We start from the raw sequence: 69472 nt of genomic DNA, 5'->3' as shown, positions 1-69472 counted from the left end.
TCTGTAGCTAGACATCAAGGCTAAATCTACACCACTACGTTTTGGTTTAAAAAATGAATATATTTTGCTACATTTACACCTCACGTCCACAATACTGGTCATTGATTTAATTATCAAATACAAATAAATGTACATTGTGGATGTCAGCCCATATGGCTTCCTGTTTCATAAAGGATCCTAACTAAGTATTCACTAAATGCTGAGTGCTAATTACTGCGGTGATTGAGAAGCCGTGTATTAAAATAGCCTGTAAGGCTTTTAAGGAGTCTTCTCTGTAACAGGGAACTCCGTAAATGAAGGCTTTTTGTTGGTTGCCCTGGTGTTGTCATGACTAAATTAAGCCTCTAACTGAAGAAAGCATCTGATCCTTCAGCCCAACACAAGTGGCTATTGGCTATTAATAAGCCGTTCTAATGTGTGAGGAGGGTTATTGAAGGAAAACACTGCACCCTACCAGTGGGCAGGCCAGGACTTGAGGTCAGGTTGGACCTTCATGAAGCCGGGTGAAGAAGCCGGTGATATGAAAGCTGAGCCGGACTCTGAGCAGGAAAGACGCAGTGTGTCGAGATGATACCGTACCAGATTGCATTATACAGAAATAGATGAATTAGATTCAGGATATGCATAAGCTGGAAGACTTCAAGGTTAAAGAACAAACTTTGGAACTGTGGCATCTGCTCAACTACATCAGCTTGCTGATGCGTGTAAGGACAGTTATTAAAGGAAAGCGCTGGACTTGAAGTATGCACACATCTTGGTTGAGGTGGAACAAGACAGTAACACAGGGAGGAAGACAGCATACGTAGCTTACAGTTCTCCCACTAAGACGGTACCCCATTTGAGGACCTCTCAGGGACTTGAGGTCAGGAACGGGAGTCCCCAGGCCCTTGCCGTTATTGACTGCAAGTCCCTGTACCATCCTCGAGTGCTGCCCCCTCTCCGTTTTCTCTGCTTGTTACGGCTCCTCTGGTGGCCTGATGGAGACTACATTCAGAACATAGTGGAATACAGAATGACTTGTGCGAACTTCGTCCTTAAGAAATGTGCTGAGGACAACATAAAAATGTTTAGCACTCAAGCTGTAACCGCAATTGTGTTTTATATGTTTTACACACGGCAGACATCAGACGAACACCGCAGCTGTTCGTTCACTACAGAGAACGCTCACAGGGTGCGGCTCTTTCGAAGCAGCGGCTGTCTCACTGACTGTGTGAAGCTATCACCCAGGTCTATAGCGCGGACGGAGTGGAACCCCCCTCAGGACATTCGGGCGCACTCCAGAAGAGCGCTGTCGGCGTCCACGGCCCTCCTCAGAGGCATGACGGTGGCCGACGTTTGCGCAGCGGCTTCCTGTGCCCGTTCATCCGTTTTTTTATCTGCGTGGTGCGTCTGAGTCCTCCATGTCTCACGCAGTTGATGGCAGATGATGCGCTGTCAGGTTTGGTTTTGCTGCTGTCTCCATCCTCCTGCATTTCAGTGGCTATGAGGAATGCAGGGTTTTTGCAGTTATTAATTGTGTTATTAGTTTTTTTGTAATTATGAAACATTTTCACAATCCACATGACATGGGCCTTACGATCAGTAATAGGCCTACTCACGATGACAGGGTTTTTCTCATCAAAATTATGTTTGTTCAGTGTGAATAGGAAGACAAATTAGTCTATGTTCTGCTTGTGGACCCTGGCATTGACTACATCAGCTTCGCCCTTAATCCAATAGCAACAGCTCTTTGAGGGCGAAGCCTATACGAAATAGAACGATAGTTGCGTATTGTAACTCAGATTCTATGAGTATAGGCATAGCCCTCTAAGATTCGGGCCACCTGCTTTACCAACATTGGCTGAAGAAAAATGCTGACGTTGGGAGCAGCTCTCTGGTCGCGCAGCAATAATATACAGTATCTGCGGACGTAAGAGGCCCGTGCGGGGCACAGGGCTCGAAAGAAATCTTCACGACTGCAATGCGCGAAGGGATTAATCCAATAGCAACAGCTCTTAGAGGGCTATGCCTATACTCATAGAATCTGGAGTTACAATATGTGACTATCGTTATTGAGCTTATAGGTCTCAGGTTACATGTACAGTTATCTAATCCATTTGACTTTTGGTTTTCTGTGTTGCTTGCATGCCTTTTTCCATGCAGGATGTCCCATGTCGTGCTAGTCACTATTCTCTCTGACCAATCAGTGGTCTGCAGTGTTTTAACTCCACCCTCTAGTATCTGCTCAGCTCAGTTGAAACCTCGACCGAGGTGGTACCAAAAAAGGAACCATGTACTATCTACAACTTTTGCTAAAGGAAAACAAAGTCTAGTTGAGCTATACAGTGTGAAAACGGCATTAGATCACGAGCCAGACAGGTATTTTTGTAGATTCTACAAACAGATTATTCTGTTCCCTTTAATGTACTCTCATATGCTACTTGTTTCTTCTTTATATGGCTCTCTCAGGGCAGTGTGTGGACCTAGAGCTGACGTGGTTGGTTGTTAGCGTCCTCCCACTCAAGGCTTTGTGCCCATAGCAACAACTGGGCACAGTGGGAGGGGGTGTCACATCTCTGGTGTATGGAGAGATAAAGAAAATGCATGATGTTCTTCTGTGCACAGTGCACAGTCTGCTGCTGGGATCTCTTTATGAGAAATATGTCACATGTTGTGCTTTTACATCTTGTTTGGATGTTCAAACATTGTGACTGTTCTTTCAGTTAATGGCCCTTTTAAGTCCTGGCTAAAAGAGTCAGTTCATCCACATTACACAGACACATTTTCTCTCTTAACCCCAGTGGTATCTGGACTGATAGTTTCAGTGTCATGGGCCAAGATGTTGTCTTAGAACATGTCTTTACTTTACCAATGTCCTGGTTAGTGCACTTAATGAAGTGGCACAAATCAAAATTCAGTCACACATCCTCACAAAATAGTTGATGCTGGGAGGTTGGTGACATAGTGACTACTTGCGGAAGTAGTTGGTTTGCCTTTGTGGTGGTGAGCTAACCGCTAACATGCTTGTACTAGCCAACCAAAATAGCTTGCTAGGCTAGGGGGCTTACTACCTGATAGCAAACTAGGTGCCATTGATCTGATTAAAGGTCCTATATCATGCTCCAATCAATGCTTTGTTGGAGCGCCTGTCTCTTTAAGTCCCCCCTCCCAAAGAAGCTTAGTCTGCTCTGATTGGACAACTTTTCTGGGTCTTTCGCATCTGTGTACTCTGGTCTCTGCACCGTCATTGCAGCCTGGGAATGACAGGTGTGTGTGTGTGTGTGTGTGTGTGTGTGTGTGTGTGTGTGTGTGTGTGTAGTTGTGACATCACAACCATACAGAAGTCCTGACGGCTCGTTTTAAAGGCAGAGTTTCTGAATACGGGCTGTGGGCATTTCTCTGTGGATTTAGCGTTATACTTTCACAGTATTTATGTAGCACCTCGACCGTCTTTTATAATAAAAAAAGACATGGAAGTCTCACTTTTCACAGTATGGGACCTTTTTAAGGGAATGTATTTGTGCAATCCAATGATTGTAAACCATTCATATTTTGCAAAGTAGTTCATATGCATATAAACCAGATTATATACAACTGGATGGTGCCATACAGCTAATATGATAGCTTCCTTTTCTTTGTACTCGTCTGCTCTCTGTTCTCTCAAAGGCCTGCACTATCAAGATTTGAAATTTGTGTGTCAAAGTTGATCAGTACACAAAAGCACTGTGCAGATTTATTTCGAAATGCTGGTCTGTCCAGACCCTTATTCTGGATAGTCCACACTTTTCACGGGAGTATTTCTTAGATATTCCAAAAAAAACAAACAACTGTTGATAGCAAGACCTGTATATTATCCACAGTAACTGGCGCACTTTTTCTGGAAAGATGCGTTGCTAGTTTCAGTTTTGAATCCTTTGAGCACCACATACTAGATTTCATTCACCGCCATGTAGGGCTTTGCCAAAATCTTCTATCCCAATATAGTTAATTTCATATCTTGATGGCGATATATATCACGATATAGCATGTTTTCCGGTAATGAAATAGTCTGTATGAAATAACCGCCTGGTAAAGCTTATTTTTGTATACTACAGTGTGTGTGTGTGTGTGTGTGTGTGTGTGTGTATGTATGTATGTATGTATGTATGTATGTATATGTATGTATGTCTCAAAACCTCAGCACAAATATCTATATTTTTGTAACCCTTTAAAGCACTATTTAAACTCTTTAACTGGATAGTTTGTCCTAACTGTCATGTTTTGAGCTCAGGCTGAAGATGGAGAAATGTATCCAGGATGCGGCTGCTCTCAGAAAAGGTGAGAAGTGAAGTGCTTGCCAAACTTGTAAGGCTCACTCTCTGAAACAATCCCATCCTGTCCACAGCTGTTGTTTTCTCTCCTCTCTGCCCCAGTACTGCGATTAACCATACTGACCAGTGAATAACCCCCCTCCCCTCCCCGTTCACTCCTCCCTCCCTCTGAATAGTTAATCCCTCTCTCTGTTTGTCTGTAGATATCTGGCACACACAGCAATGCAGCCTTATCCCGAGCTTCTGTGTTGTCCATTTAATCATTGACAATGTCTTTGTATATCTTGCATCCTTTGCGATAAAATCACCATGCTAACAAAGCCATGAGCCCTCCTGACAAAATGAAAATGAATGGCACTGTACATGGAGCTGTGGGTTTACCGTTTTCAATGCTAATTGTTGACTTTGTGTGCTCGCTGTTGGGGAGATTGTACTCCAAACACGTCATCCATGAAGTGCTTGTTACAGTAAAGCTTGTTTTTAATCTTGCAGAGGTTTATCATTTGCTCTGTACACTGTACCAGATCATGACATGTTCTGATCGAGGGCTTTTGATTTTCACTACTGATTTAAGATATTGTTTTATTTTTTATTTTTGCCTCATTGGTTTAAACCATAAAATGTCAAAAAATAAATAAAACGGCCATCACAAGAGTCCAAGAGGACATCTTTAAAATGTCTTGTTTTGCCAGACCAACAGTAGAAAACCCAAAGAGATTGAATTTACAGTGATGTAAAAGAGCAGTGCAGCAAATCTTCATGTTGAGAAGCTGAAAACATGATTTTCAGCATTTTTACTAATCAAACAATTTATCAAATAAGGAAATTGTTCTTTTTATCGACTAATCCAATAATCACAACTCTGCACAATTCAATCTTTCTATGCTCCTCTTCCTGTTTTGGACAATGACCTGAAACAGTAAGTTTGAGGTTGTTTTTGCCCCTGAATAATGTATGTCACAGTCACAACAAAACCCTTGTTATGAACAATGGCTGTAAAAAAATAAATAAACAGTTTGCAGTGCAGATTAAAATACACAAAAGTCACGACAGTTTGGCCTTTAATATGTGGTCTGTAAAACATATTCTGACTTTGACAAACAAGTTCATTTTTTATTGGCACATGTATAATGAATTCTCCGATGTGACAGTTTAGCTCCAGTGAATTAACCCCAAAGTATCAGCACATGCCCTCGTAAAATCAAAGAATGCCACTGTAGGCTCTCTTTGAGACATCCCAACCTTTTTAAGTAAGGTGCCTACAGCAACATAAGCCCTCTGAAAAGCTCTGGGATGAAGAGACCTGGGGCCTCATGTTGTTGCGTACGCACGAAGCGCTTGTGTACACTTGTTTTCCCACACTCGGTTATAAAAATTAACTTGACGTGAGAATGTGCGGGCCATCTGCAAAGTCTTTTCTGGCTCTTTAACGTGGAGAATTCTAAGTGAAAAGTGCCGAAACTCACCAAACATTACGAAATAAAGTTTCCACTTTACTTACTGGCATACGTCTGTGACGTTGTCTATGAAAAAACATAATTATATTAGCTGATACTCCATAAAAGTTTGATCATTTATGTGGATAATGTTTCACATCTTTCACACTATTAACTGTTGAATTTGCAGGCTACTTAACCTCTGTTACACATAAGGATGGGAAATGAATGAAAAATGCACTTAGAAAATACTTTCAGTCATCCTCTGTATTTCCCATAGATGACGTATAACTCACTGTGCAACAAAAAGATCGGCACATAAAAATGCAATAGTGTCTGTGAGTCTGTATTTGCTGAGGCTCAGACATCCATGGTGCACAGGAGGTGGGACGCAAGGATCCATCTCCCCAGGAACAAACGCTGTGTCGGGTGGGCGAACTCATGTGACCTGGCGTACGCCTGGTTTTATACATGTGAATATTTCTGTGCGTAGGTACTTTTCAAGTTTTGGCCGCACGCCATCTTCTGGTATGAAAACTGCGAAATCTTTCATACATGGGGCCCCTGGAGCTCACAGCATTTTTGTTCCTGAAATAGCACTTTAAATCTTGTTCAAAACGGACCTTTAGACTTTCAGGGGTAAACCCAAAATTGTAACCCTGCAATTGTGCTAAGACATTTTGACCCAGATCCCGAAAATGCTCCCCAAAGGATTAAAGTAAGTTAGTCACTGTAACCTTATAGACAGCAAGAGGCACATGCTAATGTCAGAAAGCCCTTTCAGTATAGCTAGATCCTCTGGTCAAAGTGAAACCACTCGCTCTGCACTTGACCACCCTGCAGAGGAAGTGTCACGTAGCTGTAACACAGCTGGTAAAACCTTGAGCAAACAGTCAGTAGATACTGTGAGGATATCAGAGTAATCCCACTTGTTACTGAAATCGGAATCGCTGACACCTCTATGTGGTGAAGGAGCTGGTGTAGAAGTGTGAAACCCGACGATTGTGGTCAAACAAAATGGTGACCCGTGCACGAGCCAGCAGGTTGGTATGTGGCGGACTGACTTGTGAGCCACGTGGAAACTCTGATAGGCCAAAGCTTCTCTCTTCTGGTCAAGTATGTTGGACACCGATAGAGTTCTAATGTTCATCATACACCAGAAAACAAGATTGTAAGATGGATTGAAAATGTTTGTGTTCTTACTCGTGTTAACCTAGCCTGGCTCCGCCCTCCTACGTACTTCCGTACTCAATTTTCATTTTCCTTCAGTACGTCGTCTGGGTTTGCGGTATATTCACGGGTTTTCTCCGGCCACATCTTTCGACCAATCAGCGAACAGAGGGAGTGGCTGAGAACGATGACATTGAGGTTATGCGCTAGTTTGGGTTGTAGTTCTGTAATGGTGGCGAAGAAAGATGCGAGCGAAGCCATTCGGTCCTTTGTGGCAACGCTGCCGAATTTCCAGAAGTTAAAGCCCGAGCAAGAAACATCTTTGCTGAGTTTTGTTGGTGGCCATGATGTTGTGGCCCTCCTCCCCACGGATTTGGGAAGAGTTTGATTTTTAGTGGTGAAGGAGTTGGCTAAGGCTGATCCAGAGTGGCTCTGGGCAGATCCAATAGTTTTAAACTTCAACAGAGTACCCGCCTTCAAGGAAGTTAACACTTGTCAATGGAGAGTGGCCAGACTCTCTGTACAAATGATATGGACCAGAGTCTGGTAGGACCAGGCTAGTGGACCAGAGTCTGGTAGGACCAGGCTAATGGACCAGAGTCTGGTAGGACCAGGCTAGTGTTAACCCACAAGTGGTAAGAAACTGAGGTTGTACTTGTGCAGAGCTTTAAGCTAAATGCTAACAGCAGCATGCAAATATGTTTACAATGACAAAGCAACATGCTGCTGCTTTACGATCTTCACTATCTTAAATTAGCCTGTTAGCATGCTAATATACGCTTAAAGGTGCTGTAGGTAGGATTGTGAAGATCCAGGCCAAAAAAATTGAACATTGACAACTTCTCAGTCCCTCCCCCCTTTCTGCTAAAGCCCAAAACGGTCTAATAAGCCCCTCCCCCCACAAGGGAGAATGAATGCGTGTGCATGAGCAGTGATTGACACGCAGTTAGACACACACACACACACACACACACACACACACACACACACACACACACACACACACACACACATACACACACACCCCTGAGGGGAACGTGGATGTCTGTACAAAATTTCATGGCAATCAATTGTTTTTGAGATGTTTGTGGCTAGATCTAGTGGTGGACCAACTGACCCTGCCAGAGCCACGGTGTTAGCAAGGCTAAACAAAAAGTAGGTATTTTTTCCTGACAATGGCGCCAGAGGAAAGGCTTTATCCCAAAGCGGCAAACCTCAAACTCAGCTCTTCAGACTCAGGTCGTCATTGTCAGACTTGGCTTAACTTTCTCCGTCTAAGATAAAAAAACATCCCTACATTCTTCATGATGTGGGTCTATAAACTGTAATGGATATCTCTGTACATTTTGGGTGATCATTTTACTGTTCGACCTCCTTTTCTCTTCCAAATAGGTTTGACTAAGCTGGCGGCTTGTTAACAACCTGGTTAATTGTCCGACTGTTCATGCTTCTGTCCCCAATGGATCTATTTTTAGCAATGTTGCTGCATTTAATTGACAGCAGAAAACCATGATTTAACCCTTCTTGGAAGACCGAGCCCTGTCTGTGCAGCCTCTGTGTTTGACGTCACCAGTCAAAATATGATCAACAGCTAAGTTCCATTGGGTGCCACTGGCAGTGCAGTTATGGCGAGCGGAGTCTGTGCCAGGGCCTCTTCCAACTCCCCACTTTAGTAGATCTCCAGCCATCAAACATTACACAATATGATTTAGTTGCCCAGCAGCTGCCACACAGGATACAGACTGAGTCCAAATTTAGGAGGAGTAAAGAGCATAGACAATGACCACTCTTTTACACGCGGGCCGATGATCTTAAATATAAATATGGTAGGAGTCGGCCATTGATAAATCCTTTATAAATGTAGATGATGTTTTTTTCATTGCCTGATAATTAGACTGATTTGCCATTTTGTTTCACTTCATCATTCAGTCCGACATCATGTTCATGTTAGCCATTATCTGTTTGGTAGAGGGGTTATTTTGCCCAAACCAATCATCATTGACTGCTGATCAATCGTCTTTATGCCATTTTCAGTCATTAGAAAAGCTGCCACAGCGGTTGCTTTGAACGGTTAACCAAAATGTTATTTGATTGACTGGACAAATCCGGCGCAAAATGAACCTAGGGGTTAATAACACGTGTACCGAGTCGACCGTTCTCTGGGATATGTTTTCATGCTAATCTAATGTGACCGGTTTTAGCGCAAACCGCTAATTAGCTTATAAAGCTAGTCATCAGGGCACGGCTAAAGTAAAAAGAAATCTCTATTTCTACACCACTATCAAGGCTCAAAATAGCACCACACTTCCACAGTAGCATAATGAGGACTGAGAACTTGAGAACTGAGAACTTTGTAAGTGTACAGACAGTTTATTAAAAAGATAGTTTAGAGAGACAGTACAGTTCACGTATACATGCGGACGCCATCTTAGGAAAACAGTCACGACCAGTCGAACGACGAACGCCGTGCCCCGACGGCCAGCGTTATAAGCTAATTAGCGGTTTGTGCTAAAACTGGTCACATTCGATTTGCATGAAAACATATCCCAGAGAACGGTCGACTCGGTACACATGTGTTATTAACCCCTAGGTTCATTTTGTGCCGGATTTGTCCTTTTTTAAGAGTTATTTTTTCAATAAGTACGGCTTGGAGAACTCATCCACGCTTGTTACCATTTTTGTGGTAATACTTCTGTTGCCGTTTTTCTGGCTCCTGCACAAGAAGATTATCAGGCTTATAAATCAGACCAAATACCAAGTCTACAGGAGACTGATTATTCAGTGCATGAGATCTTGATGTCAATGTGCATGCACTGATGTTGGTACCGGCACATGTTGTGGCCTGCCCTCTTCCGCCACAGCAGTCCTGTGAGGGAAAGTCTGCTCTCTGATTTGATTTGTCCCACATGTCATGCTCTATAAAAAGACCAAGTGAGGCCAGATTGAATTGAAAAAATGATTCGGCCTTGTAACGATAATGGTGATGAGAGCGCTTCCTAATTGGCCCTTACAGTGTGTGTGTGTGTGTGTGTGTGTGTGTGTGTGTGTTTGGTTGGTTATCAGCAGGATGAGGCAGCAGAGATCTCTGTTCGTTCCACAAGGTGTATTAACCCCGTAGTGTGTACCTGGCACCCTCTCTGAAGCATTGTCACCCTGTTATGGTCCGCCACAAAAGACCAAATGACCCTGCCGTTACGCAGCTACATCGCACCGCCTCTCACATCACTCACATTCTTTGGCTTTTTTGCCAACCTGACATTCTCGCAGGCGTTTGATGGGCGGATAATAGGAGGATCAGAACTGGAATTTGTTGAACAAACTGTGGTGCTTTGGCTCAGAAACCTTTATTGTGGGTCCACAGAGTCCCTAATGCTGCATTCTTCACGCAGGTGAAGCAAATGGATAATGGTTTTTTAACATGTTTATTACTCATTTTTATGTGGTGCGAAATCATTAAAGAAAAAAAAATAAAAAAAATTGTACAAGTCTATTTAAAAAAAACAATCTAAGGCTTCTACACATGATTAGAAATATGAGCTGTGTCACCATTCGCTAGCTCACAATATGTACAACTGCTTTTATTTTATTACCTCAGAAAGTTTTATAAGTTGAATGTTGTGTGTAAAATATTCCTTGGCCAAGCAAAACAAAATATATTAATAGAAGACCATGGGGATTTACTCCAGAGCTGTGCTCACTGGTAAGGACACCTTACACAGTGCAGACGCAAAGTGTAGCGTAGGTTACCATCACCAAGGTTTGCAGGTAAGCATGGGTTAATCAAAAATACAAGCGTCTTCCCTGGTGCGAGTCTGGCTGGGGAGGTTTGTCGCATGTCGTTCCTAATCTCTCTCCGCCTTCACTTTGTCATCTGTATTCTAGAATAAAGACATAAAATACGCAAATATGTGAGAGAGAGAAAAAAGATTGAACCCGAAGCATGGCAACAAGGTGTCAAATCTCAGTGCAACACCCAAAGTAGTGACATTCAGCATCTTCACCCTTTCCCCAGGAAAACAATGGATCACACTGATGTGAAGTGATTCCGTGGCTGATCATGTGTAGAGAGCTAGGGCTGCAACCCACTGTTATTTTCATCCTTGATTAATCTGTTGATTATTTTCTCTATTAATCGATTAGTTGTTTGGTCTATATAAAATGCCAGAAAATGGTGAAAAATGTCTTTGTTTTGTCCACAACTCAAAGATATTCAGTTTATGGTCACAGAGGAGAGAAGAAACTAGAAAATATTCTCAGTTAATCTCTGGAATCTGAGAATTTTAACTTATTTACATATGAAATTACTTAAACTGATCAGTCGATTATCAGAATAGTTGGCGATTACCTTTTTAATAGTTGACAACTAATGGATTCATCAATTAATCTTTGCAGCTCTATAGAGAGCCAAAAGCAATTTAAAGCCAAAAAGCAGAGGTTAGATATAATACATTCATAATTGGTTTTAAAGACAGATCTTTGTCCGCATAGATTCTGTAACTTGCAGGTCAAAAGACCCTGTCTAGACATCGTGAAAAATTTCGAAAAATGTCCTAAATGTGATTACATATGATAAATGTTTCAGTGGTGATATACTTTAATGGTCATATTTTAATTATACATAAAGCCTGATTTAAACCTTGATGTGTTTTGACCTACAAATCACCAAATCATAGCTAACTAGGACATGTCGTTCACACGTCTTTTCACTCATGCGCCACGTTTCCCTTCTTGTTGTCCCATGGGGCTCGTAACAAATCACAGTTGACCTACAGCTTTGCATCACAACGTGTTTCTTAAATTCTCCTTGTCTGTCAGCGTGCATGAGGAGGCTAATCTCTGCCACACAACACGCTGAGCTAAATATGAGGACAACCCCATCTGTCAAACCGTAAAGCCCCCCTGCCGGGCTCAGGTTGCTGCGATAGGCAGCACCTAATGTGACCCCCCCACACCCTCCACACCACCACTGGGAAGGTCAAGGTTAGGCTGCATGTGCTGGGTAACGGTCTCAACCTCCAGGGCAGAGCCTCTGACCAAAATGATCTCTAATCTATGCTCGGCATGCCTTTTGAGTTATATTAGAAATTAAAATCCATTAGCTGATCCCAGAGTGATTATGCTGATTGAAAAATAGCAGCTGTGTGAGGGAAAAGAAATGGCAAAGACAACATAAAGTGAGTTAACGGTAAACGCCAAACTTCTTAAGACACGGTGGCTTCATCGTTTGTTAACCCTTTGAGTAAAGTGAAGGGTGTTACAACGTGGAGACTGCAGTGCACACAGGGTGTCACACACAGCTCCCCTTTTTGTTTACTTACATCACACAATTTATGCGGTTATGTAATCGCACAGAGTGACATCGCAATTAGATGAATCGTGCAGCCCTAATTTACTACACTCTTTATCTTAGCTCCGCTCTTAAGGGAACATCCATTAGTGCAGAAGAACAGGAGCTAATCAGTTGATTTATTTTTTTGCTCTACATATAGTGTGAAATACTGTGCTATCTCAGTGTATGTGGGGTCACTGCCAGTGAGCCAATGCAGGAACTGGAGAACACCTTTTTTGGTGATATGATTTATCTGGTCAGAAGTAGGCCTATGTCGCAATATGCCATAAATCAATTGATTGCATGATAAATAAAAATGAGCTCGATCATTTTTAAATGGAAATTATCGCGGCTGGAAAAAAATGTCCATTTTTATTTGTTTTTGGCTGGGTTTGGTTTTTATTCCAGTGCATTTTTTGTTAACAGAGACTGAGAGTCCATTTTATTTATTGTTTTTGGTTGTTTTGTTCATTTATTGAGGATATTTAAAATGTCTTCCAGTTCCAGTGTTAAATATTCTTTAGAAATAAAAGTATTGATCTTTGAAAAGGTATACCTGCATTATTATGCCATCATCATTATATTAGATGAAAACGGTCTCTCAACGACAATATTATCGTTTATGGCAATCATTTCTGGGACAATTTATCGTCCAGCAAAATTTGTTATCGTGACAGGCCTAGTCACAAGCACTTGAGATCTAATTCTGCCTTCTAAAAGGACAACACAAGACGAAGAAGAGTGTCAGGAAGGCTGATGAATTATACAGGAGGTGACATAATAGCAACATGTTGTTTACCAACCTTCTGTTTAACCTTCTACAACCGGCTGTTGAAGTCTCTATCAATCTGCAATGCTATTATTTTATTTTTTGAATGCTTTATTTGGTAACATTTTACTTGAAGGTATCTACATAAGAGTGACATGACACTGTCATCGGCGGAAGATGTGTAGGCTTTGGTCCGTCCTGATGTCAATAGGGAGCTCAGTCCACCATTTAGGAGCCAGGACAGCAAACAGTCGGGATTTCGTTGAGTGGTTAGTTTTCCCTCGCTGTGAGGGGGCAGCAAGCAGGTTGGCTGATGCAGAGCGGAGTAGACGTGCTGGGGTGTAGGATCATTCTCTCTATGCACTCTCCATTGACATTGGCTGTGACCTGTTAGTTGACAACACAAACCAGAGATGTAACAAATCACGCATCGGTCAACACCACTGCTCTGGATTTTGCCAAATAATGCCACCAATGCAAGCGGACTCCTACAGCACGCCGGTTACACACAGTTCATGCAGAAGGATCTGAGAAAGACTGGTTTGCTAACAAGAATTAGAATAATGTGAAGAAAGTTTCAATTAATGCAAAAGAGGTTACAGTTCAGGAGAAAACCACCAGATGTGCCATCTGATGACAGTGGTTTTGTCTTAGTCAGTGACAGTATTTGGCATCACATCAAAGACGGGTCAACAGCAGTTGGCAGAGCTTCAAAGTGCAGCTGCAGTGAGGGGCAGCGAAGCGTTGAGAGTCCACTGGATGGTCAGCCCCTCGGAAAATTCCACAGTCGTGTGCAGGCCTGCGTGGCTGATATACACAGAAACCTGCTGCTTTATTGGTGTGAGTGCTGCAAGGTTCTTCCACTGCAAAAATTCTTTATTATTCCCACGTCACGTTTTTTTTTTTTTTGGCACTTAACTACTTCCAAATGTTTTAACGTAGAAACTTAATTTAAACATCAACACGTTAAGCTCGATTAGGACATGGCCGCTATTACTTTCCTCATTCATACCTTTCCAAAATATTTTAACGTTTTACGGGACATTTTCCCATTCAAATGATTGGAGGCAGTGTTCAAAACTAAAACATTTGCACACTTTTCTAGTCATTCTTTCAAGTAGAAACTCAGTTCATCACTACACACAATCTCTTTTCCATTGTCACATTGTTGACACTAATCCACATATGATTTACATAGCAGCTGCACATTTGTGGCTTTGTTTGAGCAGAAAAGGGGCCCATTTTGCCCGCTAGTCACAATAACTACGCCTTGAATACCTACTTTAAGTACAAAGTGGTAATCCTGAATGTTTCTGTAATTGTTTTTGTTTCACTAAGCGGATGATTGGTTTATCCATACCAGAGCCCCGTTAGCCAGCATGTTTCCGCGTGGCTGAACCACCCAACATACTTCGCCCTGCCTGGCAATCCCATACTGTACCTGTTTCCGCCTTTGTCGACTTGGACGAGGGTTTGGGTTTTGAGAGGCAAGGAAAGTGGTAACAGTGAGTAGCAAGTCAGTTGGACACCAACATACTGGGGAGTTCTGGTTTGCGCTCCCTGGCTTCTTTTGTTCTCAGAATATAGCTGATGATATCAGTGTTCCTGTTATTATGGTCTAATTGTTGTTAAAAGTATTGCATACACAGGACAAGTGCATTTTTCAAATTGACTATTTGAAAATGTCGTCATGAATAGTATGACATTGCATTGGGAAGTCACAATGTCTGCTTAGTCCAGATGGGTAATAACTTGGTAAACTGCTATGGCCAAGGCGTCTTAATTAGTTAGATACTGTATTCATTACTGTACAGAAGCCTCTGAGCAGCTTTGGGGCCATGACGATGGTTTTGTCTGGCTAAGCGGGGGTCCGTGTGAAGCAGGAAGACTTGGCTTCAGCTCGGGACAAAGCACGCCGAGGATCACAGGTCTGGCTGAGAGCTCAACCCGTTTGAACGTCAGGTTCCCAGAAGCTTCCATAAAAGCCAGGGGTTCCGGTTATAGTTCAGGAGCACAGATTGTGTTTGTGTTGCAGGTCTTTTACTCCTTACATTGTTGTTTCCAGATTGTAGTTGTAGCTCTGAAAGTCTGAACAACTGGCTCAATCAGCTGTGGAGCATGATGTATAAAACATAAATAAATAGTGATAAAAAAACAGTTTGGATACTTGATATCTCAGGGGTTTACACGGTGAATAATGGAAGTTGGCCTAACATTTACCTTTGGATGTTTACTCCGCTGATATACAGTGTTATTGTTTTCATAAACAGGGAGTGAGCAGAGCTGCACAATAGAAACACACACGTTCACCTACAGAGCCGCAGCGCTGTAACACTGCACAGCGAACTAACAATGTGCCACTATTCTTCCTTTCCGACAGGAAGTCACTTCAATGTGCCTTTCCTGGTCACAACTTTAAATTAATAATTCAGTAAATAAATGCAATATGAAATGGTGTGACCGGAAAGTAACTCCTTACTTTCCCACCAGTGTCGCCCTTCAGGGACAAACTGGTGCCACACAAAACGCTTTTGTTTGCAGAGAAATAAATAAGAGGTGAATATCTTCTACTCCACCGTATTGTATCTGTGCTTTTCTAGATGCTTGACTTTGAGTATTTTCTATTTAATCCCCTACTAAAGTGTGTGTGTGTGTGTGTGTGTGTGTGTGTGTGTGTGTGTGTGTGTGTGTGTGTGTGTGTGTGTGTGTTGTGGTTCAAAGCATGAAATGCGATTTTGAATTATGTCTCATAGAGGAAATATGAAACACAGATCCTGATTATAATCAACTGAAAACAACCCTGACTCATTTTCTTTCTCTTCCCGTTTCAAAAATGATCGAGATGAATCGGATACCGTAACTGCTTTATGTCAGATGAATGGAACACACACACACACACACACACACACACACACACACACACACACACACACACACACACACACACACACACACACGTTCAAAGCTCTAGTTCTGACTCCAGAAGTTGACATTAGCGTCAGTCTTCCTTAATGGTAAACAAAGGAATTTTCCATTGAGTTGGGTTGACGTCCAGTGTTTTTTTTTTTTTTTGTCTCTGCAGTTGAAGGAAAGAGGTCGAGCTGTTGAAGGCAAAAATGTTTCCTCTTTCTCTGCTTTCGAAGTACTCATCATTAAGAGCAAATTGCAATAAAATCCTAATGTTAATCATTGATTTTGATTACATTGATCACAAACATCAATCCAAAAAAAAGGCACTTTTGACCATTTCAGTGCTTTTATATTAATATATCAGTGTTATACCAGACACTGCCCCTCCCAGAGTACATATATATATATATATATATATATATATATATATATATATATATATATATATATATATATATATATATATATATATATATATATATATATATATATATATAATTTAAGCAACTATTTAGACTATCACAGGATGGTGAAGATGGTAGTTATTGCATTTCTTTGTTGTTGGTAATTGTCCAATCCAATTTGCGTCCCACTTGTGACTCAATTTCTCTGCTGTGAATGGATTCAAACCTGGGAAATGAACAATTCGGTGGACATTATAAAGACCAGAGAGAGAGGATGGAAGACAGGATGAGCGATGGATGAGAACAATGTATGTTTATAGCTGGAGAGAAAAGAGAAGGTATAAATCCCTCTTGCGCGAGTAAAGGACGCAGGACGAGGCAGCTGGTTAGTGTCACAGCAGTCACACACTGCTGCTGCTGGAGATGTCCACGCCTCCAACGGGTCCACACGGCTGCTGGAAGTCATCTCAATGAAGAAAGTAATACTTTCTCAAAGAAAAACCTTCTAAGTAATTGGTGTTTTGGCGATAAAATGCCAAAACACCGGAAGTCTTTAATTCATTTCATTGTTTCCTTAACTGACATAAAAATAGAAGTATAGTTTCACCTCTTAACAAAACCGAGCTCTAATCTTTTTGTTATTCTCAGTGCTTTGACTTTTAGGCTTGCCGCCAATACTCTTCATGGAAATAATAAATTTGGCAACCGTATTTTTCAGTGTTGCTTTGCTCTTCTTACTCAGTTAAGGGCTTGATTTAATCCTTTTCATATATATACAAATAGTGGTGGAAGAAAATATTGAGGTCTTTTCATATAGAAAATAGCAATACCACATTATACATTTTTTTGGAGTACAACTCTTGCATTCATAATTTGCTTTACAAATACAAAAATATTGACCGCAAAATGTGTTTAAAGTATCAAGAGTAGACGTATACATGTGGTAGAAGAATGGCTCCTGTCAGTGAGTTATGTTGTTTATTGCTGATGCATTAATATGTAAGCAGCATTTTAATGTTGTAGCTGGTCGATGTGCAGCTCTTTTGGGTAGTTCATCTATATATGAAGTGAACGTCTGTCAGACAAACATTTGTCTTCATTTTTTCTCTATTTTTACTTTTTTATTGCTTATTCTAGCTTTATTGTAGTGTTCTTACTTTATTTTTTTATTTTATGTAGGGAAGCAAAATAAGCTTTCCATTGCGTGGTGTGAGTCTTTACTGTGCATATGACGATAAACGTCTTGAATCTCGAGTACAAAGTGGAATATTTCCCTGTGATTTGAATAAAGATGAAGTCTGAAGTAGCATACTTTTGAAATACTCAAGTAAAATATCTCAAAATTGTACTTTATTGCATAACTTTTTGATATTAATGAACGTCCGTTACATTCAAGCCATTGCCAAATGAGTTGCTACAAAGCTAATTAAGACTATCAGCTCCACACAACTCTCTCTGGATTTCTCAGTATGACTATGTTCAGAAGATTGTGGCGTCTGGTGACTTTCCCGCGCAGAAACTCGAGTGAAGATAATGACCTCTTCTGAAGAGTCCATCTTTTTTTAATCCTCAGTGAACTCCTTGGCTACTAGCAACTGCGCGGAGGAGGGGGTGGTGCGTGATAACGGAAGGCTTGTATCATGTGGACGCGCCGACAGTGTTGTTGTCATTACTTAGAATTCCTCATGGGGGCGACAGAAACTACGCACTATAGCTTTAAGAAGCACAGTAATTTAGTGAATGTATGTAGTTAATGTGCGTTACTTTTCCATATTATAGTGTTACAGTAATATATTTTCTCTTTATGCTCTGCTGCCACTTTGCACATTGAACGTGTTTCAAAAGCAAGAAACATGAACTGTATCAATCCCAAAGTCTCATCTGAGCCTCATCTCCATTTTTCTTTTTTTTTTGTGTGGAGTTTAATATAAAATTTATAATACATAAAATCTGATCGGTTATTGTTAAACTTCCTCAAAAATGAATGAAAATGATGCATCTGCCTCTGATCACAAGCCACACAGCGTGATTCTGATTGTCCACTGACATTTTATTGAAAAAAGAACAATATAATATCATGTACAATAATAATATTAATAATACAAAAATCTGTACATTCCGTGGTTTTGCAGTACATTTGGAAGACTGATACAAAATAACTGCAGGAGGGGGGGGGAGGTATTTACACATGTAGGATGTATGGAGCCCAGTGGCCTTCACTCACGGTTTTTCTGGATATAACAGACAGGATATAAATTTGTATTGATGCAGACTCTTGTGCAGAACACTTCATATGTCGGGGCTACACAGTGTTCATAGTGAAGTATCTCTCGCAGTACAGCAAAAAGGGAACGTGGCATTGAAAATGTTTTACTTGGAGATTTGATATTTTTGCAAGAAAACCTTTTTACAATCTCCAGTCATAACACTGTATCATATTCAGACATTAGAAAGGAGATGTAGTTTCCATCACATTCCACTTCATATTTTATAACCTTTTAAAGCAAGTTTGGCTTTTTAAAAAAAAAAAAAAAAAAAAAAAAAAAAAAAATCAAGTTCAAGTTGATGCCTAAAAATCCTCCAAACATCAGAAAGTTATTGTTTTATTCATCCGACACTGCGGTACTTGTGATTCCTGTTCACTGTCCGCTGCAGTAAAGCCTTTGCCACTTTGATTGATTTATACATCTCCCCTTTATGACTTTCCAGATTAAGGCTTGATGAAGTGGCTCACGATAAAGTTACAACATAAAACTGTACACACATTCTTGAAAAACAAACCTTAGTAAAACTTCCTAAACTTTCTACTTCTCTGTACCAAATCTAAGCAGGTGTTGTTTTTAAGAAACACATAACTACGATAACAACACTCTTTGGTATTGTTTTATCAACCGTAACAAAAATTAAAAAAAAAAAGAAGCAACATTATAGCAGCACTTTTAAGAACATTCAGATTCTCATATCACCCCGGTCTCCGTTTAAATTAATGATTTTTTTTTTTGTCAGTTTGATGCCATTCATACTACCCTGCTCCATCTCTTGACATACGCAGGCATGTTTCTATCAGTCTGACCAGCAATGAACAGTCTCTCAGCTCAATAACTGCAAAGGCCAAAGCAGAAAATCAGTGCTGTCAAGTCAGAGGAAATCCCTAAAGTTTTCTACTTTTATTGCATACAGAGAGTTTTTTGGTGCAGTTTATTTAGACTTCTGTGATGTCTGCAATGAGACCAGCTCGGGAACAAATACTCTACTTGTACCTTCTTTGTTCCAGACATCTATTTCAGGTACTCTTTGGTTCTACAAGAAGGCACAAAGTTTAACTATTTTCTAGCAGCACTTGAGAACATATTCTAACTCTAAAAACCACCTTTCTGAAAGCGTCTTGTTCATGCCGGACAGAGAAATTGAGACATGCCTGCAATTTTCTAGTCAAGTCAATAACCTGCTTCCTCTCCGTCATCTTGCAGTCACCAGACACTTTGTGGGGACTTCATGGAGAATTCTTCCTGCAATATGCACATGGTTCATAGTGCTGTGTTTTGTCATACTGTATGTAGTCAAAGTTCAAGCAGACTCTTGCATACAAAGTCCTAAACCTTGCCGCTTTCCTCAGCAGTACCGTTCGGCTTGTCCTCTACCCAAGGCCCAGCTCGGCTCGTTGCGCCTTTCGGAGCAGAGAGGTGATTTTTAAAAACATCCCTCACGTGAGGTCTGAGGTGTGAACAGTCATATTTCTGACTCTCGTCTCAGAGGCCGGGGCTCCAGCGGCACCGTTGCTTGGCTGTGTTCAGTCTCTGAGATGTTGTCTGTCTGGGTGCCGTCGGGCCCAACGCTGCCCCCGTTCCCCTCGTCTGTGTCCTCTTTGTTCTCCAGCGCCATCTCGTTTTCATAGCAGAAGGAGTTGGAGTTTGCGAGAATGTATTTTTTCTCTGCAAGGTCTCTGGCGCTGCACAGAGGGGTGCTCGGCACCTCGTATGTCTTATGGAAGCGAGAGTAGTCCACCTTGTAGTAGTTCTTCTCCTCAAAAAGCACAGGCTCGAACCGATGACCCCAGAGGATCTCGCCGGCGACGTAGGAGCTGCGGCACTGCGTCGTCATAGCGGTTGCCTCGACCATGCCCTCCAGGATGACCACGATTTCAAACTCTGAGTTCTCCAGGTCCTGTTTGCTCATGTCGTAGAAGGGGCTGTCGTCGTTGATTTCATGGACGATGGTGATGGGGGAGACCAGGAAGATGCGGTCGACTCCGCTGTCGAAGCCCACATCTATGTCCATCTGGTCGAGGGGGATGTACTCCCCCTCTGCTGTCGTCCGGGATTTCAGAAGTTGCGCCCGCACGTGTGCCTCTACCAGGTGGCTCTTCCTTAAGTTGCCCACACGCCACATGAGGCAAAGCTTGTTGTCCCTCATGGCCACTGTGGCATTATGGCTAAAAATCAAAGTTTCATTCCTCTTCTTAGGTTTTGCCATCTTTGCCATGACAGCACCAATGATGAAGGCGTCAATAATGCAGCCCACAATGCTTTGGAAAACCACCATAAAGACAGCGACGGGGCACTCGTCTGTCACGTATCTGTAGCCATAGCCAATAGTAGTTTGAGTCTCAATGGAGAAGAGGAAGGCGGCGGTGAAGCTGCTCACGTTGGAGACGCACTTCTGGCCGTTGTTTTCTAAGTCCCCGTGGAAGATGGCCACCAGCCAGAAGACGCAGCCGAAGAACAGCCACGACAGGAGGAAGGCGAGGCAGAAGATGATGAACATCCACCTCCAGCGGATGTCCACGCACGTAGTGAAGATGTCAGCCAAGTACCGCTGACCTTTCTCGCTCACGTTGATGAACTGCACGTTGCAGTGACCGTCTTTCTTTACAAATCGGCTTTGCGGCTGGTGCCTCGTGTGCACCTTGCTCTTGCCGTTCCCGTAGCCGTTGGGTACTGCCATAGTGGCCAGCTTCATGCCGTCCTCCTCTGATGACACAATGCTGTAGCGGCTGGCTCGCACACTTCCCATCACCACAGTCTGGGAGGGCTGTGCTGCTTCTGCTTTGGAAAACAGTCTGAGTTTTTGGAAAAAGTGTTGGAGAAACAGTTTCGAAACACTCGGGGACCAACTCGAAGAGGAAATGGTGAAGAAATGAGGCGGGCTGAAGGGACACCTCTTCAGCCTCACTGGCCCCTAGATGGAGTCTACAAGAGGAGGATGACGTGATCACTCCTCTTTCATCAGCTGACTGGACCTCATCAAGTTCATCTGCTACAAGAAAACAGAGACAGAGGACGTCTGTTAGTCAAACCAGTTACAGATAGATCAGATGAACTTTTATGAAATCATCTTCAGGGAATTTATTGACAACATTGTTTAAAATAAAAATACTTTGAACGTTTTTTTTTTTTTTTTTTTAAGCAATTACTTGTAACGTGTGTAACGTGACATGTCAGAACTGATAACTTCACTCTTAAGTCGGACGTGCGTGCAGCCTGAGAAAAAATGTCAAAACCGGTCAGCGAAGCTCGTCTCTTTGTGCCAACAATATTTCACCCAGTTTTGACAAACAACAGTGATATTTAACCCTCATCTAACATTTCAACTTTCAATGAGAGAGGCCACCCTGTAATTGCACTCAGGTCCCGTTATTAGTCATTTACAAAGTTGACATGTTTTTCTTGGCTGCACTGCGCTGACTCATTTCTTGCTGGATTGTGAGTTAGTGTTTCTACAGGATCCCATGAACTGACAGTTTTGCCTAACTGATGGATCACATAAAAAAACTTAAACTGAGAAATTTTAGATATGCAGATATTTTTCCTTATTGTCATCTCTTGAATAACATACTGCAGGAAACTGAAAATGCACCGCAAGTTGTAGAAGTTTAACCAAAGCAACGTCAAGTCTGAATTTTAAGACCGATTATGTACCACAACACTTGCAAACTGTGGACCTGTTGCTCAGAGGTGCATCTTGATGCACATTTTTTTTCACATCCTTCCACAAAATCAAGACAGACTGAAGATGTTTTTCATGTGCAGCTTAATTTTGACGCAGTCATGTTGTCATCTGCATCCACCCTCTTAACTTTAACTTTCATTTTTACAACAAAAACGTTCAGCTTTTGCTAAACATGTGCAATGACCCTGTGTCAGCATCATAGGTTACAGTTCCGTGGTCTGATATTTAAAGAAGCCTTTTGGGAAAGTGAGCTTTGTGTTTGGCTGTGCAGAAGAGATGAGGGCTTGTTGACTCTCAGAGAGCCCTCGGGGATTTCTTCTCTCTGCTGTCCTGTGAGGATTCACTCGTTAGTTATGGCTGTCCTAGCATCAAAGTCCTAATCGACCTGCTGCGGTCTCACTGTGTTATCTTTTTATTTATTTTTTGTTAGGATGGATTTGTCTGTGAGGGACGAGAGTTAAATATGAGCCTCTTGTGGTGAACATGCTGCATATAAACATAGACAGCTGAAGGTCACTGAGTCATACTGTAGATTCACAACTGCTAAAAAGTGGAACTGGTTGAGGCGATTTGGCTGTGAGGCTTTTACACACATACCACATAAAACTGCACGTTTGTACTACATTCCGAAACAAGAATACACACGTGTCCAACAAGCATATCATTTACATGCAAATGATCCTAATTACTGAGGATGCTGTGTTGCTTAGCAATGTGTAATCTTTTTTTTTATTATTATTTTTATTTTTTTTTAACATGGCTGATGTGTAAACATTTCAGTAAACGGTGCAGCAAAGGTTAAGGTTAAATATGCAGCCAGATCTATACTTCTTTGAAAAAGAGCAGACAAACTGAAAGAGAGGTACACAGAATGCCCTAAATAAAGAACACAATAATAATAAAAAAAATCATTTAAATTGACATTATTACATTATTATTATTATTATTATTATGCCTATATAGTCTTACGTTTTTAAACCGTGATTTTTAAAGAGTGTCTAACTGTTGGGAGACGGGCAGAGCTGAGAGAATGCACCAAATGCCAGCGACAAATGTTAACAGGTGCGGGGGGGGGAAAAAAGGAACTGACTTCTGATGCAATCATCCACTCAGACTGAGAAACACATGCACGTCTCATTTCCAACTCCTTTCAGATAATAAGACTTGTCTTAGAAAACGCCAGGCTATACAAGTAAGAAGAGAGACGAAATATGAGCGGATAGAGTGAAACTTCTTGAGGGTCAGCTGACTGTTTTGGCAGCAGAAGGACTCGTGCGTAAAAGCCAGTTAGTCCGCGCGTCATGAAGAATAACGTAAACCATAACAACTGAATACGGCCGGTCGTTTGCCAAAAGATAACAGTTCTGACATGCGCAAAGCACTTGTTAAGCACAGCACAGCACAGCACATCACATCTCACAGTGAAGCATAACGGGACTTGGATAAAAGAAATGTCTCAAGATTGTGTTCCCTTTACCTGTTGCTCATTTGTGGACCGGTTAGATTCAGCTCGGTGAAATATATAATCCAGACGTTTTGTGCCTCTACTATCCTCGGCGTCTTTTCCGCGCGCTTGGTGTTTATTTTGGCCGAACCAGATCAAGTGTGAAACCCGCCTCACATCTCTGGAGGACCGGTCTCGATATTGTGCTTCGCGACGAGGTCCCCCAAAGCGTTTTAAACAGCACGCACCGGCACGGCCCGCCCCCAGCTCCGCACTCCGGCCAATGGAGAGAGAGAGGAGAGGAGCGCGCACACACACACTTTGAAACGAGCGCAATTATACTGTGTTTTTGTGTCATTTCATGTGTTTGACTGATGCGTTCAGAGCACAACATGGAAGTTATGGAAAGCAATTTGGCACTAATTGAGCGGTGCCACTTAAATCCAAATCAGCAGTCAAATAAAAATGAGAGGAGGGAAGGTCAAGGAGTTAAAAAAAAAAAAAAAGAAAAAAGAAAAAAAAAAGAAAACGCTGGAATATAAACGACAAATAAAATCAGAAGTATCAGATTTCATTTAATACTTAAATCTGGTTCAAGTTGCTCCTACTTGATAGATTCATATCAAACACACAGGTTACACATTTAGGTGGTTCAGCCCTGCAAAACAAGCTGAAATAACCAGAAAGCAAACAGATATTCTGTAACATTTAACATGAGAGACAAAATAAAAGATTAAAAAAAAAAAAAAAAAAAAAAAAAAAAGCATATTTCCAGAGATCCAGAGAACTTTTCTGTGCCGAGGCATTAAAGCCCTCCAATGACTTGTGTCCTTGTTACCACCTGAGCTGTTGACAGTGCAAACCAACTTCCCATCACCCTAAATTTTGTGATACTCGTTGTGTTTATAGATAACATTTTGTAACGTGGGTATGGAAAATGTGTTCTGTCGGAAAGAATGACTCACTCAATTAAGGCCTACATGCCTGTATTATGATATGACTGTCTTTCTCCACTAAGCTATCAAGTTGCTTGGGATGTTTAGACTATGCATCTGTTGCCCTATAATTTTAGGTCAGGCTGTAGCAGTGTTGTCTTAAAGCCATTGACTAAACCATTCTTCCTGCGTCCTAATTCATGATAAACATTAACACACAACTACATGCTTTTCATAAAGGCTTTTGGCTTTTTTTTTTTTTTTTTTTTTTGAGTCTGAGTCTTATTTTTAGTTCTTGTTATTTATAGCAGCACATATATTTAGCCCAAACCACCTGTGTCAGTGCACTGTGCACGTTGTGTGTGTTTGCTTTCCATGCCCAATTTCCAGCAATAAAGAGAGCGAAGCATGCAGTAGCCAGTGCTGCGTGTCGACCACAAGGTGGAGAGCTGGAGACTGGAATTAACCGGCGCACGCACGCACACACACACACACGCACGCACACACACACACGCACACACACACACATACACACACACACACACACACACACACACACACACACACACACACACACACCGCTCTGTAATGTGAGCAGACGGCAGCACAATACAGAGGGGGACACTGAATGTAAACTTGTCATGCAACTTCTGTCACTGCAGCAACAGCATGGAGATGATTAAGATGAAATATGTGAACTGCTATACCATAAATGCAAAGATATCATAATTTTAAGATGCATTGTGCCTCTTATTAGGCTGACTTTTATTAGGCTGTTATACTAATTGTTTTTTTTCCTCCAAAAAACACTATTTTGGACAATAAATCTCTCTCCTAAAAAAAACCCATAAGAGCTTTGCAGAAGCTTGACAAGCTTGAGGATTGACCAACGTTGGCTGGTATTGACAGTGTAGTGGACAGAATGAATGTGACGGTACTGAATAAGCCGTGCGTTACCTCATCTCTTCCTACAGCTGCAGTGGAGCTGTGTGAAGTTGCTGTAGATGCAAACTTGTCATGATGTCCTCCGGTGAAGTGCCTTGGTAGCTGAGTGGTTACGGCACGTGCCATGTAACTGCAACGTCAACTAGACTGGACCTTTTTGTTCCATGTCATTTGCCTTTCTCTCCCCTATTTCTACACTTTCCTCTGTCAGATGAAGACGAAAATACCAAAAGAAAAGGAAAAGTTGTCCAGCAGTATTGAGGCTTTTATTGTGAAGCAGCTACTGTATAGGAAAAGCAATGCTGTTATTGGTGCTACTGTTCAATACCAGCAGCAGGGAATTGACTTACCTAGTTTAACGTATTGTAATGCATACAATGTAAATACTGTTGCTTTTTACGGTTGCATTCATATCATTCTTTATCTGTTGTTTTACTTCTTAGCCGAGCTCTGTGCTTCTGTGATATGTTAATTCCCCCTTCCTGGTAATCAAAAAAGAGATCTTATCTCATAAAAAAAAACAACTGTTCTACACAACACAGTTTAGACAGTTTGGACCGATAGAAGTAAGGACATCGCAGTAAGTCAACACTGTCGTGGACTAATGACTGCTGCCTGAATAACATGAGCTTTGGATTGATCTATTTTGGATAGATGATGAAAAAAGAATACATGTTTTTAACTGGATTACACAGTGTTGCAAATCAAAGCAGCACGTTGTAAAGCAGCATCTGGTTACTTTTGTCTGTCTGGTTACTTGACATCAAAGTGACCTTCCCGATCAGAGCTTTTGTTCTTCGACAAGGACCATGACCCACTTCAGACAGATTATTAGACGAAGTCAAGACGCAAAATAGACATGTTGACATCACTTCATTGAAATCATTGACATGTGGGAATTGTCTTATAAGAAATATTGTTTCATAAAACATGCTTGTTGATGCGGACGCAACACATTTTTAGAAATGCATTTGGTCAGTCCGTTACAAACATGATGTAACATAAAATGTTGAAATATATTCATGGATATAAAACACATTTGTCATTTGCAAAAATATAAACAGGCTTCCTTAACAAATAAGTTCACTTATTTTTGTGTGAGAAGGTTCGATGAAATGGTTTTTAATTGTTTGACTTCGTGGTTACTACTAAACAAATGGGATTCCACCACCACAAACAAAGAAAACTTAACATTTGACATGCTTTCATACAGTATAAACTCTGATGACCTTACTCAAGAAGGGACATAGTCGCCCCTATGACTTCTGTTTATGTACAATCCGCAGCGACTAGTCATTTAACTTAGTGCTAATCAGTCAAAGTCACGTAAAGTGACGGATAAAAAGTAACAGTTGACAAAACAATCTTACTACAAGGTCTACATAGAAGCTGTTCTGGAGCTTTCTGATTCTATTACATGGTCTTCTTTAATAGATTTCCTAGTAGTCATTTTAAGGACTTTTCATCCATGTTGGCTAGAAGGTTGAGATTTACAGTGAACTTCATTTTTGACATTGGAAACAGCAGTTAATGAAATATGGTCCATTAAAAAGTATAAAATCAAATTTTCTACCATACAGTTTGTCTTTTATCGTTTGCCCCAAGGTCTACAATAACCTTAATCTGAATATAACTCAAATAACGAGCCTCTGTACATTACAGGTTTCGTATTTTGATGTCGTGGTGTCACTCCACCAAGTATTTATATTTTCTGTGTATCAAATACCGACTACCTGTATCTTAAAAGATGGCTGTAAAAAGTTTGTAGTTTCATCTGAATTCCAGTAGTGACCAGTTTTAACAAGTAAAAAGGTGTCAAAACATGCATATAAACTTCTCAAACCACTCACACTTTCACCAAACTAAAAGCACTTGTTTTATCACGTCTCCTCATACAAACTCCTGCCTCCCGTTCATTAATATGTGTAAATTCCTGTTGCAGTTCACAATTTGGGTCTTATGCTTGTCACTCGCTGGCTACTCCTGACCAATGACACAGTAGCAGGTGGGCGCCCTCATGGGCCCAATCATGAACGTATTAATAGAGATGGTGAAACAGCTTTGCTGCCCATTTGTCCCAGTGGCCAACTGCAGGATTGCAGCTCAAAAAAACATTTTTCGATCTCCATGGGTTTCCACAGATCGCTGTTTTGAAAGGCAGGTGTGTTAAAATGTCTCTGTAAGGACAACTCAAGCTGTGAACACTGCCAACTATAACTCTTTGTATTATAAATTGTGTGAATTTTGTGGTTTGGTCAGCCACTTCTGTCCAGACTGAAATAGCTCAACAACTATTGGATGGGTTGGATGTTTTTACAGACATTCATGGTCCCCAGAGGATGATTTCAACTGGCTTTGGTAATCCCCTGACTGTTCTTTTAGCGCCGTGAGGTTGAGCCATTCATGGTTGTGATTAAAATGTCTCTGTAACCATTGTGAGACAAATATATGCCCCCCTTCTTTTCATATCGTGCTATCATCATGCAATAATTTCAATTCTTCCAATACTTTGGTTTCTGACTAAATACCTTACAAAACTAATGACATTCCCATCAGCCTCAACTGGCCTTTGTTTTTAGTGTTAATTACCGAAGGTTAGCATGCTAACAAGCTAAACTAAGATGGTTAACATGGTAAACATTATACCTGCCACACATCAACATGCTAGCATTTTCATTGTGTTACAGACTCATGGAGTCACTAGTGCGGCTGTGAACTCTTAGTCTTGTTAAACTATGGAGGTTTAATCTTTCTAAGACTTTCCTAAAGCCCACAAAAAACATTTTTATGTCTGTGATGTCATCTCAATATAAAGTCAAGGGCGGTGCCAGAGGCGGACCCATTCTGTCTTTAGGATGGGAAGGTGGGGATTTTGAATGTAGCCTTGTGAGACACTCGAGGGGCCGCTACGATCTGCAAGGCAATGATCACGGGACAGATGGAGGCAGCATACGTCATTACTAGTTTTTGGTAGCGCTCTGTAAAGCATTGTGAAGCATGTACTGTTTTGAAAACCACAGCTAAGGATCCATTCAATAGCCTACATGTAGCTTAGGTGCTGAATAATCAGCTCTCATTGAAATGAATGGGTGCCATCATTCAAGCCTTCAATGGTTGAGTCTTTGATACTCAAAAGACAGACTTTGCCTGGAGTGTCACTTTAAAAAAAAATCACATGCTAAAACAGAGAAGCCAGAACTTTCAACATTCTTACAGTAATTGAGATTCAATAACATCCTCAACATTCCTCTTTAGCAGTGACTTCTCTGAAGAAATGGACAATCTGCACAATCTCTTAATGAATGGCCGCCTCAAACATCATGGCTCTACTTTTACAGTTCTGTATTTGCGAGGGCATTGGGCAGAGTCAACGTGTCTTTATATTGATCGTCTTCTTGATATGTTGAAACAGTTGGTTCAGGACAACTATCTTTCACAAGTTCTACAGTTACTATTGGGGGTTTCAGAAGTTTTCTATGATGATTTGGCTGTGGGGAAGGTCCGGTTGAAGGTCGCGGGGGATATCTGGGACAGGGCAGCCGCTGCTTCTTGTATTCGTACTCCTCAGCACTGACCTCGGGCACCAGCACCTTAGCGGTTGTATTAAACAAGGAGTAATCCACCCTGTAGTGCTTCCTGCTGACCCTGATCATCTCCTGGAACATCAGACCCCAGTAGATTTCTGCTGGAGTGTACGAGGTTCGGGTCTGATGCAGCATGCCACTGCGGTCGTCCGTGTAAGTAAAGGACACCACCAGCTCAAAGTCTGCTTTCCTGAGATCTACCAAACTCATCTTGTACAGAGGGCTACCGGGTTCGATCCTGTGGAAGACGGTGGTAGGCGTGACCAGGACGATGTCCTTCTGCTGGATGACCAGATCTTCAAATGTTACGTCCATTTTCCCTGTGGTATGCACGGTGGAGCGGACAATCTGAGCGCAAGCCGTCCCCTCCACTAGGTGGTTCCTGCGGAAGTCCCCAATTCTAAAGGAAAGACACAAGCAACCATCGCGGAGATTGATGACGGCGTTGTTGCTAAAGCCCACTGTCTGTGCTCTCTTTCTGGCCGAGGCCATTTTGGCGACAACAATTCCGATGACAAACGTGTCGATGAAGCAGCTGATGACATCTTGTATAGTGACGACGATAATGGCAATCGTGCAGTTCTCGGACATTCCTCTGTAACCGTAGCCAATGGTTGTTTGAGTTTCAAGCGAGAACAGGAAAGCAGCGGTGAAACTGTACACTTCGTACATGCAGGGCTCATTTGTCATGTTAGTGGTATCACCGTTAGCGAAAGCGATGACCCAGTAGATGATGCCGAAGAAAAGCCAGGACAGGATGTAAGACAAGGCAAAGATCAGGAACATCACCCTCCATCTGATCTCCACCAAGGTGGTGAAGATGTCGGTCACAAAGAGCCGGCACTCCTCGGGAACATGGCGAAATGCGACGTTACAGCTGCCCTCTTTGCGTACGTAGCGGTGTTTCTTTGGTTGAGGTCCATTCTCAGTCTTCACAGCGATGTCATCGATGGGGCTCACAGATATGTATTGGTTATGCATCTTCCAGAGGCTGTATGGAATAGAAAAGGACGTTTTTTATTTCAATTTTATTCATCAGCATGACTTGGCAAATATCAGGTAATTATTAACACTTTGAGCTTTTAGGTTAAAGCCACTGTAGAGGATTTTATTTTCTCATAGACAGCGTTGCTGTCTGCCACAGTGTCTTTCAAAAACATTGAATTGAAATTGTTTTGTTTAGTAAGAGGCACTTTCTTTTCAGAGATTCAGGTTTGTTGAGATAGAGGTTTGGAAGGCCTGACATGATCGTTCTGTGTAATTAGTTGCAATTAACGGCATTAACCTTGCAACCCAGGTGTAAAGCAATCCCTAAACAGAGTCCCAAATCCGCAACTTTCTCATATCTGTCAATTTGGACTGAGAGTTTTGTAGTTTGTTGTTTCGTAGTTCAACTGACCCATAACATTGAGAGAAGGTCCATAGAGTAATGCAGGTCATGAATGCAAGAGCAGACAGACAACTCTGCAAACGTGACCAAACAGCTGCTGAAGCTGTCTGATCTCTGACCCACATGAGGATGTAGGAGTCCACATTTGCAACAAACATCTGACACACAATACCAGATTTTGTCATGGCTATAAGTAAGCTTCCGCACCAATTTAGAGGAGCATTGCATTTATTTATTTGTTTTTTATAAATTGTATCCTTAAAAGCAAATATGAAGCTGTTTCCACTGTTGAAAAAGGAAATGTGTGTTTCAAACAAGCAGTATAACTCGTACTAGACTTGAAATGTATGAAAATATAAATACAGTAAACAGAAATGTGTTTAATTGCTGAATGTTTTGATGCTGCAACTTCTACACATATCATTCAGGATACTACCAAAGGGCCTGGCCTGTTGCTCTGATACAGTAAACAGTCATTCACGTAAACCCGTCTTGCCCTTTTTCCAACTTTTTTTCCAGCTGCCATTGTTGGAGGAAACAATTACCAGCGGAGTCTTCCATGTATCAAATGCATTGGCTGATCACTGGAAATCTCCAACTTCTTGTATCTAATATAAATACATAATGAGCAGCACTTTGTTGACAACAAAAACTGTAAGACAGGACAACAAAAACGATGATGAGAAAAAAATAATCTGTTGTATGGCCTGTTTTGTAGTTTTTCTTTCCGTCATGGGTTATACTTATTTCATTCATGTGTTTTCATTCATATTTTGTCTCTCACTTAGTTTTTCGGCTGTGCTTTGATTGCTCTGGAGGTCTATTTTTGAAAGGGCAATCTGGGAATGTTTACCATGTATGATTTTCTGTTTCCTGCCTCTTTGTACCGTGTCAATACATTTAATCACAATGGGGCAGTTGCCTGGAGATACAAAACTCTTGCAACAGTCCTTGCTTGGGCTGCTAATTTCTTCTGCTGCTGATATGCCATTTTATGCCACTGATTTATTTTCTTCTTGTACAATAAACCAAGGATGCCAAGATGCAGCCCATACCTGTACTCCATAGATACTTAGCAGTTTTAGAAATATATCAACTCTGCATTTAATGCAACTCTGCTAATGGACTTACAAAATCCCATTTGGGCAAAAGCCATAAAGGAAAGAGCACATTAAAAGCCAATTTTTCTACTGTTTATCAGTGTAGGACTGAAGCATTAGTTGATTAAAACAGCTAAAACTCTGTAAAGATGACTTTTCACACTTTAATACTACGTATAATCTGTTTAGTGGCGAGTGGTCTGTTGCTGTGCCACAGTAGGATGTCTCTTGCCCAGTAACGTTACACGCTCTGTAAACCTACAATAATGTTTCCATGCAACGGTATGCTCTTGTCCAAAGCAATGGCCCAAGACCGTTTTTTTTTTTTTTTTTTTTCTCTGGGTGGAGGTCAAAGAACTGTCAGATGGCCAATAAAAGAAGCACCACAGGACTGAACCGGTCTAAGTTAGCAGGGGAAAAAGGGATGTGGAAACTGGAATAGTGTCATGGTGCGATCACGGGCAGAGGAAGAATCAATCACAGCCAAACCACTGAGAGCATCCTCTACGCCCAAAACAAATGGGGTTTGAATCACCGCTATCTGACTGAGTGAACTGGGCTCCAGTCACAGACTCCACTTTCTCCTGGCTACAGCGAACGTCCCCACTGCCAGACTATGGAGCTCACTCCATGAGGTCATAGAAATAACGTCCTATTAGCTTCCCATAATCCCTTCCTAACTACCCTGATATGGACGAAAGGAGAAAAACGCAGCATCCTACTGGAAAACCAAGAGACTGTGGCATTCGTAGGTTATCAGTCTGAAATGAAACCTCTTTCTGACCTGCAGATCATTTTGTAGAAGAATAAAAAGTGCAAAGACATGCAGTTATCTTAACTTCCTCAGTAGCACTACAGGTGTGTCAACAAGTTGCTGCTTCCTGATCCTTTGAATAGTTGTTTAAATGCTCGTCTCAGTCAAGTAGCGGAGCTGCAATAATTAATCCTTCGACAGGAAATGATGTGGCAACTATTTTTTATCGATCAATCGTCATTTTGGGTTCAAGGGAATGCACACTGTCTGTCGGTGCGACACTTGAGTCCGGACTGAAATATCTCAACAGCTACTGGATGGATTGCTATAACATTTTGTACACGCATTCATAGTCCTCAGAGGATGAATCCTAATGACTTTGGTGATCCGCTGACTTTTCCTCTGGTGCCACCATGAGTTTGGCTTTTGTGGTTGTGAGTAAAATATCTTGACAATCTATCATTGAATTTGATACAAATATTTACGTTGTCCTCTGGATGAATTGTAATAACTTTTAGCACCGTAATCATGTCAAAAATGTAAATTATGTTCAATACTTTATAACCAAATACCTGGAAAAACGAATGATATTCAGCCTCAGCTGTACTTTTGGGTTTAGTGCAAATTCGAAAATATTAGCATGCTAACACACCTAGGTAAGAGGGTGAACATCATCAGACTGTTAGCATCGTCAGTGTGATCATGTTAGCACTCGGGCATTAGCATTAGTCTGGCTGTGGACCCGTTGTTTTGACCGACATGCTGCTGTGTTAAATGTTATTGTGAACTTAACATCTTTTGGAATTTGGACTGTTGGTCACGGATAATAAATAGTTAGTTGCAGTTGCAGCCCTCCTATTTACTAATTGCGAATGCATAAAATATGAAGAGGGAAATAAATAATACCTTGAATTAGATCATTAAATTGTCACTTGACATATTTTTTTATTATATTAATAAAATAAAATGTCAAATTCAGTAAATATTTTCAAAATTGAGTGATGGAGCTACTGTTCATACAGTAGTTCTGCTGAACTTTTATCTTCCTGCACTGTAGAGTTGGGACTAACGAGGCATAATGAAGATGAATGCTCAGGCAGTCCGTGTAGACTTTATCACTCTCACAAAAAAAAAAAAAATTAATGGATAAATAAATAAAGTCTGAAGCATAAGAGTGAAATTGGAATACTCCCATCGTGTTGCATGTGGTCAGCTAATAAACCCAACCTCAAAAGACACAATTAATCCGCCATTCTACATTTTTTTGACGTGATGTAACTGTTGTTGAAGTGATTTTGACCATAATAGCATCGGTATCGGGCAACAAAAAGACTTTTTAATCAACCCTGAATGTTTTTTAAATGGTTCAAGATACTGAGGAGGAATTTCCCCCACTTGCAGTTGACTTAACATACTTTCTTTTACTGTAATATGTGGGATTCTTTTAACTATTCAAGTGAAATTATGGACAGTCATCATGCTGAGCATTAAAAAGCTCTGCTAATAAAGTTATGTATATGTTTACTGTATTGTGGTTTTACCCACCGAGCAGTACATCAGCCCCAATAGTTCTCTGTGTTGACCCACTAGGTTGAGCTGTTTTCTCCCCGTTTCCCTCTGCCAAATTACGGAGCTTAAGACCTGTAACAAGCAGCTCTGTGTACAAAACAAGACATTACACAGAACAACCTCGTACAACCCAAACACATCCTGACCTTTTGGCATAACGTTTCCACTGCACTTTCTATGAACAAGTGATTTGAACAAGACTTTGATACTTGATATTTCTGAGGTTTGAGTCGTTCTTCCATCATAAGAGCGTTCTTTTGTATTCTAAAGTTAGACTAAAGGGCCGTCACCCACACTGCTGACAATCAAGGGATGAACTCTGGAAACAACTTGGCCAATTGGCTTGTTTCCTCTCCTGCTCCGGGGCACTTACAACTCCCATTACATGCTCACTTTCTGCAAATGACATTGTGCCACCCATCTGCGGTTCACTGGAACAGAACCGTGCACACGGGTGGCTAGTTTTAGTTCTGCCTAGAGGCTTTCTGCCACCTCTAATGACCTCCATGCTGCAAAAATATTTTACCAATTTAAAAACAAATCTACCGAACCCCTCCCTCGCTTGTCAAAGGAACTGTTTGGCAGCGGCTGGGGATTGAGCCCACTCCCCTTGTTTCAGAAATATTTCTAGAAACAAGTGTCAAATCTGTTGATATTGATCTGCACTGGAAGTTCTCCTCATGTCCGGGAGTTTGTTTAAAATGCAGTTAAACGGTCACAGTGCTGAGACCTCATGAGACGTTTCTACATGATCGAGTCAGGATTTGTGTCTGAAGGTCAATGGTTTATCCAAGCTTCAAAGTGCCAAGTGGAGCAGAGCACCAGAGCGTTTGCGTTTAGTTTGCTTCATCTTAAACGTTGCTTTTTAAAGAGAAGGAACTTGAAACCAGACGCAGGACTTAACCTCTTAGATGTCGATTTTTACCATGAGTGTCGATCAGATCAGTGTCTTCACGTCTCTCTCTCTGTCTGTACAGGGTTTGATTTTGGGCCTGTGCCACTGAATTTAAACGAGCCATTTGTTGGTCTAAAACCGTCATGTCAGCAGTCAGTTTTTGGATTTTCCTTTTGAGTACTCCTGTGTATTATTTTCTTGGAGACCAACATGACCTTTAGGATTACCAATCATGCACAATTCACTGTTTACAAGATGAATAGTGTCATATTTATGAAACAGTCAGTGCTGTTGTGTCAGCAGTGATGGCGCCTCACACATTCACACCTTCTATTTACAACTGTCCTCGGACCTTTTCGTATGCATTATTCTCCCAGTAAGAAAAGAAAAATCTGCCAATGGTTGTTTTCTATACAGTCAATATTAAAACGGTTTCCTGTCATGACTCTGAATTTGATCAGATTTCTTTGTGAAACATCATCGCAAACATCGCTTATCCCCCTGACCACGTCTTGTTTTGTTTCTTAACCATTCAGGAGTTGGATTACGGCTCTTAATACCGAGGCTCAGATTACTGATTGTTCTGCTGTCCACGACCTCTTCTGTTACATCAGATTTGTGTCCGCTCACCCTGACACCTTCAAACAATCTGCAACTTGTGATTTGAATACACAGTATGCGTTTGGTTGAGTAGCCAAGGAGATCTTTTAGTAATTATCCAGTATTTTAAGAACCATGCAATTAACATTTTCCCAGAGCATTTATTCTGAGTAAAAAGTAAAATAATCAGATTTTTTGTATCTAAATAGTTGTATAAGACCTTGTAAGGTTATCTCCAGATTTGTCATTGAATTCTACAGGTCTATTGTTGCCATTTCTGCAAAGTTTAACAGAAACGATAGAAGTCACAGATTGATTCCTACCTTTTTCTGAAAAAATAAATGCCGAAAGCAGTCGCAGGAATGTCTGTACCTGAGTGGGAAAGCTCTCAGAGGGACTGTACAGTAGCAGTCACCTGCTGCAATGAGCCAGCCCACTTGTCACTGCAAAACACTAAAGAATAACACCTCCCTTCAGCGTCCCACGGTGTTATACAGAGCGGTGAGTGTGTGTTTGTTCTGAATGTGAATATGCATGAGTGTGTGGTACGGAGTTGTATGCATGTATGCAGGTGTTTGGGCTGCGGTGCATGAATGCACGCAGTAATTTGTGATAGGAAACTTTTGTTTCACAATTCAGTTAAACAGGAGCAAACTATTCACACTAACTCTGATCTAATACTTGTATACCTAAATATTGAAATAACAAAAAAATATAATGGAAGATAAGTGGTATTGTTTCTACTCTTTGCTTCACCTGTGCATGATAACACATTAAAACAACGTTAAAATATGTGTTGGTCTATATGAATTTAATCTCCTCTTTACAGCTTGGGCTTTGTGCCTCTTTATGAAAGAGTTGACCAAAACCTCCTAGCTCCCAGCCTGAAACTCCCTTAGAGAGCTTAGAAAACTCAAACACCTGTCTTACTTAATAACCGCTTTGCAACCGAACTCTATTCATTGTCCCAAGCAAAAAAGCCTAACTCAGGTTTCAAACACGGAAAAGGCTTGCGGGTCTTACATATTGTCATAACATCATCTTTTTTTATGTACCCACCAAAAGATCTGGGACGATGGAAATGAGAGACTGCTGTTTGATCAATGGGACTTTTCCATCCTGGTCGTGTTTATTGTATGAATATGGTTTGGAGAAAGAAGCTACTGCAGTGTTGTGTCAGGGTGTTCTGTGTAAGGGTGTCTTAAACTTTACCTGTCATTCGAGTTGGCCTCACTTTGTCAGTTCACACTGTAAGAGAATGGCGAGTTGGTCAATTAAAGCTGGAGACCGGTACACTTTCACAAATATAAAAAAATAAAGTATTAGTATTATTATCAATAGGTTGTTGAAAATGCAATGGTTTAATTAGAGCAAGAGTTCAGTGTGGGTGCTGCGTTCAGACGAAAACCCTGTATCTTTAAAAAGTCTGGTTCTAAGAATTAAGAAAAGAAGACAAAAGCCAACAGCTACTCTATCCGCCCCATGAGGCTGCAATGATCTTACACACCAGAAAATGGATAATGTTGATGGATGAACAAGACTAAGGGGATCTTTACAGTCGCCGCGCCCGACCTGTCACGTGACAATGTGACGTCAAAATGCCGTAGATCTCACTGGCGCGCCAGGATTTTAAGTGCGCGATCACTTTTATAGTTTTTCAGCGGCACACGACAAAGCGGAAACGGGAAGCATGGACGAGTTCGAGGGCAACCGGATGCCAGGACTCTCAGAGTGACTGCAAGTCTCTCTTGTAAACTTACTGGGTTAAGATGAGTTCTTTTATGGTGAATGAAAGGCTTGATCCCACCAAGTAGGTCATTGAATCGTTGTGCAGACATTCTGAAGTATTCAAAGTGCTTCTCTTCTTCGCCATTGTTTACCTTGTTCTTCTTCTAGTCCGTAGAAATAGCAAACGTTTGAGGGCACTTATTATTTCTCTATTTTGTGCCTCCTCATTTCTTCTCTCCTCCATCCTCCTGCCTGTGACATGGAAATTGATCTCTGCATGCCATTGTGATGGATGTCCCACATCCTAAAAAGCATCTCAAGGAGAGCGGAGGCTTGCCACGAGCAGGGATGCACAGGTATATCCTTTGCGCAAGTCTTTTCTGTGCCTGTGACTGTGTATAAAAGAGGCGTGACAATATACAAACTATGGCAGCTGTGCCACGCTTCATATTTAAATGACATCACTTAAAAATGACGTCTCCGAAGCAAGGAAGTCACATTTTCATAAATGCCTGTTGCCTAGCCTCCTCTCTCCTCGCGTCTCTTCCTCTCCATTTAACTCTGAACCAAATATTTAAACCTTCTGGTGGCATTATAGGAAAAGTCATGGGATCACCAATGTCATTTGGATTCATATCCACTGGGGACCATAAATAGCTGTACAAAACCTCATGGCAATCCATCCAGCTGAGATATTTTAGTCTTGACCAAAGTGATGGACTGACCACAATTGCCAAAATTGGCTAGCACGGCTAAAAGTAGAGTAACAACTCTCAGATCTTTGCAGCTAGTGGGGCTGTTGGTAGAGAAAAAAAACTGACTCAGCTTGTCAGACGTAGCTCATTTAGCATGTTAACTGACGGGAGTTCTGAGAGATATACTGTCAGGAACTGAAGGGTTGGTACACGTTGGTAACCATATGCCTTTGAATGTAATCACGTGTCATTAAGGTTTAACATATGGGGAAACATAAATATCCAAGTTTCAGGGCGATAGTTGTAGAGATCACCAGGATCACAATCCCCTGTAGTCACAGTGTGAGTGTAGCTAAAATCAACCATATTCAACCAGCTTTAAAGGTCCCATGACATGCTGCTTTTTGGATGCTTTTATATAGGCCTTAGTGGTCCCCTAATACTGTATCTGAAGTATCTTTTATATAGGCCTTAGTGGTCCCCTAATACTGTATCTGAAGTCTCTTTTATATAGACCTTAGTGGTCCCCTAATACTGTATCTGAAGTCTCTTTTATATAGACCTTAGTGGTCCCCTAATACTGTATCTGAAGTCTCTTTTATATAGACCTTAGTGGTCCCCTAATACTGTATCTGAAGTCTCTTTTATATAGGCCTTAGTGATCCTCTAATACTGTATCTGAAGTCTCTTTTATATAGACCTTAGTGGTCCCCTAATACTGTATCTGAAGTCTCTTTTATATAGACCTTAGTGGTCCCCTAATACTGTACCTGAAGTCTCTTTATATAGACCTTAGTGGTCCCCTAATACTGTATCTGAAGTCTCTTTCCTGAAATTCAGCCTTGGTCCAGAATTACAGCCACTAGAGCCAGTCCCACAATGAGCTTTCCTTAGGATGTGCCATTTCTGTGTCTGTAGCTTTAAATGCTATTGAGGAGGAGAGAGGGGGGGCAAGGTGGAGGGTGGGGGTGTGGCCTTGACCAACTGCCATGCTTCGCTTGTTTTCAAGCCATGATGTCTCTCTCTTTCTCATGGGTGAGCCAAATTCTCTGGGCGGGCAAAGCAGAGAAAGGGGAGGTAACCTTTCCCCTTATGACCTCATAAAGAGAAGATTATAGATTGGCCCATCTGAGCTTTCATTTTCTCAAAGGCAGAGCAGGATACCCAGGGCTCGGTTTACACCTATCGCCATTTCTAGCCACTGGGGGACCATAGGCAGGTTGGGGGGGAACTCATAATAATGTTGAAAAACCTCAAAGTGAAATTGTCACGCCATGGGACCTTTAACCACCAGATATGTTTGCGAGTTTGATGAGATTCTGTGGGTCATTCGGTCATCAAACTTATCCCGCCCCTGTTTTGCTGTGACTGCATGATTGGCTCTTGCAGCAGGAAAACAAAGTAATGCAAGCTATTTGACACCTTTGTAAAATCTGCAGACTAAGAAGGCAAAGCATGTGAAATGACTCAATCGTTTTATTTTTCTAGTTGGAGCACAGTGGGGGCGGGGGTCCTCACAGTAAATTCCTCTGGGTGTCTAAGAGTGTGTCTGTGAAAGAGCGCCAGTTTTTGTTTATGAACCTGACTGCATATTTTAAAAGTGAACAAATGTGTGTGTGCGTGTCCATGTGTCCGTTTGTGTCCGTGTGCATTCAAGTGTGCCGTGTGCACACAGTTGGTGGGTTAACGGGGGGCTCAGCAAAAAGTGGACCCATAACAAATCACCTCGTTTCCAGGAAAAAGAAATAATTTGTTCCCAATAAAAATGATCCACAAAAAATACAAAGCCAAGGCACACAATTAAAGAGCCCAGAAAGATTTCAGGGTGTGAAATGCAGACACTGGCAAAAAGAAAAAAGGAAGTTATTTCTAGAAAAAAGAAAAAAAAAAAGATCCGACAGGATCAGTTGCATCACAGGAAAGGTAAACTGGGGTAGCGCTCATTTTCAGTTTCAATGTTATGGGGTACAACACTGACAAAAAATACATGAAACATGCTTAAATGTTGCTTGAACAGAGTCTGAACACAGATCTATGAACCCAGTCTCTCCCAGAAAGCGGCACAGAGCAAATTCATGGATGCATCCTGGTGAAATAGGCAGAAAAGTGACTATTTGCATTCTGAAAATATAATATAAAGCAATATATCATATGAAAATAATCAGTAGTTACAGGGATTATAGGTGATGCACTTTGAAGCTGTACAGAGAAAAATCAACCTGTGTAAAAAAAAAAAAAAAAAAAAAAATAGCAGCCATAATAATCAATAAATCATAGCTTTTTCTTAAATTTGGTGTATTAAGGAACTAAAATGTAAATGTACATTATGAGGGGACTCCTGAGTTGCCATCTATACCCACACCTGTCAGTAGCAACACTTTCTCAATATATTTAGATATATTTCGCCCAGTGCCATGCTAGGCCCCTGGGCGTCCACTCAGGAAACTCTGGTGGTAAATCCGGCCATGTCCCTATCCCACATTTGTTTCCTGTGTGTGTGCGTGAGCATGTTTGTGTTTGCGTGTGTCTCTCTTTTGGCCATCTGTGCCGCGTGTGTGTATGTGTGCGAGTGATTGCATGCATGTAGTGTGTATTCCTGCGTTAGGAGGTTTGTGTGGTCGACATGGAATGATTGTATATATACAGACTAATGCTGTGTATGAGTGCATCTTCCCTTTAAAAAAGGCAGAACAAGCAAACAAACAGCTTTGCAGTAGGAAGCTTGTCGGCTGTTTAACAGCTGCTGGGGTTCGGTTCACTGCAGTCCAGCTGCCTGATAATGACTCCGATCAACAGGAACACTGTACTGCACACCCTGCCTCTGGTTTGGTTTCACCTGGTACAGACCGGCCTGCCTTTTCATGTTCATTACACAGTCCACGGGATACAGAGTCCCCTCTCTGTGCACAAAGATGGGAAGCAACTGCATAATTTGTGAAGGAGCTTGGAGAGTTGTCTCAACAGGTAGAGAAGCATTAGCATTTTATGCATTTAAGGGATAATAGACAGCAGAGACGGGCACCAATTTACCTAAATAAGATATGGAGCACAGGGTCGTCTTTCCATATCTTTACTTAAATAAAGCAGTGTTTCCCTTACAATTGCAAAAGCCTGGCAGGCCGCTAGGCCAACGGGAACCTCCGCCAGTCAGTCTAAATCTTTTTTTATGCCAAAAATAACATCAAATATCCATTGTTTTTCCCCTATTCATTTTGCAGCGAGGCAACTCTCTGATTAGTTCACGGCTGTAACAGCAGAACAGTCGAGTGTGTTATCTTAACTGCTATATCAGTTGAAATGGTACATCACACTAACATGCTGACAGATTCGCTGTTGTGTTTTTAGCTGAGCTGGATCAGAGACAATTTGGTTAGCAGATCGAATAGTCTATTTCCACGACCTTCCACTTCCAGGATTGCTCCGTTGCCGCTGAAAATTTCGCCGTATGTCCTTCTTTTCGCCCGGATGTCCATTATCTTCCTCTTTCTTTGTGTTGGCGTTCTAAACTCCGGTGGTTTTCTGAGGACTATGGTTAACTGCTCCTCAGATCTCTGCAGAGTAAATCCAGACAGATAGCTAGACTATCTGTCCAATCTGAGTTTTCTGTTGCACGACTAAAACAACTTTTAAACGTACACATGTTCCACCAAAACAAGTTCCTTCCTGAGGCTATTTTGCAGCAGCACTGGGGCTCCGTGCAGTGCGTAGCGTAGACAATTGTGATTTGTTTAAAGACATGCCAATAAACTAGAGATTATTATTGGTTAAGCTAACCAGAGTTATCTTAACCAATGGCACACCACCAACAAGTGCTCAAGAGCCTTTTGTGGGAAATGTTGAAGTGTCCTCTCATCCGCACGCCACATGACATCTTTCTCAGACATTGATTGGCAGGAGCACGGTCTCTTATTCACGTAGTTTGACTTTTCCCCCAGCCACATCCCCCGAAGACCCGTCCTACTCCTAGACCTGCTTTTGATTGGTTAGTACTTGTTGCCTTTTTCACAGAATGCGGCTCGAAGGCTGGCGATGATGGCTGGCCTAATACTGATATGGCACAATGATTGACAAGTGACGGTCTGTCTGAGGTTTCTGCCTAAAGGAAGTTTTTCCTCACCACTGCTTGCTCGTGGGAAATTGTTGGGTCTCTGTAAATTATAGTGTGGTCTAGACCTACTCTACCTGTAAAGTGTCTTGAGATAACTCTTGTTATTGTTTGATACAATGAATAAAATTTAATTGAACATTTTAAAATGGCACTTCATGTTAAAAAGGTTGCCGACCCCTGACCTAGAGAAAACCCTGTAAAGTTCTTTCACCTCTGGTGTGGCATCCCATCCTCATTCTCTGTATTTGGTTATGCTTGGGGCCAGATATATAATTGTCACCCTGCTTATCTTGGTTCTCTTTATTCGGCCTTTGGATTACAGAAGATATAGGTTTACCCCTTTTGTTACTCGGTTGTATGGGAAACGGCTGAAAATTCCAAATTGCTGTGGTTTAAATGGTAATGCTCTAAGCGCCTACACACACACACACACACACACACACACACACACACACACACACACACACACACACACACACACACAGACCAAAAGAAGCGATAAATCGGTCAGGAGGGAATTTCGTGCTCGCTGCACTGGCCGGGGATCTCTAAAGTTCCAGTAATTTCGCTGTCTGACGTTTTTTTCAGAAGTGTGTGTGTGTGTGTGTGTTTCATACACATTCTTATGTCACGGCTCATGATGCTGTGATGTGACGCTAATCTAGCCGAACACCTCCAGGGGAAACGGCTACTTTATACTGGCTCTCAACCACACCGGACCATTTGGCGAACTTTGCAGGTTTCCATCCTCACTTGTTCCTTCATGTATCTCTAATTTCCCTTATTTTCAATATTGCTTCCTGATAAAAGACGAAATAAAACAAGATAATCGCTGGGTTGGAGGCAGACTGCTCCATTGCAACAATGAACATACAATGTCCCTGACTGCAACCTCCCTGCTCCCAATTGTCCCCCTTATAATAAAGATCAGCAGATAGATAAAGCAGATCTGCTGATAGCAAGCCTGGCTCAAACACTGTAATTATCATAGAATGCGCAGTCTAAGCATCATGATGCAGCTATTATTGCTTGAAGACATTAATTTGATCAGACAGGCTCATAAAAGATTAACATCTCTATTAACCTATTTGGTTTTAAGCAGAGATTAAATGGTTTATAAACCGTGTTTATGGTGCCATGCTTAGAGTTTGGATCTATAAAATCAAGGTGTCACACACAAACAATTTCCTTCATCTATTTGTGCTGTTTACTGGCTATTATACAGGCAGCGTAAACAGCCTGTTAGGTACCTCAATAAAACCAGGCCAGTGTTTACTCGGCTCATACTATATTGTCAAAGAGGGCTACGTTTGGGAGCAGGAGCTACCACTACAGTGTGATGTGTCTTCACTGCTGACTCTGTTCTGATTCAGTGTTTCTTTTGTAACATATCTGCTCCCTCTCTTGCACAATTAATGTCATTTCTTTTTAAGTTCAAGAAACGGGATCAGTGATCAAACATCGAGTCTTTGATGTGCCAAACTTTGTGTCTTTGACTGCGCTGGGCGAAATGATTCAACCTCTCAGGCTCTCTCGGAAATATGTTTGTTTAAACAATCTCATTCCAGCTGCACTAAAAATATCATCATCGACTTCAAGCGCTGTCTTGCGGTCTATGCGGGTTCGTTTCGAACATCAGCTACAGAGTTTCCAATCAGATTGACAGCATTCTGCAGGGCGAGTGTTCAGATCTTAGCATGAGGTGGAAATTCAATGATTTGACAGCAGCTTTCGTATTTAGCCCCAAATTCATCCACAATCTGCATCAAGAAAGTCTTTGGCTTCATTTGACTTTCTGTGCAGATATAAAAATAGTCTTCAACACAGCCAGAGTTTACAGTCAGGAAAACTGCATTGTTCAGAGAGCTTAACGAGACCTTGAAGCTCATTCACTAACTGCTGCTCAAAGAAAAACAACAAATGCATTTCTTACGGACCCATTGTACAATAATCTTTTGCTTACTTTTGCGAGGTGTTCAACTCTGAAAACTGTGAAAACAGGCACTGAGGCGAACATTTCTGATGCTTCTTTCCCAAGGTTTGTCCAAAAGTTTTACATCTAAACACTAATGCCAACAATTATGTCCCACCACAAAAAGCTCTACTCCTCGCCTGGAGTCCATCATGGCTCAAAGTGTTACATTTCTTCTAAAACCATACAGAATGAGCCTGGACACGCTCATTGTACATTAAGCACCACTTCAGAAATGACTGACCTGATGTCATGTGGGGACAAAGTCCTATCTGGCTACAGAGCGCTGAATGAAGCGTTTTTTGTAATCCTTTTTTTTTTTTTTTTTTACTAATGTGAGTGAAGCACAAAGATCTCATAGAAATGTCCCTGTGAAATCATACGGAAGATGTTTGAGGTTTCACTCCTGAAATGATCGGTCAGTTCAAATTTGTACCAGGTATTATGGCTGAATGATATGAGGAACATTCTACATCATCATCTAATTGCAGCTTTTTCTATACAATATTGCAATTGACATTGCAGATATTTTCTATAAATGTAACGTTGTTTGTAGTCTATAGATTTGATTGCATCCCACAAACATAACTTTGTGCATAAATAGAATCAGAAGACAAAAGTAGAAAGGCACTCGGAGAGCGCAGACCTCTGCCAAGGCCATGCCAACGCGTTCTCATCCCAACTCGTCGCATACTGATGCCTTGTCATTGGCGTCACTTATCAACGCACTGGGTAGGAGAGGCTTCAAACTGTGATGCTCCACTACGGTGGCTGTACGCACTAGGAACATGTGGTTAACCCTTGTGTTGTCTTCACCGTCGTCCATGAACTTGTCATTCCGGGTACTACTGAAGTTGGAGAAACCGCTAACTAGCTGATGTGATCCTTACCTAGCTAATCCCAACAAAGATGGGACAGAAGTGAGATGTCTCACTCTGTAGCTAAAACAGAGAGCTCAACACACAGGGTGAAAAGAGGAGCTGCAGCAATGTGCAGTACAACATAAATATGGTGTTTTTTGAAAATTAAACCATGTAAACCTATTCTGATATAACCTCTAAATACAAATATGAACCTGAAAATGAGCATAATATGGCCACTTTAAGATCAGAGGATGTTGAGTGAATCACAGACTGGTTTATGTCAAAGTTTGGTCAGGATGCTGTTTTGAAACCATTTAAAAATATTTTTTCAAATGCCATGAAATTAAATAAAACCACCAAAGTTCAATGGAAGTAATCATTAATCTTACCTGCGAAGAACATGGATGCATAGATGTATATGTTGTATGGGTTACATACAACGTACATGTATGCATCCAAGTTATTTTGGGGCAGTTTGGTTGTTAGGAAACCCATATTTCTGATATATAAAAAAAAAAAAAAAAACTTTGAAAACGGGTCAAATTTGACCCGAGGACAACACAAGGGTTAACGTTGTGAATTCAAACAAAACTACTTGGTTAGATAAAGATCGTGGGTGGGGTTAAAATAAGTACATTGCAACGTAACTAAAGTGAAGCCCAACTGGACAAGAACCGCAGAGTCCTGGGTGAAAGTCCTGTGTTTGACCCATCCACCACCCAGACCTCCTCCCGACGTAGACTTTGTCCTTCTTATTTCAGAATCCGAATCCGAAAAGGGTTTACTGCCAAGTAAGTTACACTTACAAGGAATTTGCCTTGGTGGTGTGTGCATACATAAACAAACATATTGAACATTGATATGAAATAAGCAATACATACAGAAACAATTACATACAAAATGGCTGTTTAACATAAGAAAAAAAGAGGCCGAATGGATTGAGTGCAGAATTTGCAAAAATATGTATATGTATACGACGCCCTGGGAATGAGAACGGGCTGGCTACGCCCTATCTTGCAGAGTTAACGCAAGTGTGAAATGATTTGTGTATCCGTCCGGTGATTTGGGTCTGCTCCAAAATGGAATGGGTTCTTCCTTGGCCTGTGCTACATACTGTACACCTTCCCACCAAGTTTCATGAAAATGGGGCCAGTAGTTTTTCTGTAATCCTGCTGACAAACAATCCTATAATATAATGTCCCTTATATTGCCATTATCTAATGCTGGTCTCTAGACTTTATCCTTCCACTATTGGACTTATTTGCAGCACCATGACACCCACTCTCATAGAGCACCTTACCAGGCAGACTGAATCCCAGGGTCAGTCCCTGCCCTGTCACTGCAAGCCTCTCATGCTTATACATCTCTTAGTACATTCATGTGGATTTTTTATTTAGTATCTTTTCTTTTATTGTCCATATTATTCATGTGGATTTTTTTTATTGTTTATGATGTATGTGTATGTTGTGTATGATGTCTTTAAGCTACTGGGACCTTGAATTTCCCCTTGGGCATCCATCCATCCATCCATCCATCCATCCACCCACCCACACACCCATCCCATCCCATGACGGAGGTAACAATACAGTTTTAAACATATTTTATTTTATTTTTCTAAAATAATCACGGCATTCAAAAGTGGTATATTTATTGATGACGGCTGCATAATTGCCCAATTATGGTAGTAATGATAATTGAGTCCCATCTGACGATTTCCCATGAGGCTACCGTTAACATTAGCATCTGCATCACTTCTCAGATGTGATACGGTGCCTTTGAGCTAAATGCTAGCAGAGGAAGAAAGCGCAGCACTGGATAACTCCCTTCACCCTGCGCTATTTCCAGACAGTCTTCAATATTATGCAACAGTTTGACCACAGACTGGAAGCAAGGTTTTCCTAACAGAGATGACATTTTGAATTATTGTTTTTTTCTGTCCCCACATGTCCCTTGTGGTCCTCTTTGCTGTCACAGTCCTTAGAATTAGTCATGCCCCTCTGCCGCGACCACACATCACAGGGGAGGTTGTACATCAGGCGGATGTAAATGCACATAGCATGAGAACAACAAATTAAAGGTCAGATTTTCTTCCCCCCCAATCTCATTCCCTTTCTCTTGTTCACTTCTACACAGCTTTGGAAAATTCTCTGGAGTTTATTTGTAGATTGAAACAGTGGAGGAGAATGACTTGTAAGTGTTTCCAGCCACGTGTTTTTCCACGGTTTCCACTCACTTTTTCATCTAGTCAGCACCTTTTAAAACATGTACCTTTTTTTTTTTTTGGTTGTCGACAGATTCTGTGCTCATTCCCATCATGCACTCCTGTTATTGTTGAATTGCAGATAATGTCCACTATAACGGATTGTTGTCTCTCTCAGATGGACACAGTGATGACAAATAGGAGGAACCGGCATAAGAAACGGCAGCACATCAAAAGCAGGATTAGGGTTTGTGTCGGAGAGGATCTGACAAGAAAGCACAGTAAGACGAGAGCGACTGCGGGACTCGACCCATTAGGGCCCTGACACACCAACCCGATTATCGGCCGTCCGACAGTCTGGCGAGGTCAGTGACTCGAGTCTGTTCGGTGTGTTCCGTGCCGTCGTCCGTCTGAGGAGCCGTCGGCCTTCATTTGCGTCGCCTCAGTGTGTTCTGAGGCATTGTTTTGGACCTCGGGGACCCGACTGATCAGTCTGACTGCCTTTTCTGCTGACGGTCGGCCGTCAGGTTGGTGTGTAACAGCTCTAAGGCAGCTGGATAACAAGCAAAAGAAACTCTGTGAACCCAGACACTTGAGAGTCCAACTCAAGTTAGAAACAGAATTAAAGGGAGTATATCTCTATCCACTCTGGAGCCGCTGAAGTGGGTGTTGAGTCATTCCAGTGACAAAAGGATAAGGAAATGTCAAGAAACTGTGCCTGTGTGAACACGCATACCTTGAGGGAGTAGTAATAAAGACTTTGCTGAAAGGCCTCGAGATTTATGAGCCATGGACAACTGATCTTTGCCGAGAAGCTCAGCTGTAGGAAGGAGGAGACGGAGAAGTGGAAACTAGCCTGTTGCAGCCACTGTCCCAGTGGATAAAAACCACTGCAGCGCTGTCGCTGAGTCCCTCTCCAGTGTGTGGTGGTCTGGCAGGCTTGACCCGGGACAAACCACAAACGGGAAAAGCAGGGCAGCTGCCAGGCCAGCACAGCACAGTAAAGACAAGCCGTTTTACAGTCACTTCCTCTTTATGTCACTCTTGACAGGTCCCAGCGTCCTGTCTTAAGAGCTGAAACTAATCATTATTTTCAGTATCAGTGAATCTATTGATCTGGTTTTTAGCCATGCTAGCAGCATGACTTTAGGGATAGCAATGTCGGCCCACCACTTTGGTCGAGACGGAAATTTCTCCAGAACTGTTAGATGGGTTCTAATTAAATTTTTGTACAGACATGCATAGTCCAAAGAGGATGAATTGTAATAACTTTGATCCTCTGACTTCACATCCAGCACCATCATCAGGTCAGTATTTTAATTTTTCCAGTACTTTGGTTTATGACCAAATATTTGCAAAACTGATATTAGTTTTGCATTATTACACATACCTTACTACACTTTTTTAGTCTTTATTTTGATAGGACAGCATAAGACGTAAAAGGGGAGAGAGAGGGGGGAATGACGTGCAGCAAAGGGCCACTGGTCGGAGTCGAACCTGGGCCCACTGCGTTGAGGTGTAATCATCTGTATATGATATGATGTATATGTATACCAACTGAGCTATCTAGTGCTGGGCGATATGGAGAAAATCAAATATCACGATATTTTTGGCCAAATACCCCGATATCGATACAGGAACGATATTGTAGTGTTGACTATTGGTGCTTTCACTAAATATTTACACAATGAGATTTTTGATAAATAATCATCAGTAATGTGGATATAATGACTAAGTGGGTAAAGGCAAATAATGGAACAGTTACAACAGTCTGGTAAGTTCAGAAAAGTACATCACTTTACTGTAATGCAGCCTTTAAAACCAGGGACAGACAAGACTTATGTCACAATATTACGATATCCAAAATCTCAGACGATATCTAGTCTCATATCACGATATCGATATAATATCGATATAATATCGATATATTGCCCAGCTCTAGAGCTATCCGGGCGCCCTCCTTACTATACATTTAATTCATTGTTTAGTTGAGAGCAGACACATTAATGCTCTAATGTAGCCAAGTGTGTCTGACCTGGTGCTTCAACTCTTTCATTTTTTTGTATACAGTGCAGTGGAAACAGTAGCTATATATTTGTATGTTGCAGTCAGAAAGTCGAGCGATACGCTACTTTTAACATGAAAAATAATAGTTCCGTTTGAGACCTTGCTTTTGTCAGTCAGGAGTCACTGTGCTGTAGCCACATGTAAACATGTCCACTTGATCATGGAGAAGGCCCTCAGGCATGGACCGGATCGTGCTTCATTCTGAACACTGCTGGTGCCTCCAGCTGGGCCTACAACCTCGACAGCATCACACACTCTGCCCCACCTGTGACAATAAACAGCTTTATTACCTCCTCCCGTCCAGTGACGCCATTTAATGCTTTCACTGGGATCATCCTGGGGACACATCCAAGCACAATTGTACTACTCTCCCATGCATTTCACTAACCCCATGAAGCTGGCTTGGTAAAGAGAGTGTCATACATTTTAGTGTAAATAAAATTGTAGCAATGGTGTTTTTGATCAGAGCTGGGGCTGGGCGATATGGAGAAAATCAAATATAATAAATACCACGAAATTTTTGACCAAATACCTCGATATCGATACCGCAACAATATTGTAGTGTTGACTATTGGTGCTTTCACAAAATATTGACACAATGAGATTTTTTATAAATAATCATCAGTAATGTGGATATAATGACTAAGTGGGTAAAGGCAAATAATAGAACAGCTAGAATAGTCTGGTAAGTTCAGAAAATGACATCACTTTACTGTAATGCAGCCTTTAAAACAAGGAAAAAACTTATGTCATATTACAATATTACGATATCCAAAATCTGAGACGATATCTAGTCTCATATCACGATATCGATATAATATCGATATATTGCCCATGTCTAATCAATTTTTCTAGCCAATTTTTTCAAGCACCCTTTTGAGCCGAGTGTGAGAACTGTAACCCAAGTCAAGTTACTACTGCTGAGTTAGGTCATGTAGCGGTTTCATTGATGGTAGTCTTGCATTGCGCCGCAGAGGATAGACTGGCTAGTCGACACAGCATTCTGGGATGGGAGAAAAACGTGCTCTGGTTTATTGGCATTTCTTTAAACCAACTTGTTTTGGTGGAACGTGTACATTCAAATGTTGTTTTAGTCATGCAACCGAAAACCCAGATTGGACAGATAGTCTAGCTAGCTGTCTGGATTTACCCTGCAGAGATCTGAGGAGCAGTTAACCATAGGCCTCACAAATCCACCGGAGGTTAGAACGCCAACACAAAGAAAGAGAAAGGTAACGGACATCCTGCCAAAAAGAGGGACATCCGGAGCAAGCAATCCCAGAAGTGGAACGTCGTGGATATAGACTACATTGATGGTAACAGCCGCAGGTGGAGATAGCTTGACACCACTTCCCACAGGATGTTGTAAGACAGTGGTGGGTGTCAGACCCTCGAGGGGGTCCGGGGGAGAAAGTTTTGTACATTTTTAAAGTTAACTGACTGGGAGTGGGAGATGCTTTGCTGAAGTAATGGCACAAAACACAACATTAGAGATATTTTATGTGATTATGAGATTGTCAGTTCATTTGGGATTATTTTCGTTATCGATTAATCTGTCGATTATTTTCTTGATTAATCGATTAGTTGTTTGGTCTATAAAATATCAACAAATGGGGGGGGCAGTGTTTCCTGAAGCCCAAGATGACGTCCTCAAATGTCTTGTTTTGTCCACAACTCAAAGATATTCTGTTTACTGTCAGAGGTACGGTGGCCGACAGGGGAAAACGCCCTGCAACTGAAGAAAACACACGCAAATAGACAAAACACAAGCAAATTAAGAAAACAACTTCATTAATTTGACAACACATGTGCAGCATTCAGCAAACGCGCTGCAAATACACACAACACAACCAAATAGATAAACGCACTAGAGAGAGAGAGAGAGAGAGAGATTTGGTGGGTGTGTCTCGGCTCAGGTCACAGCTGATAATCAGCAGAGACGTCTGTAAACTCGTGGTGATAAAACATTTAAAACTGCATCAGCGTTTGACGTTTGTTTAAGCTACATGAGAGGGTTTAATTTCGAGGTCCGAAATTACTGAAGTGTAGGCCTCCTCAAGTGTAATATTGTGATTATACAACAACGGTTACCAACAAAATAAGTGATCAATCTGTATTCATATTGTGGAGCAATTCGCTCTTGAAATACAAAAAACAGACAGGATTTCTAGTCCCTCCCTGTTAGTAAACCAGCCAATTTACCGTGGGATTTATCAAACTGAATAAATCCCGCCTGCACATATAAACACTAAACTGCTTTGCTAACTCCAACGTGTTGTAAGTAAGACATCTGCTGAAAAAGTTATTGTATTCATCAGCATGATTGCCGTACTGTTTAGTTCACAAACATCCAACACACCAAAGTACAAACACATAGCGGACCAGACGCCAGCTTTTATTTTGAAAAGTCGAAGCTCGGGGACAGCACCAGCCGGGAGGGAATGAGACAGGAGCATAGACTGTATATTAATAATATATTATGTTATTAATAATAATATGAATAATATGAATTTAATATCGGTTAATAACGGTCGAAAATCCAGCTGTTCCACTAGCTGCTCCCTCTAGAGGTCTGGAGAACTTCTGTTGTGTAATCTGGATGCAGCGTTTTTTTGTTGCATTTGTTTTCTGGGTTTGTGTGCTTTTCTTTTTGCATCGTTTCATATTTGCAGTGCGTTTATGTATTTGGTTGTGTTGTGAGATTTGCAGTGCGTTTGCTGAATGCTGCACATGTGTTGTCAAATTAATGAAGTTGTTTTCTTAATTTGCTTGTGTTTTGTCTATTTGCGTGTGTTTTCTTAAGTTGCAGGGCGTTTGCCCCTGTCGGCCACCGTACAGAGGAGAGAAGAAACTACATATTTGGGAAACACTTTACTTGAAGGTATCTACATAAGAGTGACATGACACTGTCATGACACATGAACCTTAACTCTAATCCTAACCGAATGACAACATTTATGACTTGTTTATAATGTTTATGACATGTTCATGACAGTGTCATGTCACTCTTATGTAGATACCTTCAAGTAAAGTGTAACCAAATATTTACACACACACACACACACACACACACACACACACAGACAGCCTCTCATGTACAGTTCAGTAGTACTTTTGAGTTCATTGAGAAGTAAATGAATGGTCAGACAGATTAATTGATCTCAGATGTGTGAATGGTTCCAGTCCTGGTGAGAAAGTTAGTTCTTGCTCTCTCTTTTACAGCCTCTGGCTTATTCGTACATTTATATATTTCTGTTTTTTTTTTTGTAGGACCATATTCTGCCCAGTCCTCATAACTCCTTTAAGTCACACGCACTCATTAAAGTGATTGATTGGCTGCTCAGGGCTTTGCTTTTTCCATCAGTTTATTTACCTGTTTTGGAGCGCCTTTGAGTTGCGCTAGCGGTTGGTAACACGATCTGTTGTTTGTCTTCCCGTTGAAGAATTTAACGACATATGTCACTGTGTACTGTAGTTGGAGTTAACATGGTCTGACTGCCCACCGGCTCTTTTCCGGGGCAGCGTAAAAGACGGCTCTGTAGGTTAGGGATTGTTAAAGAGCCACACACGTGGTTTTCCTAAGCTGTAAATTTTATGGATAATTTCTGATGTGGTTACAGATTTATATTCCCCCAACTAAGCGCAGCAGCTGCAGGTAATTACTCACTTACCCGTCTTACTCCACCTCTACTTGTTCACTCTCTGTCTCTCTTCGTCTGACTCCACTGTGGCCTTTGATTCATTCAGACGTGTTGAGATGAGAAGGTGATGCACTTTTATCTACTGAAACTACTGAGACTCACTTCAGAACCGTAAGCAAATGGGTTGCAACTAACGATTATTTTCGTTGACGATTAATCTATTGATTATTTCCTCGATTAATGGATTAGTTGTTTGGTCTCTAAAATGTCAGAAAATGGTGAAACATGTTGATCAGGGTTTCCCAAAAGCCCAAGATGACGTCCTCAAATGTCTTGTTTTGTCCCCAACTCAAAGATATTCAGTTTAGAAAAAAAAAAAAAATCACATTTAACAAGCTGGAATCAGAGAGTTTTGACTTTTTTCATAACAAAATGACGCAAAATGATTAATCGATTATCAAAATAGTTGGTGATGAATTTAATAGTTGACAACTAATCGATTAATCTTTGCAGCTCTAGAATTGTCTCCCCAAAATGTTAACTTTGGTAAATTTTGTTAACCTGTAGCATCTAAACCTTCAACTGATGTAAAAGCAGAACACTTCCCACAACTGGAGATATATTTTTTCCGTCATTTTATGTGTTTAATATGGACATCTTTATGAATTCATTTTCTGGTCATACAAGAAAAGTGGTCTCTGCACAGCTGTTTATAGACAGAAATGTTTGCGAAAAGAGCTGAGCCAAAAATAATAAACCTTAACAATAGGTGGCATCCCAGGGTTTCCCCAGTGTATTCTAAGCCTGGTGGCTCACCGGGCCTGAGTTGCCCCCCACCAGGCCTAAGCCACCGGGAATTATTTTTTAATGTATTTTTAAGATTTTTTTTTAAAGTACAGTTACAGTGGGGCAGCTCGGTCGGGAAATTAGATGTTGTCTTCAGTTAGCTTTTAGCACTGACTTAATGTAGAGCCCTATGGAATTTGTCTTATATGTTTTTTTTTATTTCTCAATTTTGTGATTCCATCCATGATTCTGTTATCACGGAAACTATTGGGCTCTAGATTAACGCTCCCATCAGTCTGTGACGATCAGCCGGGCCCTCGTTGAAAAAAGACACTTGCCACCGGACTAAACTTCTTTTCTGGGGGAAACCCTGCATTCCATTCATATATATATATATATATATATATATATAAATCTAATTTTTATTTTACATTTCTTGAGGATGTGACTATTTATCGGCAAACTGGTTGTGGTCAGGTCACGGCACCCATCTACAAACCTCCGTCACATCAGTCAACAATTGCAGGCTGATAAATCATTTAAAACAGGACCTTGGCTGCCCGTATCGTTAGGTGCACTCAGTACACTCTCCCAGGCTGCACTGGGGTGAGGTCCCACCATGCGCTCATGCCCATAACTCAACTGCAGCCAAACCAACTCATTAGTGAAACAATCCTCACCACGTGCATGTGTGTGCGTGTGTGCGTGTGTGTGTGCGTGTGTGTGTGTGTGTGTGTAAATGAGAGCGTTAAGGTTGAGATTTCATGTTGTTCTGGAAGATTTGTCATCACAAGCTCAGAATGCATTATATTGTTACAATATCTCCCGTATTCCAACTACCTGTAACATTTTCCGATTTGCTAATATTTTCCATGATATTTTCCCACATTCGCTCAATCACTCCCAACACATTATCCAGTCTTTGCTTGCACAATATTTATTCATGTTACACAATATTCCAAATAAGTGCCCGTAATTTAATGTGCTTATTAACCTTTATAAAAACAGACATGTTATGAATGTGTGTATTTAAACAACACCTCAAAGCTGACCGTGAAGATTTTAATGAGGAAAGTTAGCCGCTCACTGAGCTCTTTGGCAAACGCAGTTTAGTAATCCATTTATACACACTTTTGCTTTCTGTCAGACCTCGTCGTTAAATCATTAAAACGTGTGGATGTTACAACGCTAACACTGTGACAAAGTGCTCATTAGCGTCCACAGGTTTTCGTCCTGAACGCCCACTGATTTAATGTACTGAATCGTTTTTTTATATATATATATATATATATATATATATATATATATATATATATATATATTCTAAGGGAAACCGAGCTGGGGAATGAATGCAGCTTTACAATAAAGTGCCGGTTCCCATGGTGATCGACCCTTTAGAAATGTCTTTGCATTAAAAGCATACAGAAATATAAATAATCTGTGCATTCTTGAAAGACTCAAGGTCATAAGTTATTTAAATTTGAGTCAGAACTGTAAGGCCCCGTTCACAACTGGCAATAGAATGCGTCTCCACATGCGTCTTGGGTAACCACTTGTGATCGCATCTCACTTCGGATCTCACTTCCCCGCTCTATATGCAAATAAACACCTACATTATTTCCATTGCGTTTTTTAACCGCCGTGAGGCAGATGTGCACTTCTCGTGCCTAGTCTGCCAGAAACTAAAACAAGAAGAAGTAAAACCAATGCAGACTGAATCTATTCCTTGGCGTGTTCCAGGCAAACTAAATCTCCCAAGATGTTTGATGCGCTCGAAATACATCTCTCTATGGGCTTTTCGAAATGGTCATACGTCATGGACAATGCGGCCTAACGCTGTATAATTTGCAAGGGAATGTGAAGGAGAATTGCGTAAAAACCCTCCAGGGGCTTGAAAAGTGGCTCCAGGCAGCATATTGCAGGAAACAATCACATTTGTGCGCTTATGCGGAGGACGTCCATTGAGCAGGCGGTCCTTCAAAGTGGCCAGACCACCTCCGAATGTGGTCTGAGCAATCGGATCTCAATGTGTCCTCAATGCATCGTGTAGGCCTACTTAGAGCTGTCCACTTGTGATCGGATGACCCTAGATGAATGCCAATGCCGAGTCTGAAAAGGGCCTGAGATATCCTTTGGCTTGAATGTCTGAGACATACAGTAGATGTGAGTGCATCAAGGTCAACAAGCTTAGCTTTACACACCATTGGCTCTATTACTTTAGGACCTAATGCTTCACCTGATATGCAGGTAGTGTGGTTCCATGAAAGGATTACAGTTATCCAGATTTGATCCATATACCATTTAACTAATGATTAAACTTCCAACCTCTTGTTCCCACGAGCTTCAATTAGAGGACTTATCATTAGACGCCAGTGTCCAACATGCCCTCAGAGGCCTACCTCTGAAAAACCCAATTTATCATCTCTATTTCTTATTTTAGCTTTATGGGATGTGAGGTGCAGAACAGTCAGGACCTCACTTTGAGGGTGTTCCAGTTCTTCTCTTATTAATCTGCAGCTATAAAGGCAATAGCAGTGGAAAATCAAGTCATAACAAGGGTACAGTTTGCTTTTCCTGTCCTGTCTACAGGAAGAATTTACTGCTATGACTTTGAACTAACACCCAAATAGTAAATCTTTCCCACTAGAACAAAGCACAGAAATGCTGCAGGCAAGAAGTAAGTGTTCATCTCATTATAAAGAGCTTATTTGGTTGTGTTTCTTGTTAGGCCGCAGACACATTATTGCGTGGAATAATATTTAGTAAGGGTGCATTTTAATTGAATCCTTGCCTTCTGTTGTAGCTTTATAGCGACTACTCGATGATTATAGATGTTTCAGTGTATAAATCAATTCAGCTTTCTCTCTCTCACTCACACACTCAGGGCTGGATTCAATTATTTGGCCCAGTTGGGTTGATTTTGATTGTTGGACAAGCAAATGAGACATGACATGGAAAAACATATCCCTTTTTATATGAACCTGAAACTGCTTTAAGTGTGAGCTCTGCCTGCCCATTTGACTTGATGTGTTCATTGGGAAATTGATACAACCTTTTTATTCTTTTAAAAGTCATTTGAGCTTCCTCTCTCTCCCCTGTCTTTATTCATTGTTATGTATTTCTTGGCATGAGCAGAGCTGAACAGCAAATACCTTGTTGATATCGTCACCAGGCAAATAAAAGCACACCAACAGAATAATGAAATGATTTCTGCTGATGGTTACGGTCTGCAGAGGCTGGTTTCGTTGATCTGTTGGGATACTGTGAGAGTCAATTACCTTGTAACACATTTAAAATAATTTGCAGCTGTCTGTGTGCACACATTTTACTATTTCATATTTTATATGTGTATGTATAATAGAGAGAGAGAGAGTTCAGAGAAGAGTACCAGGTGCGTTGGAGAGAAATTGGTGGTGAACAGCGCACCCTGTGAGTTGTTCTGGGTCTCCTCATCAGCCAATCCAAACACCAATCAGATGCCGGGACACTTTTAGATTTGCTTTATAGTTTACGTGACAGCTGACAGCTCAGTTCGGTCAAACAATAGAGCAGAACACCAAGCTACCATAGCATTAGCAGGACTTAAGCTTTATTCACACCTTGTGGGATGACGGTAGCCAACAGATTTTCATGGCTACAACTCGCAGGCATGACTTATTATTTATTGTTGCCTCACAGCAAAAACACACTGCGGTGCGAATAGCTGCGATTTTGCCAAAATCACCATAAACCTGTGTGTTTTTATTTTGGAATGTGTTTTATTTTTGTAAAGCATCTGGCTGCACTATGGCCTTCCTGTATGTGATTACCTGCCTGGCTTGACACATTCGCCCGCGGATCGCCGAAGAAATAGAGGAGACGCCGAAACGATCGCAAACGCTTTGCGGCTATTCGCGGCGCTTCTGCGCCTGGTGTGTTTTGGCTGTTAGAGTTGTATGATCAAAAATTTGGTTTGTTTGTGGCTAAAAATGGCAGAACATTTACCAAATTAGGATTAAATTAGGGTATAGTATCCTTGAATAGTCAACTTAACAAGAGGCATCCGTGTTCTTTGTTATTCTGCATTCATTTAGGATGGGATGGATGGTAGAAATGTTATTGGATTACTAAAGATGGTTGTATTACTGCAGAGTTAGTCATGTGATAGTGGAGTACGTCTTAGGCTTTGATGTGAATGGTAAATTGGAAACTGGTGAATTTTGTAAATTCTATATGCAGATGATGATCTGATGTTAGTGGGGATACGAGCAAGCTTAAAAACATGTATTATAAACCATATCTAGTGTTTAACTTGATACAAAATGACTTGCTGTTCATCAAGCAGGTTATAGCAAAATATAAATCTTAACCTGCGGAAGTGCAATCCCAGTTGACTAAAGAAACAATGGTAGTCTGAGCTGGCTAATGTGTCTGTGTGTGAAAGGGAAGTTTGGGGTCCCCTGCTGGAGCTGCTTTCCCCGGGCCCCGACCCCAAATAAGCAGATGATGATGGATGGATGGAACAATGGTAGTAGCCTTTTGCCCAAAACCCAGCCAGTTTACTGTCAAACCGGCTGCATGCTGCCAGTCTTTTTCCATTTCAGTCTTTTTTGATATCAGTCCTTTGATGGATACTCTTAACCAGGGGTGTCAGACTGGGAGCGGAAAGAGGACTGAGTACCCAGGGCCATCATGTGAGGAGGGCCCAAAAAGCTGCTAGAATGAATTGCTGTGGATGTGGGGAGGGGCCCATAGAGAATGCCTTTCCACAGGGCCCAATATGTTGTGCTACGCCCCTTCATGAAACTGACATCCTCAGACTCAGCTCTGGTCACTACTGTGTTTTCACTTCTTGGCTGTAAATGTTGCAGAGAAGCTCATAATGAGATGGAAATGTGCTGGCAATCCTGAGAGAGAGGACATGGAGAGAAATAGAGCAGTTAGTGAATGTTCAGATTTTTACTCACTCAACCTCTGAGTCCTTCAGTCTCACTCAGTTAATGGGATAAATCGTGAATAATGGATTTAAAATGATTTATGTTCTAATTTATGATTTCTGGATTCAAAAAAAGTCATTATCTCCTGCTTCCTCTGTCTACTCTTGGCTTAATATGTTGATCTTGTCCAAAAAGTAAAGATTGCTGGTGAACGGACTGAAACAGCTCTTGAGCCTGGGTGCTGTCCAGGCAGAACAAAACTTGTGGTTTTTCTATTCGCATGAAGTGGAGCTGGTCCACATACTGGTGGGTAAAAATAATGAGAGGCTGACCGGGACAGACTGTTCGGTGAAGATGCTGAGGTGAGGAAGGGAGGAGCGAGGGAAGCAGGAAAGGAGATGGGGAGCGTGGAAAAGGGAGTGGCAGAAAGAAAAAGGTCACAAGGTGATAGACGGGCCACACACTCACCATGATGTAAGGAGGGAAAAAAGATACAGAAGCAAGTAAAGGCATCATTTTATTACCTGCCACTTTATTTCTGTTTTATATGATTTTAAACCGAATATCTTTTGGACTGTTGGTCGGACAAAATAAGCACATAAAAGACTTTACTCGGGCTCTTTTAAATTGTAAAGAGCATTTCTCACTATTTTATGAAATACAGTCCCAACGCTTAAAGGTCTTACCAGACGGGGTGCGATGGATGCGCCTAGTTATTCATTTTCAATGAAAGCAAGCGGGCAGGAAGGGGGGCGCAGGCAATCAGACAGGTGGAGCGACAAGCGGGCGCAATCCCGCAAAACTGTTGCGGTCGTGCTGATCTTGAATTGTCTTTAACTTTTTCCTACGCGACGCGTGCTCAGTGCAAATCAATCGACGAGAGACTGATTCTTGCTGTTTGAGAGTTCCCTTAAATACATAACTGTTTTCTAAACAGTTGTTGGGACATAAGCTTTTTGCCTGTCAACATGTCTATTCACATGAGGAGCGCAGTGAGACTTGGATCCAAGCAGGTACGCAGGCGAAGGCTTGCTTACTGTCTGTAAAAGACCTTCATTGATTAACCAGAAAAAATAATCAACTGAATACTTAACAATGGAAATACTTGTCAGCTGCAGCCGTGGACGCACACGAACGGTTACTTTGTCAGCTGCTGAGAATTCCACCTTCCAGAAATTCTTGGCTCATGTTCTGTTTTGGAACAAAATCTCTCTTCCCGCTGACATTTCAAGATGCTCCGAATCTCCTCTGCCTCCTCCCCACTCCTTCTCAAAAACTATAAACAAATGACAAACCATTATTATTGTATTTGCATTGCGATGCAGCATCTCTTATTGGGTCTGTTTTGACTTTGCTGTTTGTATTCGGAGATGTGAGGGTCATGGGGGTGTTAGCTGTGCTAGGCGTTCGGCTAATAAAGTTTGATGACGTGCCACAATTGTCCCTTCAAGAGACTATGTAACACAACATGAATGATGAATACATGTATAGATGACCTAGATAGCAGGCTGGACCAGCAGAGTGTTATGATGCATTTACACATCAGAGGTTTAGGTCTTAATTGGCCAGGCCAATTAACACAAGCTAACAGCCCTGCTCCCCCGCAGAGGGAGGCTGGACTCTGCATAGTTTCCACTCACTTGCTCACTTACACTTACACAAATAATTAAAGGGCATGTTTTTAAGGGGCTCAGGTGTGGTCCTGATCTCTCTTGCCGGAGCCTGCTGTCTGAGCTCAGCTGGACTCTAATCAGAGGGACCACAGAGTCCGGTCAGTAACCTTTGAAGACACAAACAGTGCTGACCCTGTTGCGATAGAGGCCACTAGTTTGGATCAGACCCTTTTGAGGGAAAAGGCATTAAAGGGTAATTTTACAACCTGGACCCTATTTTCCCATGCATTTGTGTTGAGCGAGGACCGGCAGCCGGGAACTAGCCGGTCAACAGAGTAACTTTAGCTACTAGCATTAGCTTAGCTCTGCTCTGTCTGCAGCTCTCTACTCTTGGAACAGCTTTTTTTCTTTAGGAAAAGCTACTTTTTTGAAGGATTTCTTCTCCTCTTTGGCTGGCAGGAGACATCCCGATCCAAATGGTCACTGAGGATCTGATAGTCTGCAGGTTGCGGCGCATGGAACCGAGTGTTAGGATCCATTTGTAGCTGTAGCACAACTAACCTTAACTGTCCGCATCCAAAGTCTATGAAATAACTACACTTCATGCAGCTTGGCATTTCGTCGGCACAATTTGGAAATGCGCAATTGAAAATCATTTAGATAACACAAAGCTACGCTTTCTGTACTCCAAAACAACTTCTCGCTCCGCACTCGCGTTCCTACATCCATGGTTCCACACCGCTGTCTTCCGGCAAGCCACCTCGAAACATTTCAGAGTGAGACTTCACCATCTGCCCATAATGTAGTCAGACACTTATTATAACATTCTGTCAGTGGCAAAAAAAACAAAAAAACAAACACTTTGAGTGGACGGACATTCATGATGCACCTTTGCCCCATTGGGTTACATTGCAGCCCAGTTCGCAGCTGCTGGTTACAGCGTTCTCGCTCAATACTGGACTCATTTTAAAGATTTTAGTTTTTTCATTTTTGACAAATGCATAGAAATAGGGTGCAGGTTGAAAAATACTGAAATTACCCTTCACATTCCAAACTGCTATAAGCAGGACAACATGTCAGGTATTGTTTCAAGATGATGGGGAAAGTCATTTTCTTTGTTTTCATTCAGAATTTTTTTCATTAGTTTGGAATTGTGATCACAGGGCCAACTGTTTACAAACTGCAGCGATGTCTCTGGTGTATAATGTGCACATGTCACAGCAGAGGGAGGGTTTGTCTGCAGAGCATCATGGCCTAGTTAAAGGACCAATTATGCTGCAGATCACTGACTACCTCACAAATACCTGCACCCATTGGGAACACATTAGGAAGCAATGTGTTCATTCTTTCCGAACAGGGGTGATGCACTCGTCTGGTATGGGCGGTTGTGTTGGGTGGGCGGCCTCGGCCAAACCTTTTTTTTTTTTTTTTTTTTTTTTTAAGAGTGGAGAGAAAGAGAGCTCTGCTACTAGTTAACGTACATCTGTAGCTCCGGTGGACAAGAGCCGGACCTCAGAGGCCACAGCTCGGGCAGATAAATGTTGAAAAATGAAATACAGCAGCCACTTACAGAAACACACACACACACACGCACGTCCAGGCATGCAGACGCACATCGCAGAGAGGCCAGCGAGTCAGTCAGCATCCGTTTGCGTGTCTGTTTTTTTTCTACTTTCATAAACTCGTACGAGCGAGCCAAGGCGCGTTGCTGCCATGTGTTCTCCCTCCATGCCACACATTAATGAGCAAAGATATCAGCGGCTGGGAGGCCACGCAACTGCGTGAGTCACAGAAATGTTTAACCCAGCTAACTTGGCCCCGGCTGGCGTTCCTGCGTCTGTTTACATGCGCGCCGACTGACAGCAGTGAACTCGGTAATTGAATTTTATTCTCCAGTTCAACACTTGGGAAAAGAGGGCTACTTTACCCACAAATATTTATCTGTCTCTCCCGACTTGTCTTGTTGTGTTGGGGGAAAGTTTTCAATTTGAGTTTGTTTTCACTTCTCTCACGTCTTCCAATTTGCTGTCTAGAACAAACATCGGAGTCATCGCTTCCGGACACAGTGTTGTGTTGTTCTTTGTCATCTTCTCACGTTGTGTTTCTCCGACAAGGCTTGTCTTTATATGAGCGTAGCTTTGATCTATAGAGCTCACTTTAGGATCCGTATATAACTGAAACTCCCCAGAGAGCCATGCAGATGGACAACTTACTTGTCCTTATGTCACAGCACTTCCATGAACCGTACGAACACATTAGGCTCCTCCGCTGTGCACTACCACACACTGTATGACCACACAACCAGGCAGAACAGGGAGTAATGCTGATCAAATCCAGATGCCTGCCTCTCTCTCTCTCTCTCTCTCTCTCTCTCTCTCTCCCGCTCTCTCTCTCCCGCTCTCTCTCTCCCGCTCTCTCTCCCGTACACACATACATACATGCTGTTACACACATCTGTAATAATGTCCCGTTATATACTTCCATTTATCCCGATATTTAGATTTCTTTAGTGCAGCCAGACGTTTCTAAAAATCTGGTTTTCTATCTGGCTGCATCCTTTCCAGGGTCAGCTTAGATCCCGTATTCCTTTGAAAGCCACATGTTATCAAATATTTTTATCAGTCTTATTGGAATTCCACTTGAGTAGCATGAGATGTTTCAAGCACGAGATATTGAAGCAGCTTTATTTTTTCCACCTGTGATGTGCACATCATCAAATTAAACCATGAGACTTGCAGCAGCTCAGATTCTGTACATTGATATTGGTGCACTTTGTTTTCTTTTTTCGCACATGTTGGCTCACCAAAGCATTGCTTAACCAGTGTTTTTTCCTTATTTATTTTTTTTCTCCCGGCGAGTGCTTCTTGGCCTGTGATGTGTTCAGCCGTGGGAAGTGTTTAAAACTGCCTGCTGGGAGCTAGTTAGCCATAGACACTGATTACATGGCAGACGGCATGTTAAAAGCCCTTATAATTCTTGTTAAAAACACACACACACACACACACACACACACACACAGTCGAACGCTCTGAAATAAAGAGACCACACTCTAGTGAAGCCAAACTCTGTCCCAGCGGCTTGTGTCTTGTTCAACATCCACCCGATGACTAGAGTGGTTTTAAAAATGTATGTAAAGGCCGACCTCGCCGCTGATGGCAGGATGTTAGAGTACTGACTGCGATCTATTTCAGCAGCTGGAGTTCCGTTTTGATTGGCAAGAGGATGGTTTTCCCTATTATTGTGAGCAGGCCTATTTTAGTGCCGAGAATTTGTCATGAAAGAAAATTAGCCGCTAACTTGCTCAGGTTTCTTTAAATGAATCAAATTTGTGGAATAAATTGAAAAGTACAAGTGGAACCAGGGGATGTGGGAGAGGCAATGAATGCAGAATTTACAGTACATCTCTGGCTCTAAAACATGCTGTTCATCCTGTAGCAGTTGTGTGTCAGTGATGACACAACAAGTACCCAAACGGAGAGTAAAAGTAGAATATCATCTTCCACCAGTGATGGACTGGTCTCTCTGCAGCTTTTGGTCCCAGATGTCTCACCTGTGCTCGTCTTCGCCCGGCTGGAGCACATGTGCGGCATCGCAGGCGTCGCTCTGCAGCGGTCAGTGCCGCGACGGTGTTTTCACAGCTGTTCGGGGCTGCATGCACTTGTAACCCCACACACGCAGACAAAAAGCGCACACACACTCTCTCACACACAGTCTGAGCTTCCTGCCAAAGTTTCCCAGTATATACACAGCAGAGAGCAGAACTCCAGGAGGGTATTGCACCAAAGTAGAATTTATAAATCCAGGATAACCGATAAAGTGAGGCTTGACCTAGTCTAATCTGTGCATCCTGGTATTGGTGCGTTTCACGAAGGCCAAGCCAGGCTGAGGAGGAGCGACTAGGTCGAGCCAGGATGAAGTAATTTGGATAGATGCACGTTCACGGCTTTCTTTAACAGACCGCAAGGTCAATCACAGATTTACTGATTCTAAAATGGAGAATACGCATTGTTCATACTTTATACAGAGTGAGCAGCAGCTTCTTGTGGAAGTATGATAACGTGAAACACATTATTTGTAAAAAAGAAACACGGCCGCTGTAATGAAACGGCGAGAGAAAGCGTGGCAGACGATCACGGACCGACTGAATGCGTATGTAACCTAAAAATATACATTTACTGACCACTGCTCTGAACTGAAACCATCATAATCATACCATTCAAGGAGTTCGGCCCAATTATTTGCACAAATGAGCAGTTGTACTCTTTGCCTTAAAAGTGAGCACAAGACAGCCTAATGTTACGCAGGAAATTTACCATGAAGATCAATTACAACCACTAATCTACAAGGCTAGAATATGATACTAGAATATCTCTCACTCACTCTGTCTCTCCCTCTCTCTCATGGGCTAAAATATCAATTACCCAAGTAACATTAACTTCCACTGCTCGCTTTTCAGGCAAAGTGTACAACTGTTTGTTTGTGGAAATAATTAGCCAAACTCCTAGAATGTTTTCATTTAAGAGTAGTAGTTTGTAAATGTATATATTTAGATATATCATTCAGTCGGTCCGCTATTCCGCAAGGCAGAGTTTACTTATTTACATGTTATATGCTTTGCTTCCGCATAGGCCTATATATGGGCGCTGTGAAGGAAGGTCTGGCAATGCGGAACTAGTTGTAGACCAATCCTTCTTACTTTAACACCTTCAGTCGCTGACGCTACATTTACATTACTACATTTTGATTTAAAAACAAATATCTTCTGCTACTTTTAAGCTACTGAGGCGTTTCCGAGCCCCTAAAACAGAGACATTTGGAAACACTGCTGCTCCTGTTTTGGTTTAAAGAATCTGGGGTTTCTTTTTAGTCTGGACTGTCACAAACGGAGACCTTTGGAAAGGACGACGCACGTCAGTCAGTCTTATCGGTTAGGTAGCTTACAGACCTTTCAGTAACAGTTCCACCTCGTCGTCGCTCCAAGATAATCAATCCCTGCTCTTACTATACACCGATGTTGTTCTTTCTCCAAAGTATTTCTTGTATTTCCAACTTATACATCCATGATTTACAACCGCAGAGTAACGTCAAACAATCTGCTTCCGCACATGCCCAGTGTATGCGACTGGTCGTGTGATATGTGTTGTCAGACGTGTTAATATGGACGGGTATTAGTTCTGCTACTGGAGCTAAAACTGAGATTGTTTTTTTTTCTCAAAACGCTGCTTAAAAATGAAAACGTAGTAGTGTAGATGTAGTCTTTTTACTTTGGTAAAAAGTCGATCGTTTGCAGCCACTCCGACATCGGAAAGACGCATGTTCGAAGCATACTGAGCCCTTAAAGGAGCTCTGACATCAAAATTAAAATTACTTACATTTCATGAATGAAATTACAAACCAGCTTTATAATTGTACCTCATTGTAATTTTTATTTAGCTTTGCAACTTGAACAATTACATAACCACAGTCTTTATCCTTCACATTCTACACACAGTCTAAATTGATTTAGAGAATGAGATATAAAAAGCACCTGCCCTACTGAAGACGGGAAAGTGTTTTCATGGTGTTGACCTGTTTGTGTTAAGCTCCAGTACAACCATCAAGCCACATTCCGGGGAGCGGCCTGGTTTAATTTTGGACATTTATAAGCAATCTGCTTGAGAACAAAATGCGGGACTTTGTATCCTGCCATGCGAGTTGTATTTGTCACAGTGCTATTTCATGCTCCTGACTGGAATGATCTTGAAAAAAAAGTTCTTTGATGTCTTGACCCAGCATTTTCATGGACTGTTATGGCTGGGTGGCCAAAGCCACTCTGTGGGGAAAGTCTCTATGTAAACACAGTGAATCACAACCACACATTGAACTGTGAAAAAGCTCACAAGCACATCCTGCAAAAGAATTTTGGAAAGAGATAAGGAATTCCACGTTGTGGCATTCACGGCCTCTGCTTCCACACAAACTGAAATCAAGATGGTTTTAACTCAGCCTGTCATCACCAACGCTCGTAGGTGTGTTTATGTACATGTGTGTGAGTGGGTGTGTGGTGTCCACTGTGTACCATATGCAGGAATAGCTCTGGAATTCAAGCCTCACTTGTAGGAATGTGGCCTAAATTAGGTCCGTCTGATTTCGTCCACAACGCAGAATGAGTCAGGAGAGTCCGGGCCTTCTGATAACTATTATTTTGACCCAAAATTCTTTCCGTTGTATTCAGTGTTAAATGTGGCAGTCAGTGAATCTGCCAAGTTACATTTCACGATTAGGTCTTTTCCCACCAGTGGAACTCTTCACCTGCAGTTCAGGTGCGGGGAACTACATCCAAGTTTGGTTCCTGAGGTTCCAAAAGTGTTCCAGAGGTACTTTCCTACCAGGAAACATCTGAGAGGAGTTTACAGTTAGCTAACTGGTCAACCACAGGCCTTGAGACTGCAAAACTGTTCCGTGGAATTCATACAGACTGCAATCAAATACTGTTGTCACTAGGATCAACATTTGGATTAGGAATGGGATTTTTTTTTTTTAAATGTTTTTCACATTTAAACAGAAGTCATGTTGCCAATGACAGACATGCCTCAAAACACTTGTGGTTATTGTTTTGTTGATGAACCCATACACCATCAGGGGTACATCATCGCGGTCATGTTGCCCGGTGTTGATGTGTGTTGGCGCTGCAGAAAAGCAACAGTTTTTGTTACATTTGTTTTCTGGATTGGCACATCTTAGCCACCGTACCTTGATTATTTACTCTACCTTTACGGTGCTGGGTGCAAAAGGCGTTGATTAAGTGAGAAACAACTGAGGACCAAATGTGAAACTTAAAGTGGCCATATTATGCTCATTTTCAGGTTCATAATTGTAATTTGAGATTGTATCAGAATAGGTTTACATGGTTTAATTTTCAAAAAACTCCATATTTTTGTTGTACTGCCCATTGCTGCAGCTCCTCTTTTCACCCTGTGTTCAGGTCTCTGTTTTAGCTACAGTGTGAGACATCTCAACTTCTGTAACATCTTTGTTGGAAATTGCACATGCGCAGTAGCTAGCTAAGATTACATGAGTTAGCTAGCTGTTTCTCCAACTTCGGCCTGTACAAGGCAGGATTAGCCGGGAGACTTCTTCTAAATGAGGGCGCACTTACAACTTTGCGTGGAATACCTGCAGAACAGGGACATGTAAGTAGTTTTATACAATTTATTTTGTAAATTAGGGTGAATTTGTGTGTGTTGTAGCAGTGTTTTGTTATTGAGAACGAGCTAGCATGCTAGCGCTAGCATACTAGGGGGCTAACGGTTAGCCCCCTAGCCTCCTTGTTTCGGCTAGTGACGTAGAAAGCTGTGCAGATTTTGAACAGCTCACCCAGAGACTGAAGGCAGGACACATTCAGAAACCGTATCTCACTCTAAACAGCATGGGTGTTTTTTTTTCAAAGTTTGTATGCGTGTGGAAGCACCAGAGACACAAAATAACACCCCAAATCCCAGAAAAAGTGATTTTTTTTCATAATATGGGCACTTTCACTGTATCTGAACAAGAATTATAAACACCCAAAACAGCAGATTAACACTACATTTTGGAGACCAGCGTCTCTTCTTTTGGCATTTTTAATCTCGTCAGGTCTTGCTTATAGTAAAGGCTAAAAAAACTACAACTTTTTCAAACTTGCCTTGCCGCCTCCTATAGTTACAATTTAAAAACCCTTCGTAAAACCTTTCGTAAATGATGTCTTATTAGGAAGTATTACCATATTGGCCTGCTTTCAGACCTCTGATTCGCCTCCCACATCCAATTTGTCCAGATTCCAGGTCCAGATTGCTGAGGTCTGGTGTTCGGCCCTTTTTTTTTTTAAAAAACACATGAGCAATCAGAGCTTTGCAAGTGGGATCAAGAAGCGGAGAATAATTACTAATCGCTAGCTAGCTAGCCTGCATTCACGAAAAAGCGATGCATTCTCATGAACAGGTTTGTATGCTATCGTACGAAATGACGGTGACTGCTGGCCGGTTAGGTGACGACTGGTCACATGACAGTTAACTTTAGCACCTTTACAGTTATATTTAGCTGAGAAAAGATTACATAGGGCACCGTGAGGTGACGGTCGTTTCAGCGGATGTTGCAGTTGAGTTTAGCCGATAAAAGGTGATCATCATGAGGCGACGACAGTTAAGTTTAGGCGCCAAAACGACTAGTTAAGATTGGAAAAAATATTGGGCGTTTGGCCCCCTTAAGTAGTACTCCTGGGACACGAACCGCTCCCCCAGTTGAGAGCCCTGTGTTTGACCCCGCCTCCCTGCGTTGATCTTCGCGCTCTTATACTGCAGCAGTCAATGTGGTGCATACAGTAATAAATACGAGGAATACATCCAAATTACAGTGAATTACTTTTCGTAGCTAAATGTGCAAATGGTTCATTAGAACAGCCTGTGTGAGTTGACTAACAGAATGCTAAATCAACATATTTCTGTTATTGTCAAGAAACACTACTGCTCTTAGCAACAGCTACTGCATCTTCCGTGTCGACTGAAAATGAAAATAACACCAGTGGGAGAGAGCCTCAGCTTCGAACAGTGTGCTGCCAAGCTGACAGGGCTGGCGGTTGAGAAACTCTGTTTCACCTCCATCATCCTCCTGGTATTGTTTCCTATGGCAACCCGACAACTAAACCTAAAAAAAAATAAATGATTCAATTAATTTGCCTCTCACCAAAGCAATGACTGGTCAAGTGCACCGAGACGTGACGGATCACTCTGAAAGGAACATGATCTAATCCATTTCCCTCGGTAATGCCTCACAAGACAATATTCACTAATTTGTAGAATCGATACCGCTGGCAGAAGATGACAAAAAGGAGAGAGAGAGAGGAGAGATTTGTCATCCAAAAATTACACTCCATTTACATGTTCTCCATCCAAACATCAACACTGTATGACAGGCCAACGACACGAGGCAGCCTCTGATGGCAGCAGCCCCAGTTTGGATGCAGAGACCTCTGCATGACCGCACTCTGGGCCCGTCTGCATGCGAAGACCTCTGTCTCTCACCTCAACATAATCCCACACAGCTGACTCCAGTCACCGACGAGACCTCTGATAACACCGGTGCACCGGGCTAAAAATAATTCCAGAGGATCAAATCTGGCCTGTTGCAAAATCAAGATGCGTTTGTGACTTCAGACATGTCTTCAGCTGTCCATGTGTAATCACTGCAATCAAAACAAGCAGCGGTGTGAAGCCGACGTCAAGGCTGAACTTTCTGACCCTGCTTTCACGTCTCCCGTTGCCTTGTTTTCCATCATCCAATCTCAATTAATCGGAATATTTTCTGCACTTTTTCCTGTTTCCTGTTTGGATATCTGGCCTGCTGCTGTTAACCACTACAATTACTCAGAGTGTTGTTGAGAATGTATTGGAAAAG

The 69472-nt window shown here is 41.7% G+C and overlaps 2 protein-coding genes across 3 annotated transcripts; both read right to left on the bottom strand.

The window, feature by feature from the left end:
* Positions 1 to 18830: 18830 nt before the first annotated feature.
* Positions 18831 to 23917, bottom strand: kcnj2a (potassium inwardly rectifying channel subfamily J member 2a). The gene is made up of 2 exons (XM_031315570.2): positions 23734 to 23917; positions 18831 to 21563 (listed from the first exon to the last, which is right to left on the bottom strand). The coding sequence occupies exon 2, from the start codon at positions 21318 to 21320 to the stop codon at positions 20037 to 20039; it is 1284 nt and encodes a 427-aa protein (XP_031171430.1). The 5' UTR covers positions 21321 to 21563; positions 23734 to 23917; the 3' UTR covers positions 18831 to 20036.
* Positions 23918 to 28371: 4454 nt separating this feature from the next.
* On the bottom strand, positions 28372 to 35935 carry kcnj16 (potassium inwardly rectifying channel subfamily J member 16). 2 transcript variants are annotated; one of them, XM_031315804.2, is made up of 2 exons: positions 35796 to 35935; positions 28372 to 30155 (listed from the first exon to the last, which is right to left on the bottom strand). In XM_031315804.2, exon 2 carries the CDS (start codon positions 30143 to 30145, stop codon positions 28913 to 28915), a length of 1233 nt encoding a protein of 410 aa, XP_031171664.1. In that variant the 5' UTR covers positions 30146 to 30155; positions 35796 to 35935; the 3' UTR covers positions 28372 to 28912. The 2 variants fall into 2 exon arrangements, with proteins under 2 accessions (XP_031171664.1, XP_035853741.1); XM_035997848.1 differs by lacking the exon at positions 35796 to 35935 and adding an exon at positions 31100 to 31158.
* Between the last annotated feature and the right edge of the window lie 33537 nt (positions 35936 to 69472).

This window comes from Sander lucioperca, chromosome 22, assembly GCF_008315115.2.
Source record: "Sander lucioperca isolate FBNREF2018 chromosome 22, SLUC_FBN_1.2, whole genome shotgun sequence".
Taxonomy (NCBI): Eukaryota; Metazoa; Chordata; class Actinopteri; order Perciformes; family Percidae; genus Sander; species Sander lucioperca.
Note: the sequence above shows the minus strand (reverse complement) of the source record. Positions and strands in the feature narration are given on the sequence as shown.

What these genes read in the sequence shown, in the direction of transcription:
- kcnj16 (XM_035997848.1), bottom strand. Translation starts at nt 31,128, where the DNA reads ATGCATTTGATACATGGAAGACTCCGCTG. An exon ending in ATACATGGAAGACTCCGCTG is followed by an intron (nt 30,156 to 31,099) that starts GTAATTGTTTCC and finishes TATTCCATACAG; the next exon opens with CCTCTGGAAGATGCATAACC.
- kcnj2a (XM_031315570.2), bottom strand. Translation starts at nt 21,320, where the DNA reads ATGGGAAGTGTGCGAGCCAGCCGCTACAGCATTGTGTCATCAGAGGAG.